We start from the raw sequence: 72,089 nt of genomic DNA, 5'->3' as shown, positions 1-72,089 counted from the left end.
ATTTAGATATAAATAAAAGTTAAGTTTTAGGGGTGGGATTTAATAGGGGTATCAGTGACCCTGGGTTTCCCAGGGTCAAAGGTGTTTTAAAATGTAATAAAACCACAATAATGCCCGATCTAAGATTTGGCAGGAAAACATTGCCCATTGATAGGGGCATAGGAAAAGGCTTATTTGCTCAGCTGCAAAAGTTAAAGGGGTACTCCGGCCCTAGACATCTTATCCCCTATCCAAAGGATTCAGATAAGATGTCTGATCGTGCGGGTCCCGCCGCTGGGGACCCCCACAATCTCTGCTGTGGCACACCAGACATCCGGTGCACGGAGTGAACTTGGCTCTGTGCCAGATGACTGGCATTGCGGGGCAGAGGCTTGTGATATCACGGTCACGCCCCTTCAATGCAAGTCTATGGGAGGAGGCATGATGGCCGTCACGCCCCCTTCAATAGACCTGCATTGAGGGGGCATGGCCGTAATGTCACGAGCCTTCAGCGATTCGATCAACACTCTGTCTTAGGGCGGAGTACCCCTTTAAGCTTGGACCCACTGACAACTTTTCTTGATAACTGTGGCCTCCCCATAACTTATAAATGCATCATTGACCATGTTCCTTTAACCCCTTAAGGACCCAGCCATTTTACACCTTAGGACCCGGCCATTTTTTGAACATCTGACATGTCGCATTTAGTGGTAAAATTTTATGGTACTTGCATCCTTTCTTGGTGAAAAATCCCCAAATTTGATAAAAAATTTGAAAATTTTGCATTTTTCTAACTTTGAAGCTCTCTGCTTGTAAGAAAAATGGAAATTCCAAATACATTTTTTTTATTCACATTTCCAATATGTCTACTTTATGTTTGCATCATAAAATTGACGTGTTTTTACTTTTGGAAGACACCAGAGGGCTTCAAAGTTCAGCAGCAATTTTCCAATTTTTCACAAAATTTTCAAACTCACTATTTTTCAGGGACCAGTTCAGGTTTGACGTGGATTTGAAGGGTCTTCATATTAGAAATACCCCACAATTGACCCCATTATAAAAACTGCACCCCCCAAAGTATTCAAAATGACATTCAGTCGCACTGTTCGCACCACTTTCTTTGAAGCATGCGCTTTGTATACACCTCACCTCCCAGGCTTACTGTCTTTGTTATACTCCCATCTTAATGCACCTCCTTCTGATACAAAATTGAAGTACATGTTGGCCTGGGAATCTGATCTTCACATGGTTCTTTCCCCGTCCCAGTGGCGGGATGGTTGTACTGCGCTGAGCCGAGGTAGTTGGCAGGTGTCCTTGATGGAAACGGCCTTGAAGGTTCTTCATAGGACGTATTTAGTCCCTGTCCGGTTGCATTCTATTTATCCCACTGTGTCACCTCTTTGTTTCCGGTCATGTGGTATATTAGGTACATTTTATCACACTTGGTGGTCCTGTCCTGCGGTTTCAACCTTGTGGACGCGGGTACTTGACCTTCTTGATTCTATTCTACCTAGTCGAGTTCCGAGGACGCCTGCCTTCTGCCTCCTAGGCTCCCGGCCTCACAGGATGCGCTATAAGCCGTTTAGACTTGCTCAGCACATCCAGATGGCTGCCAGGATCCACATAGCTTCACAGTGGAAACAATCGAGTCTTCATATTGGGACTGTAATCTCTAGAATAAACCAAATAATGATTTGCGAGAAACTGTCCGCAATTCATGATGATATGGTGGAAAACTTTCACACAGTATGGGACCCCTGGCTGTCCTCTACATATAGCCCTGATATGCCGCACTGCTTATCACTTTATTGATAGCAGATACTCGGGAACTCCGTTTGGGTGTCAGCCTATGATTGTACTTTGCCGTCCTAATTCTCACTTATATTTCAGGGGGAAGCCGACTTGTGCCTATATTCCTTGTATGTATCACTAACCTTCGTGTTATGTTTTATTGGTCCACGGACCATTTTTGTTATGTTGTTTGAAGCAATATTTCTGTCTCAATAAAAGCTTCATGGTTTGACTGTTAAAATTACATTCAGTCAGCATTTTAATCCTTTAGGTGTTTCACAGGAATAGCAGCAAAGTGAAGGAAAAAATTCACAATTTTCATTTTTTACACTCGCATGTTCTTGTAGACCCAATTTTTGAATTTTTACAAGGGGTAAAAGGAGAAAATGTATACTTATATTTGTAGCCCAATTTCTCTTGAGTAAGCACATACCTCATATGTCTTTGTAAAGTGTTCGGCGCAGTAGAGGGCTCAGAAGGGAAGGAGCGACAAGGGGATTTTGGAGAGTACGTTTTTCTGTAATGGTTTTTGGGGGCATGTTGCATTTAGGAAGCCCCTATGGTGCCAGAACAGCAAAAAAATAACCCATATGGCATACCATTTTGGAAACTAGACCCCTTGAGGAATGTAACAAGGAAAAAAATGAGCCTTAATACCCCACAGGGGTTTCACGACTTTTGCATATGTAGAAAAAAAACTTTTTTTTCACTAAAATGTGTGTTTCCCCCCCAAATGTCACATTTTTGCAAGGGTAAATAGCAGAAAATACCCCCTAAAATTTGTTACCCCATCTCTTCTGAGTATGGAGGTACCCCATAAGTTGACCTGAATTGCACTACGGACGAACTACAATGCTCAGAAGAGAAGGAGTCATATTTGGCTTTTTGAGAGCAAATTTAGCTCGGGGGGCATGTTGCATTTTGGAAGCCCCTATGGTGCCAGAACAGCAAAAAAAAAAAAACACATGGCATACCATTTTGGAAACTAGACCCCTTGAGGAATGTAACAAGGAATTAAGTGAGCCTTAATACCCCACAGGGGTTTCACGACTTTTGCATATGTAAAAAAAAAAAAATATTTTCACTAAAATGTGTGTTTCCCCCCAAATGTCACATTTTTGCAAGGGTTAATAGCAGAAAATACCCCCCAAAATTTGTAACCCCATCTCTTCTGAGTATGGAGGTACCCCATAAGTTGACCTGAATTGCACTACGGACGAACTACAATGCTCAGAAGAGAAGGAGTCATATTTGGCTTTTTGAGAGCAAATTTTGCTCAGGGGCATGTCGCATTTAGGAAGCCGCTATGGTGCCAGGACAGCAAAAAAAAACACATGGCATACCATTTTGGAAACTAGACCCCTCGGGGAACGTAACAAGGAATTAAGTGACCCATAAAGGGGTTGTCCAGGAAAAAACTTTTTTTTATATATCAACTGGCTCCAAAAAGTTAAACAGATTTGTAAATTACTTCTGTTAAAAAATCTTAATCCTTTCAGTACTTATGAGCTTCTGAAGTTTAGGTTGTTCTTTTCTGTCTAAGTAATCTCTGATGACACGTGTCTCGGGAACCGCCCAGTTTAGAAGAGGTTTGCTATGGGAATTTGCTTCTAAACTGGGCGTTTCCCGAGACACGTGTCATCAGAGATTACTTAGACAGAAAAGAACAACCTTAACTTCAGAAGCTCATAAGTATTGAAAGGATTAAGATTTTTTAATAGAAGTAATTTACAAATCTGTTTAACTTTCTGGAACCAGTTGATATATAAAAAAAAGTTTTTTCCTGGAATACCCCTTTAATACCCCACAGGGGTTTCACGACTTTTGCGTATGTAAAAAAAATAAAAATAAATTTCACTAAAATGTGTGTTTCCCCCCAAGGGTTAATAGCAGAAAATACCCCCCCAAAATTTGTAACCCCATCTCTTCTGAGTATGGAAGTACCCCATAAGTGGACCTGAAGTGTACTGCAGGGGCGCTACAATGCTCAGAAGAGAAGGAGTCACATTTGCAAACTTTGCTGAAATGGGGGGGGGGGACATGTCGCATTTAGGAAGCCCCTATGGTGCCAGGACAGCAAAAAAAAAAAAAAACACATGGCATACCATTTTGGATACTAGACCCCTTGAGGAACGTAACAAGGGGTAAAGTAAGCTTTAACCCCTTCATGACCCAGCCCATTTTCACCTTCAGGACCTGGGCATTTTTTGAAAATCTGACCACTGTCACTTTAAACATTAATAACTCTGGAATGCTTTTACTTATCATTCTGATTCCGAGATTATTTTTTCGTGACATATTCTACTTTATGTTATTGGTAAAATTTCACTGATATTTGCATCCTTTCTTGGTAAAAAATCTAAAAATGTCATGAAAATGTTGAAAATTTAGCATTTTTCTAACTTTGAAAGTCTCTGCTTGAAAGGAAAATGGATATTCCAAATAAATTACATATTGATTCACATATACAATATGTCTACTTTGTGTTTGCATAAAAAAATTGACAAGTTTTTACTTTTGGAAGACACCAGAGGGCTTCAAAGTTCCGCAGCAATTTTCCAATTTTTCTCAAGATTTTCAAAATCGTACTTTTTCAGGGCCCAGTTCAGGTTGGAAGTGGATTTTAAGGGTCTTCATATTAGAAATACCCCATAAATGACCCCATTATAAAAACTGCACCCCCCAAAGTATTCAAAATGACATTCAGTAAGTGTTTTAACCCTTTAGGTGTTTCACAGGAATAGCAGCAAAGTGAAGGAGAAAATTCTAAATCTTCATTTTTTACACTCGCATTTTCTTGTAGACCCAATTTTTGAATTTTTACAAGGGGTAAAAGGAGAGAAATCACCCTAAAATTTGTAACCCAATTTCTCTCGAGTAAGGAAATACCTCATATGCGTATATAAAGTGTTCGGCGGGCGCAGTAGAGGGCTCAGAAGGGAAGGAGCGACAATGGGATTTTGGAGAGTGAGTTTTTCTGAAAGGGTTTTTGGGGGGCATGTCCCATTTAGGAAGCCCCTATGGTGCCAGAACAGTGGACCCCCCCACATGTGACCCCATTTTGGAAACTACACCCCTCATGGAATTTAATAAGGGGGGCAGTGAGCATTTACACCCCACTGGCGTTTGACAGATATTTGAAACAGTGGACTGTGCAAATCAAAAATTGTATTTTTCATTTTCACAGACCACTGCTCCAAAAATCTGTCATACACCAGTGGGGTGTAAATGCTCACTGCACCCCTTATGACATTCCGTGAGGGGTGTAGTTTCAAAAATGGGGTCACATATGGATATTTATTGTTTCGCGTTTGTCAGAACTGCTGTAACAATCAGCCACCCCTGTGCAAATCGCCTCAAATGTACATGGTGCACTCTCCCTTCTGGGCCTTGTTGTGCGCCCCCAGAGCACTTTGCGCCCACATATGGGGTATCTCCGTAGTCGGGAGAAATTGCATTACAAATTTTGGGGGGCTTTTTTCCCTTTTACCTCTTGTCAAAATGAAAAGTATAGGGCAACACCAGCATGTTAGTGTAAAAAATTTATTTTTTTACACTAACATGCTGGTGTAGACCCCAACTTCACCTTTTCATAAGGGGTTAAAGAAGAAAAAGCCCCCCAAAATTTGTAAGGCAATTTCTCCCGAGTACGGCAATACCCCATATGTGGCCCTAAACTGTTGCCCTGAAATACGACAGGGCTCCAAAGTGAGAGAGCGCCATGCGCATTTGAGGCCTGAATTAGGGATTTGCATAGGGGTGGACATAGGGGTATTCTATGCCAATGATTCCCAAACAGGGTGCCTCCAGCTGTTGCAAAACTCCCAGCATGCCTGGACAGTCAATGGCTGTCCGGCAATACTGGGAGTTATTATTTTGCAACAGCTGGAGGCTCCGTTTTGGAAACAGTAGCGTACCAGACGTTTTTCATTTTTTTGGGGGAGGGGGGCTGTGTAGGGATATGTGTATATGTAGTGTTTTTTACTTTTTATTTTAGGTTAGTGTCAGTGTAGTGTAGTGTTTTTAGGTTACAGTCACATGGGCAGAGGTTCACAGCAAGTTTGCCGCTGGAAGTTTGAGCTGCAGCGCAAAATTTGCGCCATCTCAAACTTGCAGCACTCACTGTAAACCTCCGCCCATGTGAGTGTACCCTGTACATTCACATTGGGGGGAGGGGGCAAACATCCAGCTGTTGCAAACTCCGAGCATGCCCTTTGGCTGTCCGTGCATGCTGGGAGTTGTAGTTTTGCAACAGCTGGAGGAACACTGGTTTGGAAACACTAAGTTAAGTAATAAACTTTCAAGTGTTTTGCAACCAAACTTAGTGTTTCCAAACCAGTGTGCCTCCAGCTGTTGCAAAACTACAACTCCCAGCATGCATGGTCTGTCAGTGCATGCTGGGAGTTATAGTTTTGCAACAATTGCAACAGCTGGAGGCACTGAGGTAGGAAACGGACAATGTTTCCCAACTAGTGTGCCTCCAGTTGTTGCAAAACTACAACTCCCAGCATGCCCAGACTGCCCAGGCATGCTGGAAGTTGTAGTTCGGCAATATCTGAAGGATCAGATGTTGCCGAACTACAACTTCCAGCATGCTTGGGCAGTCTGGGCATGCTGGGAGTTGTAGTTTTGCAACATCTGGAGGTCCACAGTTTGGAGACCACTGTATAATGGTCTCCAATCTGTGCTCTTCCAGATGTTAGAGAACTACAACTCCCAGCATGCCTGGACAGACTGAGCATGCTGAGATTTGTAGTTTTGCAACATCTGGAAGAGCACAGATTGGAGACCTTTATACAGTGGTCTCCAAACTGAGGACCTCCAGATGTTGCAAAACTACAACTCCCAGCATGCCCAGAAAGCCAAAGGCTGTCTGGGCATGCTGGGAGTTGCAGTTTTGAAACTCCCAGAGGCAGCAGTGAGATCGTTTTACGGCGATCTCACTGCTGCCAATGAAGATGCCGCACTGCTGCCGGAAACTCACCTCCGGGACGCACCACCTCCGGGACCGCCTGGAGGACGCAGCTCGCCGCCGGGAACGCTCGGGACACCGCATGGCCGGGTAAGTGACACCTGGGGACGGGTCAGGGACACTTAGCAGAGCGGTGTTCTGATAGCGAAACGCTGCTATCAGCTAGTCAGATTTGACCAGCTGATAGCAGCGATCGCTGGGGGTGGGGGGGGGGGGGGGGGTGGGGGATGAAACCCCCCGTGGTCGCATGGTAAGATGCCTGGCTATCAGTGATAGCCACCATCTTACCGGGCGCTGCGGGATGCCGCGAGTAGCGTCAAAAATGTTCATGATGTACCTGTATGTCATGGGTCGGGAACACCTTGCCACCTATGACGTACAGGTATGTCATAGGTCGGGAAGGGGTTAATACCCCACAGGGGTTTCACGACTTTTGCATATGTAAAAAAAAAAATGTTTTTTTTTCACTAAAATGTGAGTTTTCCCCAAAATGTTAAATTTTTACAAGGGTTAATAGCAGAAAAGACCCCCCACAATTTGTAAATACATTTCTTTGGAGTAAGGACATACCTTATTTTTGGATGATAATGGTTCGGCGGATGCACAGCAGGTCTTGCTGGAGTGGGAGGGCAGTCAGGGGCCTTGAGCTTCATATGGAGCCAGGATGTGGGACCCCCCCTCAAGGAGCATTAATGGGGAGCACTGAGCCCCTAAATAGGGGAACACTATGGGGGACAACGGGCTGTAACTGGGGTATACAGGTGGGGTACAGAGGCCCGTAATATGGGGTACAGTGGGCCAGAAAATTATAATAAAAAAGGATATATTCCCAGAATGATGACCCAGAGCATAGCCAAAACTAAAAAAAATATGCCCGCCCCAAACTCTATGCTCTGAATCATCATTCTGGGAATGTGATGTGTGTGGCTGTCCCTAACCTGTTGCCTCAAATGCGCACCCGCTCAGGTGGAGAGAGAGCGCTGCGCATTTGAGGCAACATAAAAAAGTCCCTGATGATAGTGACCTATGACCCATTTTTGAAAAAAACACCCCCAGAGGTCTTATCCGTTTTTTTTTTTTTTATTATTAGGTTTTTGGGGCAATTTAGAGATTTATGGGGTTAAAAATTTGGAATGTACTCTGGACTTGGTACATTGGTCAAATTATGGAAAATTTACATAAAAAGGGAAAATTTAGGGCTCCATGGAAGTGTGATACTCCCTGAAGCAGCCTATGCAGAGCCCCAGATTATCTGGGCAAGTGTCACATTGATATGTGGTGTCCTTCCGAATCCCCCTCCTGAAACACACTCTGCATCTTTTCTGGGATCGCCCCTTCTTTCCAGTGGGGGGGATCACACCTGGAAAGTGTTGGCCTGGGACGATCCTGGCATCTATAACTCCAGACCCTTGGGAAGTCCGGCTTGATCTTTCCCGGTCAGCAAAGATCAGGAACCTTAGGATTTCTTCTTGGTACTGGAGGAATGTCCCTGTGTTGCCAGCGTACTGGGATAGTACAAAAGCGTTGTACATGGCAACCTGTACCATGTAGACCGCAACTTTTTTGTACCATGCCCGTGTTTTCCGCATGGCGTAATATGGCTTGAGGGCTTGATCTGAGAGATCAACTCCCCCATATACCGATTGTTGTCCAGAATACAATCGGGTTTGAGGACCGGTCCCACTGTACCTCGCACAGGGACAGTGGTGCTGCCATTCCCATGAATAGTGGTGAGCATAAGGACATCCCTCTTATCCTTATCCTCCACCAACAACAGGTTATCATGGGTGAGGGCACGGGACTCACCCTTGGGGATAGGCGTCTTGACCAAATTTAGAGGGAGGCTTCTCTGGTTCCTCCGCACGGTCCCACAAGCGGACGTGGATCTGGCGGAAAGGGATTTGAACAGAGGGATGCTGGTATAAAAGGGAAGTGTGTAGTGTGTGGTGCTTGGTGTAAACTTACAGGAAAAAAAAAAAGCTGCAGCCAAAAAAAAAAAGGGTGGCACTGGCAGCACCCTGAACCCCTAATAGGGCCCGGGGTTACACAGATCAGGTGACAGCAGACCCTTGGGGACCTATTAGGGGGTCAGAGGGGGTTACTTTTTTTTTATCTTTTCAGTTTTTTCACTTTTTAATGTTTTTCACTTTTACTTTCTTTTTATTCCCTACCTGTCACACGAAAAAAGCTCACCCTGAACTAATGGGGTCCTCTTCTTCCTGGGGGTCTCCGATGCTCTGAGGGGGGGATCCCAGTCCTTATCTTTCCGCACTGCCCACTGACTGAACTCAGTGAGCGCGCAGAGTGGGGAGAAGGAGACGTTAACCCCTCCTCTGCCGCACTGCTAATGGCTGGACGATCGCCAGCCAATAGCAGCGTTGCTGGGGAAGTGACAGTATTGTCACCTCTCCCCAGCAACGGCAGGTGATTGGCGGTTTATCGTACACCGCCGATCACCATTTATTACCGGGTCATCGGGTCACAATAGACCCGAATGACCGGAATCGGCGCAGATCGCTGGCGTGAATTCGCTTGCGATCTGCGCCGATCGCCGACATGTGGGGGGTCCCGGGACGCCCCTCGGCATTTGCACAACATGCCTGCTGAACGATTTCAGCAGGCATGCAGTTCCGATCTCCGCCCGGTGAGCGGCGGAGACCGGAATGACTCAGGACGCATGCATACGTCCTGGGTCCTTAAGTACCAGGTACCCAAGACGTATGCATACGTCTTGGGTTCTGAACAGGTTAATCAATTGTAGCTAGTGAGTGGGGCAAGTATGCATGAAGTATGATACAGTGTGGCAATACAGAACTTTATAAATAAATACCTACAGTGCCCTGATATATAGATATAAAGCAGCCAAATGTAGGGTCACTTAGCATAACGGTAAATAGTACATCCAGGCCTAGTGCATTGAGCCTAATGTCTACATCCCTTGTGAAAATGTAATTGTAAGGACCCCTGGTGATCTATGAAAAGTCAATACCTAATATTTAGATCCATGGTGGAGAGCAGTGGAAGGGTCAATGTGGCACACATGGGGTCCAGCCCACCAGGTCCCAGCATAGCTTTTATTGTAACTGGTTCTTCTATGCACTGACATAAAGGTTAGATCAGAAATGGAATAGAGAGGACTGTGCCATTGCATGTATTCAGATCTTATTGTACTATGATCAGTCTTGAAATTCAGCAGGACTGTGACTGCTGCAACCCAAATAGGGATGCCCACTGTGTAGGGCATCACATTATCCCTTCTGGATTGCCTTGTTGCTTGAGTCTGGGAGCCACTTCTTCCAGGTAAGGGATGCACATGCACCGGTTCATCCACATGATGTAAAAGAAAATGTGATTCATCAGACTAGGTCACATTTTCCATTGCTTCATTGTCCACTTCTGATGTGCCCATGGTAGGCCATTTTGGTGGCAAACAGGGATTCAGCATGGGTGTTCTGACCAGTTTGTGGATGCGAAGCCCAAACACATTTTCTGACACCTTTCTCTCATAACCAGCAGTAACCTATTTCACAATTTGTGCTACAGTACATCTTCTGTGGGGAATGAACCAGACACAACTGGCAACACCACATAAGACCTGCAATTTTAAACATGGTGACCCAGTCATCTAGCCTTTAAACTTTGGCCCTTGTTAAAGGGGTATTCCAGTATTTATTTTTTTATTTGACTATGCTAGAGGGGCTGTAAAGTTAGTGCAGTTCACAATATAGTGTCTGTACCTGTGTGTGACAGTTTTCTCACAATTCTTCTGTGATTTTCACTTTAATTTTTATTTTTATCAGCATACAAAATGACTGTTGTCTCGGATTTTTCCCAGCTTGCAATGCGGCCGAGACCTGACATCACTAGTCAGCTGATGACAGGGAGAACTGTCTGCTTCAATGGGTCGAGGGATCGCTTGGTGGGAGAGAGATCAATTGCAACTAATGCAATAGGTAGAGCCTACCTCCTATCTCCTGGTCTGTCGGAGCAACTTTATAGTGTGAAAGGGGCCTTACAAGCCTCACAATCCGTTTCATCCACACATATGTGCAGAATGTATTCATGGACAACATTCAGTTTTTTTATATCCTCAAAATGGATGATTCTTGTGAAGTCTTTTGTGCTGACCTATTGTTACAATGCTGGTGAGCAGGATTAGGCTTCACCTATAGCAGTCACCTTTCCTGAGTCCTTACTGTATCTCCCAATACTCAGAAGAGGCAGGTAACCAGAGCAAGAATAGAAACTCCACCAATAGACATGGAATGAATGATGATTATGGTGGTCTGGAATGAAACAGAAGATAAAACAAGAACAAATACATATGTTTGCTGCCCCTTATACATATGTGTGCTGCCCCTTATACATATGTTTGCTGACCTATTCCCTGAACTCTAACCTAACACCAGAAAAACTAACCTCACTGTCCCTGCAATTTCCCTATTAATACCCTGGACTAAGTATTCCTAGCAGTAACAACTGGAAGGCTCTAGAACCCAGAGAAGCAGTCATTATTATGCTTGCTGATTTTACGTTTTTATTTTGCATTATGGGGAAGAATTATCAAAGACTGTGAAGAGGAAAAGTGGTGCAGTAACCCATAACAACCAATCGGATCCCTTCTTTCAGAGGCTTGGGAAAATAAAAAAGTTATCTGATTGGTTTCTATGGGCAACTGCACCACTTTTCCTCTACACAGGTTTTGATGAATCTCCACCTATATGTATAGATTTTGTCTTGGGTTATGTAATCAAATACATTGGCCATTTCTGAATGGAGGACGGAAGTTTTAGCCTGTGTCCCTGTACAGTTTGTATTAGGTGGCAATATTACTTTTGTAGGTTTGTAACTTCTTAGAGGGGTACTCCTCCCCTAGATATCTTATCCCCTATCCAAAGTATAGGGGATAAGATGTCTGATCGCGGGGGTCCCCAGTCTTTGTGCTGCACCCAGTGTTTTTTTTAGAGCATAGGGTTCAGCGCCGGAGGCTCGTAACAGCCGCAACCCACACGTGGCATCACAGCCACGCCCCCTTAATGCAGGTCTATGGGAGGGGGTGTGATGGCCGTCACGCCTCCTCCCATAAACGTGCATTGAGGGGGCATGGCTCTGACGTCATGAGCAAGGTGTAACTGTGATATCTCGAGCCTACGCCCCGCATCGCCAGTCATCCGAACTTCACTCCGTGCACCGGATGTCTGGGGTGCCGCAGCCGAGATTGCGGGGGTCCCCAGCAGCGGGACCTCCACGATCAGACATCTTACCCCCTAGATAAGATGTCTAGGGGCGGAGTACCCCTTTAACTCATGGACCTCATGACATTCTTCCTTTTATGTATGAGAAATTCCTATACACTTACATCTGCCATAATATATAATTTCTTTTGTTCATTCAGCATCTTCTTCTAAATGTGTTTTTCATTTCTTAAAGGTATATAACTTTCTCTCTTTTTATGTTATTGAATCTAAATTCCAATGATTTAGCTTTGCAAGTATGCTATAACATGTATGTCTGTGCAATGTGACTTCCAACATCTTCGTGCCATCTGTCTCATTCCCTGTCTAGCTGTTTTTCTCAATAGGACTATTGTTCTGTGTTGGTATCCACCTCGTGCTGCTGTGCTGGAATTACACCCGAGGACTTGAACTATGTCTGAGAATTTAGATTAAGTCAGACATTAAGTACTAGACATAGTATAGGAATGGGCGATGGTTTACCAGTATGCACAGTATGAACTTGTCATTGTGTAGGTTGGGATTTAGGTATGTTTTTATGTGCCTAAATCAGAACTTACACATTGGCGGTGTTTAAAGAGTAGCTCCCACAATGTATATAACTTTTTTTTTCTGTCCCTACATTTTGCTAATCTATCCCTAACCCCCCCCCCCCCTGCCTTTAAAAAAAAAATTCCTACCTTCTAAACAGCTACTCTTATGCTGCTCACTCTTGCTGAGCAGGAAACCGACTTCCCCAGCAGGAGCCATGTCACTGATGCCTGCTGAGTGCTGACTTCCGCCCTCACCTCATCTATGCCGCGCTCCTGTCGGGAGCGCGCATAGATGAGCGTCCAATAGCACGGCAAGCTGCTCCGGGGTCTCCTCCTCCCTGTTTAGCAGTTCATGTGCTACCCAGGGAGGAGGAGTATAGGAGCATCGCCAGACCTGCCGTGCAAGATATCCCTGCCAGGGGCGGGGATGGGCTGTGCGATTGCGCCTGTGATTGACAAGCAGGGAGCGAGCACAGGTTGACTTTATTCGGACCGATTGCTGTGATGTCACACTAGGGAGACCCCTAGTTGCCGGATTTCAAATTGAAAATACGATATTTCAAACACAAAAAAAATTATTGATATATATTAGAGATATGTTGTAGTACATAAGTACTACAACATATATATATATATATATATATATATATATATATAAAAAGTTCATGACAGAGCCCATTTAAGCTTTTCGGTGTTGCCAAATAGTTCTTTGTATCTCTAAAAGGAGAAATATAGTATCAAAAAGTTTCTCTGCAGGATAGGGGATAATTTTCAGAACGGGGGGGGGTTCAGATTGGGGGGATGTCCGACCACTGGGACCTCCTGCGATCTCCCATTCAGTGCCCTGAACTTCTCATGAATGGAGGCGTGTCGACTACTGCACGAAGGGTAATCTCAAGGAGACCCGGGTGGTGAGGTGGGCACAGAGCTGGGGTGCCATACCGGAGATCAGTGTCAAATAAGTGTCAGATCACTGGGGGGTCCGACCGCTGATCTGACCCGTGATCTGACACTTATTCCATATCCTGTATAAGTATTTGGATACTGGACTACCTCTTTAACCATCCAACCTGTAGCAGCGCATGTATTTTTGGGGACTTTTTTATGACACATTATGCCACAAGTACACAAATTAATCAATTAATAGATTTATCAAACTATGGGAGAGAAAAAGTGAAGTGATTTTCCCACAGCAACCAATCACAGCTCAGCTAACGAGCTCTGGTAAAGTGAAACCTGAGCTGTGATTAGTTGCTGTGGGAAAATCATTTCACTTTTTCTCTCACATAGTTTGATAAATCTGGGCCAATATTTGTTTTGGCTTTTTAAATGTCTTTCAGAACATGTAACATTCATATAACTGCCCTTGAATATGATTTCTCTCCTGATTGTTGCTTCAGGATTTTGCACCTGTTCAGCCATCCATAAGAGCAGTAGAGAGGGAGGACAAAGAAGGGCCTAATGTTATAGTTTTGTGGCGATCATAGTCTATTTGGCACAAAATAATAAGGTATAGGCAGCAGAGTTCCCCAACATTAGGTATAGGCAGCAGAGTTCCCCCACATTGGGTATAGGCAGCAGAGTTCCCCCACATTAGGTATAGGCAGCAAAGTTCCCCCACATTAGGTATAGGCAGAGTTTCCAAAAATTCCTAAACTTGCACATGTTAAAAACATGCTGTTTGGGAAAACTAATTTTACTAGATTTTCTTCTGCTGAATTTCGTGATCTGCCTTGCCTTCTCATAAAGATGTTCTAGCACACCATCTGGCTCTGTAACGTGCACATTGCCTTTAACAAAGCCAGTTTATTAGGAATTCCTAATGACTGAGTGAAAATCCATAAACATTTTAAACATAAATTCCTGGAATTAGTTTATTCATTGTTCTAATTTTTGTTCTTTAAGAGGGTGTTTCTGAGATCGTAGGGCCTTGGCTGGTTCCCAAACCTCAGCTCCTTGTTTCTCACCATCACCTGCCGCCCATACCATGTCTAGCACCACCTTACTGTACCAAAAGGTCTAATTCTAGTTACACACATCCAGTATAACCTTGAGAGATAAAGAAAATACTACAGGCTCAACCAAAATCTCACTTTAATAAATTACTGACTACACAGAGACCTCATAAAAAAAATATATACAATGAAACCTCCTTATGAAAAGACCCACCAAAATGGCACCCAAAAAAGGGGTCTTTTATGGGGTTGGTCTTCTCAAAGCTAAATTAGACTGCAAATCTGTCACATGGACAAGCGGGTCTTCTTAAAGAAATGGCATTTTGGAGAAGTTTTATTGTACTGATTAAATTAGACCAAAAAATGAATATTATGCAAGATGTAGTTAGTGCTGACACACCTGTATTTATTCACAGCAAATGTAGAAGTCATTCTCAAACAATAGTTGTAATACCTGTGGGTGCTGTAGGATCCACACATTTCAGGTATAGATGATTGTTATTATAGTCTTATTATTGACCTGGATCAGACAGGATCATGAACGTGTGTTTTGCTAAGTGCTTCCTTTGAAAGTATAGAGGTGAGAGGTCAGGTTAATGTTATCTATATGAAAGTAGCAAGAACCGATGGGCAAACCAATACATAGTAAGAAACACCCTCTTACCAAGGGCTTGAGATCCTGTTGGCAGTGGCCATTCTTGGAGGAGGAGTTATTACATCATTTATGTCCTCCTTTTGCTTGTATGAGTAATTAGACACCAGGCTATTCCCATTCCCATTGTCCAATGGTTCTGTCTCTATACACTGGTACTATCTTTCATTGCAATCATGGTAACACCTTCTTGTCAACTAGGTCTGGTTAGACGGTGGTCAAGCTTTGTAATAGGCCCTTTAAACGAGCATCAATCTAAGATATATAAATGTAGAAAGAAAAGATCGCTTGCACTCACCGTCCTCGTAGGGTATTTCGTCACGGACCCTCCGTGTAGCAGGGAGATCTCTAGATACGGGCACTCAGAGGCTCTTCCTCTGAGCGCCCGCATCTAGAGATCTCCCTGCTTCACGGAGGGTCCGTGACGAAACACTCTACGAGGACGGTGAGTGCAAGCGATCTTTTCTTTCTACATTTATGTATTACAATACTGCACTCTGTCGACCCCATCAGCAGCATCATTTACTCCAGCTATGGCCACTGAATAATCCTGGGAACTGTTGTATGGCTTTATTATATATGGACTGCTTTTTGTGATTGTGCTCTCTGTAGTTCATTTTCTATGCTTCCTCAATCTAAGATATGCTTTAAAGTGCATGTCGGCAAGTGTAAAAGGGCCCTTACAGCTGGTTAGAGTTTTTCTTCTCCAAGCATCCCAGACACCCATGATAACTTCTACTGATACTGCAGAGCTTGCAGCTAAGATGCCTTATACCCTTAGCCTCTGCAGCCTAGCCTACATAAATAAATTCAGTCACCAAAAAATACTTGTAGATTAGTTCAGATGTCAGACTCCAAAATAAATTCAGACCTTAGGCAAGAATCCTAAATAATTTCAGATCCCAGACCCAATCCCCCACCATAAAGGGGTACACCCTGGAAAGCTTATTGTGGTGTCCCGGTACCGCATCCGATGTGGTCCCTTTATATGTATGGGTCCCCATAGCCAGAGTCCCTAGGACGTAGGGGTCCATGTTGTATAGTCCACCCCTTGTCACCTCTATTCCATCTAGTAAACCAGTAACTTATGCAAGGATTATGTAAATATAGTTATATAAATGTAAATGAGTAGTTAATTACCTGCGCGTAGCGTACCAGGACCTACGGGTCATGTGACTAGGTGAACTCTATGGTATTTCTGCTTGAGGACCTGTGGAGGTCCCTATGACGTATGCAATCCCATCATTCTGTGTACGAGTGAATGACAGGTATTCGGACCAATCAGATTCACCCCGCCCCTGCCCATAGAAGAGAGCGGCAACCATTATTCTCTCTCTTGTTCCTGGGCTGTCAACCGAGAAGGACCTGTGCAGCTATTCTCGCAGTGAGTTAGGCCTGAGCCTTGCGGTGACGGCTGATCAATACTAAATCGAGAGTGTATCAATCCCCAGACACTCTGCAGCATCACTGGACCTAATCTAACCCCTAAATCCGGACGGATCTGCAATATCTACCCTAAATTCAGAGACTTTCTAAATACCTCAAGGTCCGCAACAACTGTCAGTCACTGAGCAATATAAGGACTGTTATATTAGACTGTTACTGTGCCTTGGATGTACTGTAAGCATTTAAGTAAAGTTGTTCAAGTTAGAGTTAAATCTCCTTGTGGACCTTCAGTCATTTCATGCACCTATCGTTACTGGGAAGGGCGGCTATAGGCCGGAGAATTACCTCACCATACTAGCCCTCAGCCTGGTGTCACGAACTATAGGGTTAACATTAACCCCTCATATACCGATACAACATCCCCACTACTATACACCCCCCAAGGGCTACCACATTATCCCCTATCCAAAGGATAGAGGATAAGATGTCTGATCACGGAGGGTAGCGCCCTCTCCCATAGACATGAATGGAGGGAGCTTGGTATGACTTCACAACCAAGCCCGTCCAAACCTATCGTTCTGAACAAAAATGTTCAGAACTTCGGGGTGCCCCCCAGAGATCGCAGGGGGTCCCAGCAGCCGGACCCACGATCAGACATCCTATTCCCTATCCTTTGGATAAGGAAATGTCCAGGGACGCCGTACCCCTTTAATTCAGATTTTTTTAACCCCTATTTTAATTCAGACCTAACAATAATACAGATTCCAGACCACACCCAGGCCAGACCCTATATAAATTAGACCTCAGAATGAATCAGAACAAAAAGATCTACAGATTTGACCTCCGACCAGAACCTGCAATAAATTAGCAACTGCATGACTTTGTGATTAGAAGAGTACACTGGAGTGTCGCGCCTATATAATCCTATACAGCGAGGCGAAGAAGATTGCAGGGGTGAGACTCATAAAGGCACACCTCTAATCTCAATGTCACGTAGAGGACATGGTTTATTTAAACTCATTTTTATAGTAAACTTTAATTGAACTTGAAATCTCTGGAATTTAAACTATGAAATTTTATTTGCTACACTCCTAGGATCTCTCCTATTTCAGGTGCCATCTGGTCCACCTGGTACCTGACACTAGCCAAAACTCTGCCACACACTATGCCCTCACACTGCTAGGACATAGTGTGTTGCAGGTGACACCTGGAGAGCAGTGAATTATTCCAGCTGCGCTCACTCTTCCCCTAGTCCAATCAGGGGATTCACCAGCTCCCTGGTGGGTCAGTGAAATATAACATAATGTCAGTGATTTGCAGACTATTATTTCAGTGACAACGAGTTTTCCAAGGACTAAAAACGTATCCCCTATCCACAGGATTGGGGATTATGGTCTAATCGCAGGGATCCAACTTCTGGGTTCTCAAAAGGACAAAGTTCTCCCTGCTAAATGGAGTGATACGTTGTCAAGTGCAGCATTTCATTATTTTGTAGCTGTCAGAGATAGCCCAGTGCTTTACTCTGTTGTCTCCAGATGCTATGAAGATAATAAATGGTGCACCTGCTGACCCGCCACTCGATTCAGTGGGAAGAGTTGGGTCCTTGTTCTCGAGATTGCGAGGGGTCTGACTTCTGGGATCAGATTCTTATCCCTTATTCTGTGGATAGGGGATACAATTTTAGTTGATAGAATACCCCTTCAAATTTATGAATACTGCTCATAATATAGTGCACCACCAGGTATCATCATACGTAAGCTACTTTTTAGATGTCCAATGACTTGGTCCATTACAGCAGCTGGAAACTGACACAAAAATTAAATTTTTCCAAAAACTTTCAAATAATTTACAAAAGTTACATTTTGATTCTGGATCTTTAAAATGACAGGTCTTATAGAGTATTTTTGGTGTACTGTGGTTAGTATATAACAAATGTGGTGGCAAAAGGAAGAAGCTTATTAAGGCTAAGCCTTCTGGTCTGACACCACGTCAGAGGTACTGCAGCACAAAAAGATGTCAGAACACACAGGGCATCACAGTTTAAAGGGAACCAAGAATGAGATTTTACCATATGTGATGGCCCCCGTCATCAATCTGCTTCCTAAGCAGACGGAGCAGAGTGGAGACCCAGGGTGTCAATCACGCCGAGGGGACGTCACTAGGTAAGTATAGCTCCCCTCCCAGGGGACTACTTACAGGGCGTCAGGGAGACTTACAAACTTCATGTCCTCACCATCCTTTGGGGACATTGCCGTTATAATAACGTCCCCTTGGGGATGGTGAGGATGAAGATTTTACCATATATAACGTGTTGCCAAGCGATATATATAGTAAAATCTAATGCTTGGTTCCCGTTATTGTATATGGGGCTGCATAGCAAAAGACCGGTCAGTATCCATGTACTAACCCCTAGCTACTTAAAGGAGTACTCGGCCCCTAGACATCTTATCCCCTATCCAAATAGGGGATAAGATGTCTGATAGTGGTGGTCCAGCCGCTGGGAACCCCAGTCATCTCCCTGCTGCACCCGTCATTCCTTTAGAGCGTCGTGTGCAGCACTGGAGGCCATCACGCCCCCTCCCATAGACTTGCATTGAGGGGGCGTGGTCATGTGATGTCACGAGCCTCTACCCCGCATCGCCAGTCATCCGTCATGGAGCGAAGTTTGCTCCATGCACCGGATGTCTGGGGTGCCTCAGATGAGATTGCGGGGGTCCCCAGCGGCGGGACCCCCGCGATCAGACATCTTATCCCCTATCCTTTGGATAGGGGATAAGATGTCTATGGGCGGACTACCCCTTTAAGCATCACAACTGGCCCATGGTTCGATAAAATAAAACAGCTTGGCCTGATGAATCACAAACCTTGTCTTATAAAATGACTAGAAAATTGACAGGTATACATAGGAATCTACCGGACCAGACAAAGTTTAGGATAATAATTGACACCTACAGCCGGGAAATAGGAGAATCTGAGAAAACCAACAATTTTGCCATTTGGCAAATGACAGGTCATCATGTTTATGGCTGCTTACCTTGTCCTAGATGTGTGAGTACAATATACTTATAACATTTTGTAGGCATGGTCCTCTCTTTGTGGTACGCCCAGCTGCATTCATGTACAGGTTATCTCATACCCGCTTGGGTGTGATAGTCTCCTATTCCAAGACATTCTCCTCTTTTCCTTGCCAGATCTAACCTGTTTTTAGATGTGTAATAATTCAATAAAACTGAGCGCCCTTTCCTCTGCAAAACAATGGATGGTTCAGGCTATATTGTCTAACAGTGCAGGAAAGCTAAATATAACTCCCCAGGCATTCTCCTCCCTGAAAATATCCATCCATCTGTAATACACTCAAGAGAACGGAATATAAAGCAAAGGTTTGTTTTAACCACAAATGGAGGGTCACTAATGGAGGATTGATGCCAGAGGCTGGAAGGAAACTTAGATAATCTGCAATAATAGGGAAAAAAAACATATCAACAGTGCAAGAGGAATATGTGACTAATGCAGGTGAAGGAGGTACCGTATATACTCGAGTATAAGCTGACCCGAATATAAGCCAAGGCCCCTAATTTCACCCCAAAAACCCAGGAATAGTTATTGACTCGACTATAAGCCTAGGGTGGGAAATACATCATCCCCCCCATGTCATCATCCAGACCCCTGTCATCATCTACCCCCCCTTCAACATCACCGCCTGTCAATCCCTTCATCAGTGGTCTTCAACCTGTGGACCTCCAGATGTTGCAAAACTACAACTCCCAGCATGCTGGGAGTTGTAGTTTTGAAACCTCTGGAGGTCCGCAGGTTGAAGACCACTGCGGCCTTCGTCATCATCCAGACCCCCCCCTTTAGTTTTCTACTTACCTCCCGTTGCCTTGACGACGACGCACAGGGACGTTCATGCGCAGGCTGCGAATGAACGTCCCTGTGCGTCGTCGTCAAGGCAACGTCACTAGTCCGGGGCTGGCCCAGAGCACGGAGAAGAGGGCCCCCCCGGTGAAAATGGACAGCCCGGAACGACTAACCCTCCCAACCGGATGGTCCCTGCAGCATAGATGGCCTGGACCAGCTCACCCTTCCTTCCCACCGAGGGGAGGTGAGTAGAAAACTAAAGGGGGGTCTGGATGATGATGAAGGCCGCGGTAGTCTTCAACCCGCAGACCTCCAGAGGTTTCAAAACTACAACTCCCAGCATGCCCGGACAGCCGATGGCTGTCTGGGCATGCTGGGAGTTGTAGTTTTGCAACATCTGGAGGCCCGCAGGTTGAAGACCACTGAGAAGGGATTGACAGGCGGAGAGTTCACTCAAGTATAACCTGAGGGGGGCGTTTTAGGCATGAAAAATCGTGCTTATACTCGAGTATATACCGTAGATTCATACTTGGGTAGAAAGCCTTATTTGGTGGAAATGATAGTAATAGCTAGTATATGGTGGGTTTATTTATTAAGCTGAGCTATACGATAGATTTATATCAGAGTCTGTGTATTAGGAGTTTAAATTCTGGCCGTAGCCTCAGCACTCATTCATCTTTAAATTTTTTTGTCCCAGAACTTATCTCTAGTTTTGTAATTTCCTCTTAATCACTGGTAAAAACTACAGGGTTGTTACTGTTTGTAGCTTTTTAACTGTTTGTCTTTGAATGCAATCTCCTATCACAGCCACGTGAATCTCTAAATACCCTTTTACACAGAGCAATTATCAGCCACATAGGCCACTGTTGTCCTGTGTAAGGCTGCGATTCCACACAAGTGCACTCAAAAGACACAGTATTTGTGAGGTTTTTTTTCAAAAATAGTGGAGGAGACATAAAAAAAATGGCAAATTCTAAGGAAGTGTAAACGTAGACAATCTACAATTGGGCCAGATCCTGAGAAACTGACGGGCTGTTCACCCGCACTAAACCTAATATACAGGTTTATAGGGGGGGGGGGGGGGTGAACAGCTTTAAAAAAAAAAAAAAAGAGATCCTCACTTACAGCAATCCGAGCAGTATTGCAGAGAGGTCTTCTTTCTTTTACTTGTATTGCGCAGCTCTGTGGAATGTAGGTGGGGAGCCGGCTCGCCATGCTCCTCTGCCTCCTCCATATTCCCCAACTGGCCCGCCCCCTTAAGGAATATGCTAATGGATGCCAGGGGTAAGCACTTTGCTCTCTAAGTGCTCACCCCCTGCAGCCATTAGCATATTTATTATCGGTATGGGCTCGACAGTAGTTGGGAATGTGAAGAAGGCAGGGGAATCCGGACATCGGCTCCCTGCCTCCAATGCACAGAGCTGCGCAATACAAGTACAAGAAAGAAGACCTCTCTGCAACTACTGCTTGGATTGCTGTAAGTGAGGACTTTTTTTTTAAACCTAAAATATTCTTGCATAGAAGAAAGCACGGAGCACTGACCATTATCTTGCAGAAGATGTCCTTTATTGGAGTTCACGACATATTCATGTGTACAGGTGGGGAGAGCGGACGCCGGTAGGAGAAGAGCGGGCAACGGACAGTATCACATGTTAGCGCTTCTGCAGGCACTATGACATCACGTCCGTGAGGTGTGCTTTTAAAATCCTCCAACCTGGTGGTCATAGCAACCAACCACGCCGGATCAGGAAGACAGGTGAAGAAGGTGCAGGTAAGTGGGGAAGGGAGACAGGTGGGATAGAATAGAAAACGTGAGAAACGAGGAGTGAAGAATGAGGGAGGAGGGGACACAGATGGCAAGGAAGACATGAAAAGAATGGAAAAGAATTTAAAAGCAACCGCACTGTAGCGAGTCTGGTGTGAACAGACACATACAAAAACATTGTATATTACCATACATCTTATATGAACACCCCCATTTCACTATGATCATTTAGACCTAGTGGTCCTGTGGCATCGGTACGTAAGATCCACCATGCCTCCTTAACTAAGAGGGTTTTGTGTCTGTCTGTTCTGTATGAACAAGGTTCTATCCTTTCAAGGGCTGAGAATTTCAAGGCTTTAGGATTGCTATTGTGGACGGTTACCATGTGGGCAATAAACCTTTGTGACCCCTGTCCTGTCTGCAACGAACGAATGTGTTCTCTGACACGATGGAACAGGGGTCTTAGTGTCTTGCCCACATAGTAGTGGCCGCAATCACATCGGAGGTAATATACTACGTAGCTCGATCTACAAGTAATGAGCGGTCTTACTTGTATACTGTTCCCCCCCAGATTAACCTCTCGGGTCTGGGCATTGAATTTACAAAAAAAACAGGAGCCACAGGAGCCACACCTGAAGTTACCTATAGGTCTATTGCCGGTGAGCCAATCTTTTTTTCTGTATGGTTAGTTTGTTTTGTTCTCTTTTCCAAAAATCTGATATGGTGCAGTTTTTTCTATGTGTTATTATGGGACTAATCTGTGTTAAGTTCTTTAAGTCCTCATCCCCTTGAAGCAAGTACCAGTTGTTCTGAATAGCTTTACGTATATGTTCGTTTAGGGCTGTATTTTTAAATGAGAAAAAACATCTGTCAATATGTTTTTTATCTTTCTTTCTCAATAACTCCTGTCGAGGTGTTTTATGAATGCGTGCTCTTGCTGCCTCAATTACCTTTTGGGGTAGCCCCTGTTGATAAACCGTTGACCTAGTTCATTTAACTGTATATTGAGTATGTCAGGATCGTTATTAATGCGTTTTAGACGGACCATCTGACTATATGGTATCCTGCTTAAAATGTGAAGACTCATAATGTAAAAGGGCATTTTTTGAGGTGGATTTTCTGTGACCTGTTGTAACGATAGTATTGTTTTGTACTTGGAGTGAGACATCTAAAAATTCCATGGTATTACCTCCGAACTGTGATGTAAATAACATATTGACTGTATTCCTTTTATTAAGGTATTCAACAAAAGCAGTGAAGTCTGATTCAGTGCCACTCCATATTACCAAAACATCATCTACATATCTCATGATGAGTTTGATGTATTTTATAAAGGGGTTAGATGTAGTCAAGATGTATTTTCTTTCAAAGATGGCTATGAAGATGTTGGCATATGTACAAGAGATGGGCGTGCCGTTTAACTGTTTGTACCATTTGTTATTGAATTGGAAGACATTATTGGTCAATATGAAGTAGAGTGAATCAGTGATAAAATGATGAAGGCAGGGGAGCGATCTGTACTGCTAAAAAATTCTCTGAGAGCCTGCTCACCCGCATCGTGTGGGATGCGGGTGTACAGGCTCTCCACATCTATGGAGCACAAGGACCAACCCTCTCTCCACCCAAACTCATTAACAATCTGTATGAGGTCCCCTGTATTTTTAAGATATGTCGGAATGTGTTGCAGGAGAGGGGAGAGTAACCAGTCCACTGGATAGGTACTCCATAGGTGCTCCTATGCCTGCCACAATAGGGCGGCCAGGAGGTGGAATTATACCTTTGTGAATTTTGGGGACAAGGTACCATTTCGGTTGCTTGGGGGACGTAGGTAGTAACTTCTCTGCGGTTTTTAGATCTATTACATTGTTGCTAACCTGTTGCATAAGGAGCGATCTAAGCTTCTGCACTACCTTCTGAACTCGATTTGTTTCCAACTTGACATATGTTGTTGTGTCTTCCAACATATGTTGACATATGTTGTTGTGTCATAGCTTTGCATGGATCAGCGTTCTAGGGGCTCGATTGCTCAAGCCTGTAGCTCAGGCTTTGAGCAATCAAATGCCGATCGGACATGACGGAGAAAGGTAAAGGGACCTCCGCTCTCATCCTAGCTGATCGGGACATTGAGATTTTATTGTGACAGTCCCGATCAGCTGCCGGAAAGCTTTTACTTTCGTTTTGGATGCAGCGATCTACTTTGCAATCAACGATCTGTGCTGCGCGCTATTAGCCCAGGGTTCTGGCTATCATTAGCAGCCGGGACCGACCCGTTATGATGCAGGGTCACGGCGTGACCCCTTTTTAAGCACCGGGACCGGGCGCAGGGCGTACAGGTATGCCCTTCGTCCTTAAGAGGTTAAAAGTGTCTGCTGGTGGTTGCATGGGGCCTGGAGCAGGAGCAACAGGTATGCCTATGTTAGGCTACGTTCACAATGCCGGTTGTCTCCGGCAGTGTGAAGCCCGTTATTTTAGGATCGAGAAAAGCCGGAGAAAAAATAGTGCTTGCACCATCTTTTTATACAGCTCTTCTCTCCAAAAATAACGTCTGCTATTGAATACAGCTGGGTCCATCGGTACCCCTTATTTGCTGGTATGTGACGGCAAAATTACAGCCGACAAAATGCAAAAAAAAAGGGAGTTTGACGGCCGAATTTGCTGGAGCATACTGGCAGTGTGAAAGGGGCCTTAACCTGGCCCTGGCTAAACCTTTACAGTAATCTGATGCCAGCCAGTCTCTACACTTAAAAATACCGGAAATTGCATTGCCAGTATTTTTGATACAGAGATACCGGCAGGGTACTAAAAATACTGATGTCGATGAAATACCGTCCGGGTGGCAACCCTACTCCCCAGCCCACACATTACTGTACCTCATGTCAACCTCATAGCTCCCGCAACCCCCACATTACTGTACCTAATGTCAGACTCATCACCCCCTAACCCCCCTATCCCTGTGCATTATATCATAGGGGTGACTTAATAACTATGTATAAATATATCATGGGGCAGTACAGAGATCTCTCCAATAAACTTTTTATACCCAAAACTGCATCCAGGACCAGCTTTAGCATGGGTCCTGATGGGTCCATAGAACCCAGGCGAGACTTTAAGTGGGGCGGCGGCCGGTCCCCCCAGTTCAATCAGGCACCCTTTACCACTTTAAGAACTGTGGGGAGTGTGGTTGCGGTCAGCACAGAAGATTGTCGCATGCAGTAAGTTCGCAAACTTTAAAGCACCACTGTAACAGCTGTCTAGTTGATCATGTGACCTGAAATAAAGGTCACAAAATGATCAAAACGCTGGGGCACAGGAGTACCCCTTTAATTATATTATTATTCTTTTTAATATAATACTTCATTATTTCAGAAAGGAAAGCTATACAGAGACTTGTAATGTTTTATGAAATGCTCCTTTATTAGATGCCCACGGAATATTACACAGCAGAACGTCTACAAAGAAAACATTGCATATTTCTTAGGAACTTGCAGGGGGTTCAGATGTTTCCGGATTTTCTTTCAGTCCAAGTTTTTTCTCGCTATAAAGCTTCATGAGAAAACATAGGAATTCGGTATATTTCTGCTTATCGATTCCTTCTTTTTCCAAAATTTTTATTTTTTCCATCACTTCCTTAGCTGCTTCGGGATTTGATGGATTCTGCAAAGTAACCAGAAATATAGCATATGATACAATATTGCACCAAATAGGAGTATTTACATGTGTTCAGCAGCAACGTGGCCTTAGAATACATTATTCTTTATCTGAAACATGTATGATATTGAAAAACCCTTCCCCTTATATTTCATTGCAACATTATATGAGGAACTGTTACTGCAGTTGGCGTAACACAGACCTGTTTACAGCATGATGAATGATCCCCCCTTGTTGAGTTAGGCTGGGTTCACATATGTCCGGCATCGGGCATAGGTGAACTTAGCCTAGATCTTGATGCAACTGATGCCACAACTGATGACAAGTTGTCATCAGTTGTATGGCATTCGACATCCATTGTTTTTGCATGGCGGACAAGCTGTGTTCCCCTGTCCAATGCCCTCCGGCATGTCCAACCATCCAGTGCCAAAATAGAGATGCTGGATGATGGGATCAGTTCTACCTCCAGTGCACCCCGGAGGGAAACTATGCTGGATGCCTAATATATGTGAACCCAGTCTTATAGAGCTTTGTAGTCCCCTCTGATTCAGTGACTCGGTCAGATGGATGGGGCTTTTCTTTCATTTGGGCTGTGGTCGACTGAGCTCCGTGTGGTGACTGCAAGGGGACTTGCATATTTAATGAAGGGGGTGTGGTATAGAGTAGGATCTCCAAAACACAAGGCCAAGCCCCTTCATTATGTATGCACACCCCCACACAGTCACCACACATGGCCCAGCCGAACACAGCCCACATAAAAGTAATAGTCTAAGTGTAAGTTATATTTGGACATCCCATTTGGTCAATCTATCATTATTAGTACTATTAATAAGAAAAATGGGTGGTGATTATATCCTGTAACACCCCCCCCCCCCCCCCCCCCCCGCAGCTGATGCGTTTCAAGCTCTCAGGAGCTAGTATACAACATTTTGGATTGTGCTCTAGTGAAGCTGTGAACAGACAAAGAAAATTCATGAATCAATGACTATGTTCAATCACCTGATAGCAGGGTAAAGCTACGTTCACACTGCCGGTTGTCTCCAGCAGTGTGAAGCCCATTATTTTAGGATCAAGAAAAGCCGGAGAAAAAAGAGTGCTTGCAACGTCTTTTTCTCCGACTATTCTCTCCAAAAATAACGGCTGCTATTGAATGCAATTGGGTCCATCTGGACCCCTTATTTGCCGGTATGCGCCGGTAAAATTATGGCCAGCAAACTGCAAATAAAAAAATAGGGAGTTTGACTGCCATGTTTCCCGGAGCATACCAGTAGTGTGAAAGGGGCCTAAGCTGGGCATATTTTTTGGCAATATGAAAACAGCCACAACTCCTAACTAGTACATAAAAATTGATTTAAATTGATTTTATTGAAACAAGAGATTTTTACATTGCATATATTAAGTCACTTTTTTGTACTAATTGATAAATGTTTATTGTGAGAAAACTGATTTAGGTGATGCAGCCTTTTGCATGCCTAGCTTTGTCTGTGTCGTATGTATATGATAAGGGGTGTCATTATTTTTCTCCGAAGCCTAAAATACAATTGGTGTACAAATTTCTGTATGTTGCTCTTATATAACCTTAAAGGGGTACCGTATATACTCGAGTATAAGCCGACCCGAATATAAGCCGAGGCCCCTAATTTCACCCCAAAAACCCAGGAAAAGTTATTGACTCGACTATAAGCCTAGGGTGGGAAATACATCATCCCCCTGTCCGGCTGTCCGGGCATGCTGGGAGTTGTAGTTTTGAAACCTCTGGAGGTCTGCAGGTTGAAGACCACTGCGGACTTCGTCATCACCCCCCCCCCCTTCATCATCACCGCTTGTCAATCCCTTCATCAGTGGTCTTCAACCTGTGGACCTCCAGATACTGCAAAACTACAACTCCCAGCATGCCCGGACAGCCATCGGCTGTCCGGGCATGCTGGAAGTTGTAGTTTTGCAACATCTGGAGGTCTGCAGGTGGAAGACCACTGAGAAGGGATTGACAGGCGTAGAGTTCACTGGAGTATAAGCCGAGGGGGGCGTTTTTAGCACGAAAAATCGTGCTGAAAAACTCGGCTTATACTCGAGTATATACGGTACTCCTTTTTTTTTTTTCATAGATGCCCTGCCTGTTTCTCATAGAAAAATCCAGAACCTCTGGTATCACTGCTCCGGTCTGCGGTGCGATCCTCTTTCTGGTGTTGATGGTGGATGTGTCACAGTATAGCTCAGCGGTGTCCCACCTTGGCTAGTGATTGGATGAGCGGCAATGTGACGTATTGAGCCCTGGCACCAGGAAGAAGATTGGGGCTGGGGCTCATTTCTGTCACATTGCCGCTCACCAATCACTGGCCAAGGTGGGACACCGCTGAGTTGCACTGTGATGCAATGGTCAAGGAAGAGAATCGCATGGGTACCAGAGCAGCGAGGAGGAAGTGCGGGAGGTAGTTAAAAGCTTGTTTTCTTCTAATAAACAGGCTAAGCATCTTTCTAACAAAGCACCCTACCACCGGAGTACCCCTTAAGTGTACCGAAACTTTCAAACATCTTCTGAAATGTCATGGAGACCATTGTCCAGCTGTTGTGACCCCCACCAATCTGTAGAACAAAAGCTACCCCAGTGCTGTGTCCGTGTGTGCTCGGCTTTCCTTGGAGGTCTCCTAGACTTTCATGGCGTCCGTACACCACGCGCCTGACTTTCTGATGAAAGATGAGCAGAAACAAAGGGACACCACACTCAGGGGATCTCTTATTTTCCTCTGTTCTAGCGTTCTCAGCAGCCAGACCCCCGCCAAACCCAACTAATGACGTGTCTCTATGAAAGTTTAGATACACTTAAACTCTTATACTTAGGATATTAGAATAAACATGTATCTATATTACTGACCTTCAGCCATACAGAAAGATTAGCGTCCACAAAGGCGGCAACTTGTTTATCTTTAGCAATAGCTGAATCTTTACCGAAATATTTATCGAACTCCTTATACAGGGCTACGATGCATTTCATAACAGGTGTCTCCATTGTTTTTATGTGGTTATGGTATTGAAACCTAATTTAAAATAAATAAATAAAATATTTCATCATTTTACATAACAATTGCCAATTTTATCTATGTATTAAAAAAAACAGTTGTAAGCACACAAGTAACATGTGTCAGATTTGTTGTAAACATTTCTGAAACAGATTTGCAGTAAGAAGACCACAGCACATCAGGGAGGACGGGTCAACTCCTACCGAATTTTTTTTTTTTTAAGACTAAAAATCTGTTCTGTACATGTGAATGGGGCCGTGTCTGCAGTCCATTCGCCATGTTACATCATTTGATTTATTTATGAGCTATTAAAAAGTAACTTAACTGCAAGACTGCATTTTCTCTCTCTCTCTCTCTCTCTCTCTCTCTCTCTCTCTCTCTCCATCTCTCTCTCTCTCTTTGAGAGCAATAAACTCTTTATCTACCAAATGTAATACGAATATAATTTTAAATATAAAAACAGACAGAAATACATATTTCTTCTAAAACTGGAGCCATCTGGAGTTCCAGTAAAGCTCTGTACATTGTTGAGGTTACATGGAGCGGTAATACAGTCAGCTGGATAGCAGTCAAGTCATAAGTAACATATTGCAAAGAAAGGTGAAATGATCTTCAGGTAAAGACTTACCGAGTGCAATAATCCCAGAGCGAACTGTGAATTCAGAACCAAGCGATCTCCTTATATACGCTGGATACAGGTTTTTTTTTATGGTATATGTGCCCCACCCGTAAACTTGCACAACAAATGAAATAAATATAGATCCAGGTCATCCACCTGCTGAGTGCACACATTTATAGAGGTAAGTGATTCAACCTCCACAATTAGAACATAAAAAAACTGTGTAAAGTTGTAGCGCCATGTTGGAGTTTTTGGTCGATGTCAGGTGCTAAAGTCATTCATGCTTGACAAGCATATGTGTTTTTTTAGAAAGTGCTGTAGTAATTTTCAACTTTTTCGTACAAAATCGGAGAAATATCCACTTTTCAAAAGTATAAGATACAAAAAGTTACTTCACCCACAGTTCTCGCTAATAAACGTCCGACATTTCCTGATCCAGCAACCGATGCAATATCACTCGGCATAACGGAGCTGATCCTCCTTCCTCTCACGAAGGGGTAGGCAGGTGAGTGTTTGCCGGACACTTCCGACGTTTCGGTAACAGTCATTCATGCCAAATGGCAGATCTGCGCCCCATCAATATAAACCCAGACCAGCCACAGATTAACGCAGAGATCGTTCGTGAGGTTGTCACTTTGTTATCCAAAATGGCAACCTTCTTCTTCCAACAATGAACGCTAGCTAAGTCCATCACAAATTGACCATCTGCAATCCCTTATGCAATAGCATATTTATTCATATTTAAAGACATGTTTGTCAGGGAATAAATATAATCTAAACATAAAGAACAGGCTACTCAGGACCTGGATACGTGAGGGGACCCATGGGCAAACATTATAGTTGTTAGTAACCTTACAATTATCCTCATTAAACTTCATCTGCCATTTCTTCGCCCAAGCCTCCAGCTTTACTAGGTACCCTGGTAATGTAGAATCATCCTCTGTTGTGATCACCTTACAGAGTTTAGTATTATCAGGAAATATAGAAATTCCCTCACCCATTTACATATATCCTCCCCCTGGTCCCAGCATCCTCCTTTTATGTACTAACCTTTTGTGCGGCACAGTATCAAATGCCTTAAAAAAGTCCAGATATATAACATTCACAGCTTCACCCCGCTCCAGTCTATTAGGGCCCGTTCACACTGGAGAATTTCCACATTAAAAAAAAAATTTAATTTCGAACTCCGCCGAAAGAATGAACATGTTCATTCTCTCTCCAGGATTCTGAGTAGAATTCCAAACTGGGTAACTTGCCTCCTCATAGAAGCTAAGCAGATTAGTATGATAGGACTGTCATAAGGTTATTTTCAGTAAGATACTGCAGAATAGCATCTCACTCAAATATTTTCTCTAGTATGGATGTTAGACTTACAGGCCTATAGTTTCCAGGTCACTTTTTTTTGAATATTGACGCCAAATTTGCTAAGCACCATTTCTGAAGAACGACCCCTGTCGTTATAAAATCTTTAATACTCTAAATATGGGTTTATGTATTACAATACTTAAATCCTGGATGCCATCTGGACTGCTGTTTCATGTATTTTATTATTTTTAAGGTGGCGCTGCACTTATGGGCTTAAGCAGGTGACATTTACTATATAATTTACATTATCCCTATTTATGTCATCTGTTGTTGGATTTTCCTGTGGTTAAATCTCGCAATGTCCCATCACGCCAAAAACACCATTCCCACAGTGACATTTAGTGGTGGCAGCATCATGCTGAGGAGCAAACACTGGGAAAAGTAGTCAGAATTGAAGGAATCATGGAGGGCAGTAAATATAAGCACAGAATTGTCGATGTGGAAGCGTTGAGCGAGTCCAACAAGTCTGGCGGGCTGTTTCAGTCTGCCAAAGATTTCGGAGTGGGACGGAGCCTCTCCTTCCAGCTGGACAATGACACTAAACATATGGTTAAAGTTGCTCAGGTATAAAGAAAGTGTAACCATTGACTTGGCTTAGTCATTGAAAATCTGTGACTTGAAGAATAGTTAGATAATGATAAGGCATCCAAGAGCAAGTGGTAATATAAAATGTCTTATGTCTATTTATATGGACAAAAATATAAGGCATTTATTGTGAAGATATAAAAAAATAGGTTAAGCTAAAGCTATGTAATTAAATCTCTACAGTCACCGTGCCATCGCTTGTAATAAAAACTCACATAAAACATCAGATTAAAACATTGAGACCTCCTGTTATATTGTAGTCTGTGCCCCATTAACATCGGGACTCCATCAGCAGTAACCTGTGAATAAAAGGGTTAATACCTGCCTCCTTCTGCCAGTTATCCTTTCTATAGGTAAAACGATTTGCTGGTAATCCTCTGTGTGTTTGTATCTAGATATTTGTAATCCTATAGAAGTGTCAGCCCAGTGAAAGCGCCCTTGGCAGGTGGCATCTCTCCACTCAGTAGTGCCACTTAAAAGTGCCACATAGTTACATAGTTAGTACGGTCGAAAAAAGACATATGTCCATCAAGTTCAACCAGGGAATATCAAGTTCAACGCTGACGCGTTTCGAACTGTTGCTCTTAGTCATGGCCATGACTAAGTAGGCTTCAGAACTTCCAGGAAAAAAGAAGATGGCTGCAATGGGTAATCCATACACTTTTGAAAATAACATTATATAAGTTTCTTTATTTCCCATTTTCACACCAATAAAATAAATTTTTTGACCACTGGACAACCCTTTAATGTTATCAGTAAAGGTAGCATCACCACTCTTTACCTTTCAACATGGACTCTTCTGATCTGCAACTGTACAGGGATTCCAGTGTTCATGTGGATAAAAACCAGGTTGTTGGTAAAAATGGGCTATTCTCTCAGTTATCCATTGTCTTTTTATAGTTGGAGCCACAAGAATTTTCTCCATGCTTATTTGATTATTTGCTCATACTTCTAAGGAGGCTACATGGAACACATCAGTGATCATTTTGTCTCCTTAACCACACGTGTGGATAATAAGCATGTATTTCCCAGGAGTACACTGCTGTTTGGCTCTTGGAAATAATACTTAAACTCCCATAATTATCATAAATCACTTCTCCTGTCTTCCCACATTGACGTACATAAAAAGAAGTCCTTAAAGGAAAACTGTCACCCTGATCACCCACACTAAACCCAATACACTGGGTCATAGTGTGGATGACCAGGTGCCGTGGCTTTGGAGATATTGGCTGGCGAAGTTCCCCTTCTGAATTCAGGTAATTGCGCGCAGGAGGCGTGGCCCCGCCGGCTTGCCATCCCTGATATTTTCCGTCTCTTTAATCAGCAGTCCCCTTAATTAGCAAATTCATATTCTGCGACTCCACATCCTAGTGACGTGAGTCCCATGTCACGTGAGCGCTACGCTCTTTCAGTAGAGCACATGTGCAGGCAATTTACATATAGCTCTGACGTGATTGCTTTCAGCAGTCAGAGACATCATCATCATCAGGACAGGAGAGCTATATGTAATCTGTTGGCGCATGCACTCTACCGACAGAGCGCAGCGTTCACGTGACATGCGACTCACATCACTAGGACGTGGAGTCGCAGAATATGAATATGTTAATCTTATGTGATTTTCGCCCCAATATTTATTTTTAACAGCATGCAAAATTACTCAGGTCTCGGGATTTTCCAGGTTGAAGTGCGTGGAGACATAACCTCACTAGTCAGGTGATCGGAGGGAGTCTGTCCTGCTTCAATGGGTGAAGCGACCGCTGGGTGGGAGAGATTATTGTGCAACAGCTGTAGGCACCCTGGTTAGAAAACACTGGGTCTTTTGAAAGGATGCTGCTCATTTGTGCTACAATGGGTGGGGTGGCTGATGTTAGGGAGGGATGTAACTTCACACTTACAAACATGGAACTATGGGATGTGTAGTTTTAGAGACTGAACTCCAACAGGAAATACCCAGGTCACAAAAGGATAGCCTAGCAGGTATGTACTAAAATCACCTTATGGTGGATAATCCCTTTGGGGTTTGGAGAAAACATGGGGAGATCCATAGATCCGTTCCCTCACCAGGAACATATTTCCTTGCAGGTCTGACCATCTGGAGGCGGTGATGGGAGCACAGGTAGATCTTCTTTGAGACAAAGCTTGATACGATTCCGATGGACAACTTGTGGCTGATAGCCAGATTTCTATACTTCATATACATCGGACTCAGGGTAAGGTATGGCGATCACCGTATAGGGTTCTGTCTCCCAGATGAAGTCCAATTTGTGAGTTCTTGGGAATTTTTGTACCAGACCTTATCACCCAATTGAAGCGGTTTGGCGGAGCCATGATGGTTAGAATCCTCTTGTTTTCTCTGCTGAGCCCCGCCCATTTTCTTACTTACAATTTCTTTGGCTTCTTGGATCCTTCTCTGATGGTCAGAGACCTACTCAAGAGAGGGTTGCAGAGAGTTGTTGATCGGAGCAAAGCCGACTTGGTTTCGGCTTTGCTCTGCCCTTAGTTGGTTGCGGAGAAGCTGTTGAAGAAGGTCGAGTTGGGTCGGATGGCAGGGCCTTTTGAGGCACCTCCGTTGCCGGGTTTGCGGGTTTCCCCTCTGGGTCTTGTCCCCAAGAAGGAAGCTAATAAATTTCGGCTCATTCACCACCTTTCCCATCCGGTGGGGGAGTTGGTGAATGATGGTATCGATCCGGTGGTTTGCGCTGTCTCGTATACGTCCTTTGACGTGGCCCTGGTGTGAGTAACGTGTTATGGGCAAGGGGGGCTGTTTGCCAAGACGGACGTCGAGGCAGCTTTTCGACTGTTACCCATCCGGCCAGTTTTTTGTTGTTGGGGTGTTGTTTAGAGGGGTAGTTTTTTGTGGATCTCTGTTTGCCCATGGGATGTTTGGTTTCGTGTTCCTATATTGAGCAGTTTAGTTCGTTTTGGAGTGGGAGGTGAAGCGGGAGTCGCAGATTGACTCCGTGCTTCACTATCTGGATGATTTCCTGTTTATTGGTCTGGCAGGATCTAGAGTCTGTGCGATCCTGCTGCAAGTTATGGAGTGGGTGGCCAGTTGGTTTGGGGTCCCTTTGTCTCTGGAAAAAATGGAAGGTCCGGCGACGGTTGTAAAGTTTTTTGGAATAGTGATAGACACGGTAGCCATGGAATGCCGGTTGCCGGAGGATAAGCTCTCGGAGCTGAAGGCGGCGTTTGAGGGAGGTGCAGGCATTATTGGGCCGGCTTCATTTTGGCTGCCGTATTATGCCTATGGGGCATGTGTTTTTGCAGGCGCCTGGCGGCGGCAACGGCCGGGGTGGTGCGGTCGCACCATTTTGTTCGGCTGTCCGCTGATCTGCAGGCTGATTTGGGGGTTTAGAGGGAATTCTTGAGCCGCTATAATGGTCGGTCCGTGGTCATGGGGCGTCCGGTGTCTAGTGGAGAGTTGTGTCTGTTCATGGACGCGGCGAGGAGCTGTGGATTTGGGGCGTTTTTTCAGGGGCAGTGGTGTGCGGAGAGGTGGCCTGATGCTTGGCGTACGGCAGGGCTCACTAAGAACCTGGCGCTGTTGGAGTTATTCCCCATTGTTGTTGCGGTGGAAATTTGGGGGGAGTCGTTTCGCAATCGGAATGTTTGTTTCCATTGAGATAACTTGGGAGTGGTGCAAGCGATTAAAAGACAGTCGGCGAATTCTCCGCCGGTGGTCTGTTTGTTGCGTAGGCTGGTGTTGCAGGGTTTGGAGCTCAATTCTCGGTTTGTTGCCTTGCATGTTCCAGGGGTGGTTAACGATGTTGCTGACGCCGTCTCTCGTTTTCAGTGGGAGCGTTTTCGGGTGTTGGTGCCGGAGGCAGTGGAGCATCCGGTCCCTTGTCCCGCCTGGCTGTGGAGTTTGGTGTAGCGGTGGCGATGGGCCTGGTCGGCCGGTCTGTGAGTGGGGCTACTTGGGCGGCGTATAGTCGGTGGTGGGCGGATTGGGAGGCTCTGGTTGGGCACTTAGTGTTGGGGGAGGCAGTTTCAGAGTGGGAGGCGGCGATGTTGTTCTATATTTGTGGGGGTTTCCCCATCTGGGTTGGGTCGCTGCTTGTCGGCTCTTGCGTTTTGGTTTAAGGCTAGGGGGCTTCCAGACGTAAAAAATTTTTTCCTGGTGTGGCAGGCAGTGCACAGTTTTTCGGAAGGGGTCGGTGCGTAGGGATACATGCAGGCCGGTGTCATTCCGCTTGTTGTCCCAGCTGGGTGACCTGTTCCTGGGGTTTTGTGTTTTAGGATTTGAGGTGCTTTTATTTTGCCTGGCGTTTGCCTTGGCTTTTTTCGAGGTATTCCGGATATCGGAGCTAGTTGCTCTTACCAAGCGGAGGGCCGGTTGTGGTCGTCCTTTTCGGACCTGCTTCTCATTTGGTCCATATCGGGCCATGTGGGTGGCCAGAAAAATGTTGCATCGGACCCGGTCAGTGGCAGGCCTGAACAGGGCGCAGGCCAAGGTAAATAAGGTGGTGGGGCAGCTCGGGGCACGTAATGGTGGTTTTGTGGTGCGTCATAAGGATTTGGAGGCTGGTGATCCTGCTTTCATGGATGCGGATGGCGTCCACTTGAATGAGATGGGTATGGACCTCTGGCTGCTGGAGATTAAGGAGGTGGTGGAACGTGGCGTGATGTTTTGGCGGAATGTCGGCGATTAAGGGGTCACTCGCCGTTGTTCTGGCAGGGGCAAGAGAAGGATCTGGAGGCATTAGTGGATTTGATGAAGTTGGAGAGTAAAAGTGGGTGTGGATGGTACACAGCCTGGTGGTAAATTCCCTGCGGCCATGGGCCCCAGGGAGGGATTCTGGGCTCTGAAGTTGGTGCTCCTAGGCTAGGTGAGGTGCGGCTGGGAGTAAAGTAGGAGGCCCTATATGTACCGTTTGGTGGTGATTAAAGGTGGATGGTGCCTCTGAGTTCTTCTCCTGCTACGTGCTTTATGGTTCCTGAAAGGAGTCTGTTTATTATTATTAATGTATGACGTTCATACAAAGTTGTGGTTACAATGTTTTAGTAGTTTTTGTTAATAAAATTGGTCTGCTGTGGCCTTTGCACCAAAACACTGTGTTTGTCTTTATTTGGTGAAGGGGTGGAGAGGGGGTTGGTGGAGGACCAAGCAGCTAGTATCTCCCCCAGTCAGATCACTGAGCGATTTGCACACTGTCAGTACACTGTCAATACACTAAGCGACTGTCAATACACTGTGATAACCAAGGAGGGGAAGTGCGCTTTCCCCGGGCGCCGCAGACACCGCATCTCATTATCTATCATCTATCTATCTCATATCCAGGCCACCATCAGGGGGGGGGGGGGGGGGGGGGGGGTGTACAACCCATACACCTGTAAGGGGCCCGAAGTCTTTTTTTTTTTTTTTAGCTTGTCAGTGAGTGACTGTGTCTGTCACTCACTGACCGCTGGGGGCCCGCCACTGTACAGTGCTCGTTGACTGATTGACTGACTACATACCGTCCATCAATCAGTCAGAATCCTTTGAAAAAGGCAGCGGGCCCCCTCAAATGCTGGGCTGGCCCTACCGGGGGACATATGATGGGGCAACCAGTCTTGCCCCGTCACTAAACTGGTACTTACATCTGTCTGGGGGACTTGCTAGCAGAGGTGCGCGCAGTGAGTGACGTCATCGCAAGCGATGCAACCCCGAAGTCCGGCGCAGCGCGTGTGATGACGTCACTTATAGCGTGCACCTCCTCCAGCAAGTCCTCCAGGCAGATGTAAGTAGCGCAGGCCGTGTGAGTGAGTGTGTGTGTGAGTGTGTGTGTTTGGGGGGCTTCCTACTGTAATGTGGGGAATTTATGCAACACTACCTAATGTGGGAAATTTATGTTACACTACCTAATGTGGGGAATTTATGCTACGCTACACCTAATGTGGGGAATTTATTCTGCACCACCTAATGTGGGAAATCTATGCTACACTACCTAATGTGGGAAATTTATGTTACACTATCTAATGTGGGGAATTTATGCTACACTACCTAATGTGGGAAATTTATGTTACACTACCTAATGTGGGGAATTTATGTTACGCTACCTAATGTGGGGAAACTATGCTACACTACCTAATGTGGGGAATTTATGCTACACTACCTAATGTGGGGAATTTATGCTACACTACGTAATGTGGTGAATTTATGTTACGCTACCAAATGTGGGGAAACTATGCTACACTACCTAATGTGGGGAAACAATGCTACACAACCTAATGTGGGGAATTTATGCTACACTACCTAATGTGGGGAATTTATGCTAAGCTACACCTAATGTGGGGAATTTATGCTACGCCACACCTAATGTGGGGAATTTATGCTACGCTTCACCTAATGTGAGGAATTTATGCTATGCTACACCTAATGTGGGGAATTTATACTACTCTACACCTAATGTGGGGAATTTATGTTATGCTACCTAATGGGGGGAAACTATGCTACACTAACCAATGTGGGGAATTTATGTTACACTACCTAATGTGGGGAATTTATGCTACACTACCTAATGTGGGGAATTTATGCTACACTACCTAATGTGGGGAATTTATGCTACGCTACCTAATGTGGGGTATTTATGCTACGCTACCTAATGAGGGGAAACTATGCTACCTAATGTGGGGAAACTATGCTATGCTACCTAATGTGGGGGAACTGCTGCCCACCTAATGCAGATTAATGTGAGTTGCAGTGCAATTTTATGGCATAGTACTTTTTTTTGGGGGGGGAAGGGGGGGCCCAGGCACATTCTTTGCACAGGGGCCCTCCGCTGTCTGTGTCCACCCCTGGCACCAGGCATAGGCTGAATCCCTATATATAGGGGTGCAGCTCCATCCCCTGAAAGAAATCTCTCCCCCTGCCAGGCTGGTCCATCACTCCCCCCCCCCCCCCCCTTTCCCTATTTCTGTTTTCAAAAGAAAAAAAGAAAAAGTGCAGTTCACATGGCGCTTTTTTCATCACTTCTCCTGCCTGGCAGCACTGTGTGCGCCTTTAAGACGCACACAACATTCAATATGCGCCGGTGGATGGAGCGACAGGAAGGAGCCAGCAGCTTCATCCTGTCACTCCAGCCCGGGCTTCCTGTGTGGCAGCAGCTTAGCAAGAGGCAACAGGAAGCAGAGAAAAGAGGAGCGACAGCAGCTGCAGGGTAACAAAGGAGAGGTGAGTGACTTTTCTTTTCTTCATGCTATGAGGGGACAATATACGATGGGGGCAATATGAGGGGGGTAATATACAATGGGGGCAAAATGAGGGGCATAATATACAATGGGGTAATGTAAGGGGCATAATATACTATGGGGTAATGTGAGGGGCATAATAACCTATGGGGGCAATGTTTGGGCCTGCTAATCTATAGGGACAATGTTGGGGCCTAATACTATACAGCTGCACAGAGCGATCTAATACTATATGGGGCAGTGTAATACATATAGGGGGTTTGTATAGAGGTGAGGACTTTGCTGTAGCGAGGAGCCTCAAATGTTTCTCCAGCAGATTCGGTGAAGACGAGTTGTGATCGGGAAAAATCTTCATGATGACCCAGGAAAGATGGAGGAGAAACAGAAAAGTGAACGACTCTGATCAGAGAAGACGCCCCCGTCGTGAATATATAACTATAATGACTTATATGGTCTGCAGCACCTGTGTACAGCTCAAATCTACTCCTATATAGGGGTTATTAATCTTTTGTATAGGGGTTTTTATTCAATAACAATATAGCAGTGTTAGTCAGTGGCAATGGTGTGGTGGAATTATATGTCCCTTGTATTGTGTTGGTGTTAGTGATACTGGTCTGCGTATAGTGGCTTTTATTTCCTTACAGTATGGTGGTATTATTTAGTCACTCTAGAATTAATATGGAGTGGCAATATTATTTTAAGTTTCTAAGCCTGATACTAAGATAAAATCCAGTGTGTGCCACAGGGAGGGGAGGGGGGTTGAGCCCAGACTACAAGCTGTGTAAGGGGCCCTAAAATTTATGATGGCAGCCCTGCTCATATCTATCTCATATCCAGGGCCCTTGCCACCTAGAGCAGAATCTTAAAGGGGGTGCTGCTCCGTCCGCTGCAAGAAGGTTACTGTGTTCACACTGGACTCATAGAAGAGCACAGTGCTAGCTCACTCAGGTCCCCGCTTCCCGATAACGTGGGCAAGACACCCCTAGCCCGGGCTGGTAAAAGTGCGAAGAGCTTCTGCTGTGCACAGCGCTCCTGACTCAGTTCCTGCTTCCTGATAATGCGCGCATGCACCCCCTTACCCGCCCCGCCCCTGTTAACGATGGTGCAGCCCTTCCACTATACACTAGCACACTGCCAAAAATGTGACCTCCCACCCTCTGGGCCCCCCTACTGTTAATGAGGGAGCAGTAATCATGCTATGCAGCTCCGACAATGCTCTGTACATTGTTCTGTTCTGGTGTTGTAATTCAGTCACGGTATGGCGGTATTGTTCTGTTCCTGTATGGTGGTGTTATTCAGTCACGGAATGGCGTTGTATTTCAGCCATGGGATGGCGTTATTGTTCAGTTCTAGTATGGCGTTGTTATTCAATGGCGGTATTGTTCTGCTCTAGTATGGTGGTTTTATTCAGTCATTGTATGCAGTATTGTTCACAAATATACTCTGTAAGTACCTAAAGAGATCCTCTCTCTATACCATGTAATGGCATAAATGGTGACCACATAAAAAAGGTGAAATTTTGTGATGTGCGAACATATATGAAAATGTGGTTTTTGTAAGTTTGCAGAATTTTCATTTGCTGTCTGAACATGCCCTTAGAATTTAGGATTCAGAATCATCACTGTCTTTACACTCCTGGACCTACTAGATATGTGGTATCCCAGTACCGGAGTGCGTCCTGTCAGGTAAACATTGTTTCATGTGCCTGCACTAGGCCCTGCTGCTCAGGTGATGCTTTAATATTTGTTATGGTCTTTGTTAATTTATATTATTTTGTACTGTACCCTTAAGAAATGTACAGAATATCTGTAAGGAGGCATGATGCATAGTACCCATGTGACCCTGATTGCTCAATGGTAGGCCCCCTAGCTAGACCATATATAGTAGGGGGAAGGAGTTATTCAGTTTAGGAGTTTCGACAGTGTGAATGCAGAGCTCAGTGTAAGCTGCAGTGTGGAGAAGAGACAGCAGGAGTGCGAGATGATTCAAGGGAAGCCTAAAGTAAACCTTCAAGCAAGTGACTTCTGCAAGTGTTCCCCACCATGGAGGATTCAGAAATTTCTAATTGTAAGCATAATACCCGGTGAGTCGACGAGCCACACAGTGATAGTTCATACCCTGGCAGTGTATCATTAATTAGACACCATCAGAACACTAGTCAGCATGGGAGACCTCAGAATTAAGTCTAAAGTCCCAAGTAAAATACTACAAGTCACTCCAAGTCTACAGAGCTCCCAAGCTTTTATCTGCATCTTTTCTACTCTAATCTGTGTTGTGAGGATTGAAACATCTACTCCTGCCCCAGTAAAGACAGTTATCCGTAACCTGGCATTAGTGTATTTGTTATCCCGAGCCTGGCCCAGGAGAAGCTGTCCTATCCTCAGACTGTGTAGGTTAACTGTGCCCTTGCATCACGATCATACCCATACACCCTGCACACAGTACCCCATCATTGAGCGCCCCCGCCCTTCTTGGTGTGCACGAAAAGGGTAATTTCTAAGTGTGAGCTGCCGCCACAGATATACTGCCCCTCAAGTAATCTTTGCATTCTACTTTGTATTAATTTGATTAATATAGCAATTAACCCCTAGAGGACACAGGGCATACCTGTATGCCCTGGCTACCTGGTACTTGGCACACCAGGATGTACATGTACTTCCTGAGTCATCAGGACTATGAATTGGGCACAGGAGCTGCACTCCCTTTATAGACTTCTATTAGCTGCCGAGGACCTGCCGCTAATGACGGACATCAACAGTCAATATTGATCGTGGCATTTGAAGCATAAGAGCAGTTTTATGAGACCCATCTTACTACCTGTGGCACCATCATGGGGGTTCAATTAGTCATGATGGCAGCTGTAGCTCCACTCACCAGCTCCACAGCCACTCCAGCAAACGTCTTCTATGTTCTGCACAATAAAAGCAGTACAATAATAGAAAAGCATGTAAACACGGGTATCATCTTAATCATATTGACCCACAGAACAAAGAGAACATGGAAGTTTTACCGTTAGGGTACCTCTGTTAGAACAAAAAAAAAAAAAGTTGCAAACTTGCAGTTTCCTTTTCAATTTCCTGCCACAAATATTTTATTGGTTGCGTAGTTCGTTTTATGGTAAAATGAAAGGTATCATTACACAGTACAAGTACAGTACAAATGGAAAAAATAAGTAAGGTCTTTAACCCCTTAAGGACGCAGGACGTAAATGTACGTCCTGGTGCGGTGGTACTTAACGTGGGCGTCCGCCATTAACCCCTCAGGTGCCGGGATCAATACAGATCCCGGCATCTGCGGCAGTGCGCGATTTCAATGAACGATTGGATCGCCCGCAGCGCTGCTGCGGGGATCCGATCATTCAGAACGCCGCACGGAGGTCCCCTCACCTTCCTCCTTCTGGCTCCTGGCATCTTCTGCTCTGGTCTGAGATCGAGCAGACCAGAGCAGAAGATCGCCGATAACACTGATCTGTTCTATGTCCTATACATAGAACAGATCAGTATTAGCAATCATGGTATTGCTATGAATAGTCCCCTATGGGGACTATTCAAGTGTAAAAAAAAATGTAAAAAAATGTAAAAGTAAAAAAAAATGGGCTGTGTTCTTAAGGGGTTAATTATTTAAAAATCCTATGGATATAACACTTCATAATTATTTCGAAATAAGAATCAATGCAATACACAAAGCCTTTTTGATGACGTTACTTTATTGGAATCTCAACATGACAAAACTTCTACAAACATATTATATATTTGTTATGAACTTGTTTCTGGATTTTCGGCAACCCCAACTTGATCTTTACTATAAGCATGTAGGAGATTGCATACTAATCCAGCATATATTAGACTGTCAACTCCATTTACTTTGACTTCGTCGACTTTGGCCACCAATTCTTTAACTACCTCTGGATGGGTTGGATGCTGTAAAGTAACAAAAATACAGAATTTTTGGAGGAACCATTGTAAGACAAAAGATAAAATCAGCTTTGTATTTTATTCATTAGTCAGGTATATGATGGTTCAGAAATCCCATTGGTATAAAATGTACCCAAAAAAGGTTCCACACTAGTTTTATTGGGAATGGACTTTTAGGAATCTTAAACATTGGAATTTCTTTTAAATAGGTACTCTGCACCTAGATATGTTATTCCCTATCCAAAGGATAGGGGATAAGATGTCTGATTGTGGGGGTCGTGCCGCTTGGGACCCCCGCGATGTCAGCTGCGGCACCCCAGACCGAACTTTGCTCCGTGCCGGATGACTAGTGATGATGTCATGGTTGCGCCCCACTTGTGATGTCACGGCCACACCCCCTCAATGCCAGTCTATGGGGGGGCATGACAGCTGTCGTGCACCCTCCCATAGACTTGCATTGAGGAGACATGGCCGTGACGTCACAAGCATGGCATGGCTGTGATGTCACGGCGCTGCACCCGACGCTCCAAGCAAATGCTGTGTGCAGCAGGGAGATCGTGGGGGTCCCCAGCGGTGGTGTACTGGCACACATCGTGGCCGCTACCCCTGCTCCCTCAGCTAGTCCGAGAGCAGCCCCAATGTTTGCGAGTATACTGCGCATGCGTGCGGCGACTTGCACATCGCAGTGAGTCTGTTTTTAAAGGCGGATTGCCGCTCCCATCAGGCACATTTAAGGCACACTGTAGGGGTCCATCATCGGCGGATCCGCAGCATAAAATACAGCCATTGCCGTAATTGGTACCCCTGAAATTTTTCAAGAAAATGAAGTATTTCTCACAGAAAAGGATTGCAGTAACACATGTTTTGCTATACACATGTTTGTGTGCATTGGAACTAAACCAAAAAAGGGAGGGAAAAAAAGCAAATTGGACATTATGTCACACCAAACTCCAAAAATGGGCTGGACAAAATTATTGGCACCCTTTCAAAATTGTAGAAAAATAAGATTGTTTGAAGCATGTGATGCTCCTTTAAACTCACCTGAGGCAAGTAACAGGTGTGGGCAATATAAAAATCACACCTGAAAGCAGATAAAAAGGAGAGAAGTTCACTTAGTCTTGTCTGTGTGCGCCACACTAAGCATGGACAACAGAAAGAGGAGAAGAGAACTGTCTGAGGACTTGAGAACCAAAATTGTGGAAAAATATCAACAATCTCAAGGTTACAAGTCCATCTCCAGAGATCTAGATTTGCTTTTGTTCTGTGCGCAACATTATCAAGAAGTTTGCAACCCATGGCACTGTAGCAAATCTCCCATGGCGTGGACGGAAGAGAAAAATTTATGAAAGGTGTCAACACAGGATAGTCCGGATGGTGGATAAGCAGCCCCAAACAAGTTCCAAAGATATTCAAACTATCCTGCAGGCTCAGGGAGCATCAGTGTCAGCGCGAACTATCTGTCGACATATAAATTAAATTAAACTCTATGGCAGGAGACCCAGGAAGACCCCACTGCTGACACAGAGACATAAACAAGAAAGACTACATTTTGTCAAAATGAACTTGAGTAAGCCAAAATCCTTCTGGAAAAATGTCTTGTGGACAGGTGAGACCAAGATAGAGCTTTTGGTTAAGCACATAATTCTACTGTTTACTGAAAACAGAATGAGGCCTACAAAGAAAAGAACACAGTACCTACAGTGAAATATGGTGGAGGGTCAATGATGTTTTGGGGTTGTTTTGCTGCCTCTGGCACTGGGTGCCTTGAATGTGTACAAGGCATCATGAAATCTGAGGATTACCAACAGATTTTGGGTCACACTGTCCTGTCCAGAGCCAGAAAGATTGGTTTGCGTCCGAGATCTTGGGTCTTCCAGCAGGACAATGACCCCAAACATATGTCAAAAAGCACTCAGAAATGGATGGCAACAAGGAGAGTTCTGAAGTGGCAGCAATGAGTCCAGATCTAAATCCCATTGAACACCTGTGGAGAGATCGTAAAATTGCTGTTGGGAAAAGGCCCTTCCAATAAGAGAGACCTGGAGCAGTTTGCAAAGGAAGAGTGGTCCAACATTCCGGCTGAGAGGTGTAATAAGTTTATTGATGGTTATAGGAAGTGACTGATTTCAGTTATTTTTTCCAAAGGGTGTGTAACCAAATATTAAGTTAAGGGTGCCAATAATTTTGTCCAGCCCATTTTTGGAGTTTGGTGTGACATTATGTCCAATTTGCTTTTTTTTCTCCTTTTTTGGTTTAGTTCCAATGCACACAAAGGGAATAAACGTGTATAGCAAAACACGTGTTACTGCAATCCTTTTCTGTGGGAAATACTTCATTTTCTTGAAAAATTTCGGGGGTGCCAACATTTACTGCCATGACTGTAAGCTATGTATCCGCCATGTGAACGCGCCCTTATTGTATTGTGTTTATTTTACCCACAGGCCCACCCGAAGTAAAATAAAGCATTGTACAATGTCCATTGAAATCAATGTGCTATACATGTGATGGTCAGACATGCTGGATCTTCATCACCCAGAGATACTCTGACCCACATTTCTTGATTGTTAAGGATCCCAGCATTGGTGTCCCCAACAATGAAACATTTACAACTTTTCCTGTTAGACAATATAGGGAGATTTATCAAAACCTGTCCAGAGGAAAAGTTGCTGAGTTGCCCATAGCAACCAATCAGATCGTTTCTTTCATTTTTGAAAAGGCCTCTTAATAATGAAAGAAGAGATCTGATTGGTTGCTATGGGCAACTCAGCAACTTTTCCTCTGGACAGGTTTTGATAAATCTCCCTCATTGTTTTTTTGTGTTAAAAGCCCCCATGTAAGTGATACTGAACAGAGTTACTTTTTTTCTGGTGGGAAGTATGAAAAGTATGAAGTATAAAAATAAAGTGATGTTTTACAGATTTCTGCATGGTGTTTCTATCGTCACTCACTATATAGTCAAATAAAACATGTATCCATACCACTGACCTCAATCAATTTCTCAAAATTATCTTTCATAAATTGATCAACTTTTTCCGCTTTTGCAATCCCATCCACAGCATAGCCATTAAAAATATCTAACAGACCTCCTAGATTTCCCAGAACAGGTGTATTCATTGTTATTATGTAGTGATGGTAAGGAACACCTAAAAAAACTAAACAAAAAAACAAAAAACAAAAACAAAAAGAACAAACATATTTTGGTTATTTCATGGAAAAATTTGAATTTCTATTTGTATTGTGTAAAAAACAGTCTGTGAAAAACACAAAAAAAAGGCAGATAATAGCCAACTTATCTGGATAGGACTGCTTGGCTTTCTTATGGAAATAAAATACAGTGACCCCCCCCGACCTACGACATACGATCATTTCAACATACGATGGCCTCTCAGAGGCCATCGCATGTTGAAGGCAGCATCAACATACGATGCTTTTATATGTCGGGACCATCGCATAAACGGCTATCCGGCAGCGCAGACTGTTTCAGCTGCCACCAGATAGCCGTTTATGGTGCCCCGTGTGGTCCGCTGACGATCACTCACCTGTCCTCGGGGCTCCGGCGCGTCCTCTTCGGGATCCCCTGCATCGTCGGCTCTCTCCATCGTCGTCATCACGTCGCTGCGCACGCCGTCCCGTCATCCAATAGGAGCGGCGTGCGTAACGACGTGATGTCGACGACATAGAGCGAGGATGCCGGGGAAGCAGAGGCCTTGCTGGAGCGTCGGGGACACCCCGGGGACGCGGCGACAGCGATGGAAGGCGACAGCCAGGGCAGCGGTGACGGTCCGGAGCGGCGGGGACACGTGAGTATAACCTCCAATACCAGTGGTCTTCAACCTGCGGACCTCCAGATGTTGCAAAACTACAACTCCCAGCATGCCCGGGCATGCTGGGTGTTGTAGTTTTGCAACATCTGGAGGTCCGCAGGTTGTAGACCACTGTCCTATACTTTACATGGCACGGATCCCTCAACATACGATGGTTTCAACAAACGATGGCCCGTTTGGAACGGATTACCATCGTATGTTGAGGGACCACTGTACATGCAAGATATTTTACCTATTGTTGAATGTAAGGGTATATTCACATGAAAAAGATATACTGTGGAAATTTCTGCAAAAATCCCTGCAGTATGCGAAGGGATGGCTGCCAGACCCATTTAGATGATTGGGACAGTCGCCAGAATTTTTGCAACAAATTTACCATGTGTGAATTTTGGCATTAAATATATTTTATTAATAGTTGTAATGTTACTGGTATAGCATATTATCCTTAATAGTTATTAATAGAATATTACCTGCACTGTGCCCCTTCATAGCAACCCCCTGGCTATCCACTGCACTGCCCCCATTTAAAGGGGTTATCCAGGAAAAAAACTTTTTTATATATCAACTGGCTCCAGAAAGTTAAACAGATTTGTAAATTACTTCTATTAAAAAAATCTTCATCCTTTCAGTACTTATGAGCTTCTGAAGTTTAGTTGTTCTTTTCTGTCTAAGTGCTTTCTGATGACACGTGTCTCGGGAACCACCCAGTTTAGAGGCAAATCCCCATAGCAAATCTCTTTTACTCTGTGCAGTTCCCGAGACAAGCAGAGATATCAGCAGAGAGCACTGTTGCCAGACAGAAAACAACTCAACTTCAGCAGCTGATAATTATTGAAAGGATTAAGATTTTTTTAATAGAAGTAATTTACAAATCTGTTTAACTTTCTGGAGCCAGTTGATATAAAATATAAATATAAAAAAAAAATAGCCTAGCCGGGTGGCTGAAAAAGTTACACGCACTAAACAGGAGCTGTGTCCCCTTAAAGGGGTACTCAACTGAAATGTTTTTTTTTTATCAACTGGTGCCAGAAAGTTAAACAGATTTTTAAATTACTTCTATTTAAAAATCTTAACGCTTCCAGTACTTTTCAGCTGCTGTATGTTCCAGAGGAAGTTCTTTTCTTTTTGAATTTAATTTCTGTCTAACCACAGTGCTCTCTGCTGACACCTCTGTCCCTTTTAGGAACTGTCCAGAGTAGGAGCAAATCCCCGTAACAAACCTATCCTGCTCCGGACAGTTTCTAAAATGGACAGAGGTGTCAGACAGAAAGGGAAAAAAAAGAAAAGAACTTCCTGTAAGCATATAGCAGCTGATAAGTACTGGGAATATTAAGATTTTTTAATAGAAGTCATTTACAAATCTGTTTAACTTTCTGGTACTAGGTGATTTAAAAAAAAATAAATAAATAATGTTTTCCAGACGAGTACCCCTTTAATTCTCAGGATCTGTAGGGGTCCCAGAGGTGATTCCTTTTGTGCCCAAAATGATAAATAGATATTCCTTAGATATACGTTTGTTACTTTATCCATAAATACCTTCTCCAACAACCAACACTGATGCCTCAAATGTAATACACATCTAACTCAAAAATAAAGAAACAGACATGGCTGCACATCTGCAACTTTTGATAAAACTGTCAGGGGTCGGGTCCTGGGAAAAAAAGTATGAGAACTCACCCAAGATTTCCACTCAATGGCTGATACTGCGGGACTCCTGCTAATGGGAACAGTGTTCCTGCTTCTTATATAGGCTGGATCCAGCTATGGTAGATGTGCCCCACCCTTAAACCTGCTCAACCTATAAAATAAATATAGATCCAGGACATCCACCTCTTACAATTGCCAGCATGCTGAGTGCGCACATTTATGGAGGTAGCTGAATTATCCACCATATAATTAAAGAGATTTTATTTAGAAAAGAAAATTATTCCTTTTCAGAGCTCATCATTTATTCTGGTCATATACTATATATTTCAACATACCGGGAAGGTCACAGTTGTCCTGATGTTTACCAGTCCAATTCAAGATGGGTACTAATAATGGTAGAGCCTAACCTACTGAATGAGACCCAAACTGGTAAATACCCCCCCCCCCCCCCCGTATCCTCTAACCACAACAGATAAAGAGGGACAACATGAAAACAAAAACAATAAGAACATTTTTTATTTTTATATAAGATGGTGAAGTTCTTAATGTATTGGTCTTTTTCCATAACCGTAAATACGATTAGTATTGTACATATTTCATTTCAAAAAGGTTTATTGCAAACATGAGTCAATAAGAACAGACATCGTAACAGGGCTCAATATAAGGCGGTACATCGACGAAGGATATAGGGCAATGCTAGATAAGATAGACATCTTAACAGGGCTCAATATGAGGCGGTACATCGCTGAGAAATACAGGTCAATGCAAGATGAGCTGAACATCATAAACATATAGAAAAGTAACAAAGAAACAAAGCAAAGAGGGTACAAAGATGGTAGATGAGGGGATAGAAGAAAAGGGGTCCAGGGGCTAAACGAAGGGAAAGGAGAGGGGTTAGGAGGAGGGGGGGGGGGAGGGGGAGAAGGTCCAGTGACCAAAGAATTAGAGGCTGGGGGAAGTAGGAGGGATCACGAGGGAGTGGGGCCCTAACTGTAGGAAATGAGGGGAGGCTGCAAAGTCCATCCAGTGACGCCAGCGCTTGATGTACTGCTCTGAAGTGCCATGGAGGTCAGCTAGGCACTCCTCTAAACTGTGAAGATAAAGGACTTCCCTAAGCCAGTCAGTAACAGTAGGGGGGGATGTTGATTTCCAGCGTATGGGTATGACACGTCTAGCGGCCGCCAAAAGCGCTCCAACAAGACTTTTCCTCAGGGAGTTGGGGGAGCCAGGTAACATGGAGAGGAAGAGGGCTTTAGGGGTGTTCGCTACCTGGGTGCCTGTGATATCGTTAATAAGGGCCCGAACAGCGGACCAGAAGTCAGTCAGTAGAGGACAAGCTAACCACACATGAGATAGGGAGCCCATGTCTCGGCCACACCTCCAGCAGAGATCAGGTACTGAAGGGTAGTAGCGATGAAGCAGGGCCGATGTCGCCCACTCCTCAGTACTGGGGGTGTAGCCGAGCTCTCCAATCCAACCCCTTTGATAAGGTAGCAATGCACGGGAGTCTCCGTTGCGAAGCAAAGCATAGAGTAGGGAGATCGTATTTGTGGGTCTGGTTGTGCTTAAGCAAAGACGTTCAAAGGGTAGGATTTCTCTATGCAATTCACCCGAAACCCGCCACGTGTCGTAGAAATGTCGAAGCTGGTGATATTGGAGCACACACAGGGCAGACGGAGCAGGGTCGCCCACTATGTCGGAGAGACCTTTCAAGGATGTGGAGTGGAGGACCTTAGTTATGGGTAGGGGACCCGACGGTGGGTTGATTAAGAAGCCGCCCAGGGAAGAACCTGGGAGGAAGTCTGGCTTTCCAGTCAGTGGGGTCAGGGGACCTAGGGGACGAAGTAAACCCGCTTTCGTGAAATGAGAAAGGCAGGAATGTAACACAGCCCTGGAAACAAATGGAAGGGGGATTTTAGAACTAGCCGTCCAGTATGAAGGGCAGATCCAAGGTAAGGAGGCGAGAGGGAAGGGAGAAAGTTCAGTTTCCAATCGGACCCAGAGCTTAATGTGAGCCGAGTGAAAACCATCTAGGATACGGGCCGCTGCAGCGGCCAAGTCGTAAGTGTACGGGTCAGGTAAGGCTAGACCACCATCTGTTTTAGGCTGAGCCAGGGTGTCCTTGGAGAGTCTGTGGCGGCCACCCGACCACACAAATTTAGTAAAGAGTGCAGTGAGAGGTTGAAAGAAGGCTTTAGGAAGCATCACTGGCAAGGTCTGAAACAGATATAGCAGGCGAGGGACCAAGTTCATCTTAAGTATGTTGATACGCCCTATCCATAAAAAGTCCTTACGGTCCCATTTGGCCAGATCACCTTTGAATCAGGCCAGTAACGGGGTGAGATTCAGGTCGACTATGCGGGAGAGATCTTTAGGGATGAGGATTCCCAGATAACGGAACGAGGAAGGGTGCCAGGAGAAGGGAAATAACCCGTGGAGCCGAAGGACCAGAGCGGATTCCAGAGAGACATTCATCGCAACACTCTTAGAAAAATTAATCTTATAATTGCACACAGCTCCAAACTCCGAAATGGCCGAAAGGAGTGCAGGGAGTGAGGATTTAGGGGAGGAGATATAAAGGAGAAGGTCATCTGCGAAAGCAGAGCACTTAAAGTGTAGACCCCGTACTGGGATACCTTTGATATTGTCATTAAGACTGATAGCCTGCAACAAGTGCTCCATCACTAGAACATAGAGTAGGGGGGAGAGGGGGCACCCCTGCCTAGTACCATTACGAATGGGCAGAGGGGTGGATAGCGAACCCTTAATGCGTATTCTAGCGGTGGGTCGGCTATATAAGGCAAGGATTCAGCTAAGGGCAATGGGGCCTAGGCCCAGATGCGCCAGTGCACCTCTCATGAAGTCCCAGCTCACCCAATCAAAAGCCTTTTTGGCATCAAGAGATAAGACCATACATGGGAATTTAGTCTCCTGAGCGTGATGGATGAGTGAGAATGTTTTTAAAGTGTTATCCCGGGCCTCCCGGTTGGGAACAAAGCCCACTTGATCGAGATGAATCAGGGACTCCAAGAGAGGGGCCAGGCGCGTTGCAATCAACTTGGCGTATAGTTTAGTAACCACATTCAGCAAAGAAATGGGAAGATAACTTTTGCAAAGGTTAGGGTCCTTACCCTCTTTCGGGATTACCGTGAGAAAGGCTGTCAGGAATGAATCGGGGAGGTAGGAGGAAGGGGAGATGGCGTTAAAGGCTTTCAACAGGAAAGGCGATAAGTCCGCCTGAAGTGTTTTATAAAATTGGCTGGTATAGCCATCAGGGCCAGGGGATTTACTGGACGGGGATGAAGAGATAGCTAGCTCTAACTCCTCTGGCGTAAATGGGCGCTCCAGGTCATCGAGGGCGGAGGGCGTTAAGCGGGGTAGGGCAGTCCGCTGTAGATAGGAGAGGATATCTTGGGGAGAGGGGGGTGGGACTTCCCCCTTAACATGAAGGTCATAAAGACCCGAGTAGTAAGAATGAAAGGTGTTAAGGATATGAGCAGTATGGTGCTCCAGGCGGCCGGAGGTGCTTTTAACCGAGGGAACAAAGAGTGCGGCACGCCTATCTCTTAAGGCCAGCGCCAACATCTGACCCGCCTTATTACCCCACTCATAGTGGGAGGCGGAACAGATCTGGCGGAAGCAGTTGTGTTTCTTGTCGATAAGGACCTGAAGGTCCTTACGCATTCTGAGGAGGTCCCGCAGGTAGTCCTCAGCGAGCGTGCTCTTGTGTCACAGTTCAAGGGAGTGCCACTGAGCTAACAGGGACGAGAGTTGTGTCGAGGCCTCTCTTTTGCGTCTAGCTCCATGCTGCATCAGAATCCCACGTAGAACACATTTAAGCGCTTCCCATTGGGTCTGGGGCAACGTGGAGTCGGAGGTATGTGTAAGCGTAAAAGTGGCTACTGCCTGCTTAAGGTCTGCTAAACAAAGGGGGTCTAACAAGAGCGAATCGTTAAGACGCCAGGTGTATTCCTTCTGGGGGAGGGCGGGAAGCTGGAGCACACAGCAGACCAGAGCCTGGTCCGAGTGGCGCATCGGGTCAATGGCGCAGGATTTTAGGGCGGGGAGAAGATGATGGGAAATGAGAATATAATCGAGTCTAGAGTACACTCCCCTGGCGTGTGAGAAAAAAGTATAGTCACGGTCAGTGGGATGGAGTAGATGCCAAGCATCACACAGCTGATGAAGATGCAGGGTTCTTTTTATACCATTTAATGCCACAAAGGAGAGTGTACTAGAGCCCGAGGAGGTGTCAGTGGTAGGGTTGAGTGGAACATTAAGGTTACCACAAACAATCAACGTACCCTGGGAGAAGGTGTTAAGGTACTCCATCGTCCTTACCAAGAAAGTATGTTGTCCGTGGTTCGGTGCGTAATACAAGCCACAGTATACTCACGACCCTGTATGGAACATTTCACAAACACGTAGCGGGCATCCTGGTCAATGCGGGAGTCTAGTATGCGTACTGCTAGGGATTTATGAAAGAAAATTGCCACTCCTCTAATTATCTGGGAGGGGGAACTACTATGGAACCACGTCGGGTAATACCGGTTACATAAAACCTGATAGCTTGTCCTGCCGAAGGTGGGTCTCCTGCAGGCACACTATGTCAGTCCTCTGTCCCCCTGGGCAAGGAAGACCCCCGCACGAAGCCATGGCAGACAGGCACTCTCCATGTATATCTATAAGAGAGCCAGAGATTGCAGAACGTCTTCCTCACATGGAGGGGTGTGACGGCCACAGCTTTTTTGCGGGGGGTCAACCCACTCCATTCCGGGGGAGAGCTGGGGTCCCATGCAGGAGATTGCAGGTGGTCCCAGTTGTCAGACCCCCCCCCCCCCCAGATCTAAAACGTATCCCCTATACTTTGGATAGGGGACATGTTTTTCAGCATGATAGCGCTGCTTTAAGGGCACATTTAGATACAAGAGAGAGCGGCTCTGATGACAGAAAGGAACTTTTCACCTTGTCTATTTAGATGCGAGGAGTGCAGTAGCTCAGGCAGGACACCAGAGCTGCAGGCAAGCCCAGAATATTTGCTCCCTGTGGGCAGTAGCAGCCTCGTATAAGTAGGGGTTACTCCCTGTTGGTAGGTCCCATTGTAGATGGTAGCCCCCATACCATCTACAATGGGACAATGGTTGCAGCCCCCATATATAGTAGTAGAAAACCTCCCACATATAATAGCAGCAGCCCCCATTTAGGTAGTAGTAGCAGTAGCCACCCTAGGTAGTACTCGTAGTAGAAGCCCCCTTAGGTAGTAGTAGCAGCTCCCTTTGGATAGGTACACACACACAAACACACACACACATATCATACATACAAACATCACACATACATACATCATACATACACACACACATCATACATACATCCGTTTAGCTGTGAAGCTATATGTCTAGAGTCTAGCTTCACATCTATCATACGCACATCATACATACACACATCATACAATCATACATACAGCTTACACACAGCTATCATACATAAACACATCATACATGCATTACATACATACACACATCATATATACAGACATCATACATACACACATATCATGCATACACATGTCATACATACACCCGCCGCTGCCCCTGACATCATACATTACATACACACATCACACATACATCTATACAAACACACATCATAAATATGTGGTGACTGGGAGAGTGTAAACGGTGACTGGGGTGTTGCGGTGATAATGTAGGGTCTGGTGATGTTAACCCTTAGTTGTCGTGACGCCAGGGTGAAGTTTCCTCAATGTAATAGTCCTACCGCCAACCGTCCCACAAACGGCAGGGAAAAATAACGGAATGTCCACAGCAGATTTTATTTAGTAAACTTGAAGTAACTTTACTGTATATTTTATGAAACGGCATGGAACACAACAGTCTTTGCAAGAGAGAACCACGGTACAGGTTCCTCACAGGTTTGGTGGGACTCCGGGATCAATGAGCTTTGGTGCTAGCCGCTGTGATACTATTTTTTAGGAGATTTGAGTTTCTAGTAGTCACACAGGGTTCAGTAGATTGAGGTTGGATAACTCACAGTTTTGTGGCTGCTAGGTATTAGGCTTCAGGCCTAGCTTGAATTGATGCTGAAGAGATGAGATTAGTACTGCTTGATAGTCCGGAACTAAGAGCAGGAACTAAGAAAATTTAGTGGCTGCAGCCCCTTATATATTAAGGGGGTGGGACAAAGCTCATTGGTCAGCAGACTTGTAAATCCTGACCCAGTGAACTCTGGGTATCACATGACCTAAAGGTCCTTAAACCATAATACAATTTAATTAAAGGCACGTGACCTCTAAGGTCCTATACAGAGGTATTTCTATATAACATATTAAATATATATATATATATATATATATCTAACAGGGACTACAACGCCCAGCATACACACACACACCTCTAACAGGGACTACAACTCCCAGCATACACACACACAACAGGGACTACAACTCCCAGCATACACACACACCTAACAGGGACTACAACTCCCAGCGTACACACACATAACAGGGATTAAAACTCCCAGCATACACACACATAACAGGGACTAAAACTCCCAGCATACACACACACCTAACATGGACTACAGCGCCCAGCATACACACACACACGCAGCTAACAGGGACTACAACTCCCAGGATACACACACACATAACAGGGACTACAACTCCCAGCATATACACACATAACAGGGACTACAACTACCAGCATATACACACACAACAGGGACTACAACTCCCAGCCTACACACACACACACACACACACGCACACACACATAACAGGGACTACAACTCCCAGCATACACACACATCTAACAGGGACTACAACTCCCAGCATACACACACACACCTAACATGGACTACAACTCCCAGCATACACCCCCCCTAACATGGACTACAACTCCCAGCATACACACACACACCTAACAGGGACTACAACTCCCAGCATACACACACCTAACAGGGACTACAACTCCTAGCATACACACACACACACACACACAACAAGGACTACAACTCCCAGCATACACACACAACAGGGACTACAACTCCCAGCATACACACACATAAAGGACTACAACTCCCAGCATACACACACACCTAACATGGACTACAGCGCCCAGCATACACACACACACACGCACCTAACAGGGACTACAACTCCCAGGATACACACACACACATAACAGGGACTACAACTCCCAGCATACACACACACCTAACATGGACTACAACTCCCAGCATACACCCCCCTAACATGGACTACAACTCCCAGCATACACACACCTAACAGGGACTACAACTTCCAGCATACACACACACACCTAACATGGACTACAACTCCCAGCATACACACACACACACACACACCTAACAGGGACTACAACTCCCAGCATACACACACAACAGGGACTACAACTCCCAGCATACACACATAACAGGGACTACTACTCCCAGCATACACTCACAACTTACAGGGACTACAACTCCCAGCATACACACACATAACAGGGATTACAACTCCCAGCATACGCACACATAACAGGAACTACAACTCCCAGCATACACACACACCTAATATGGACTACAGCGCCCAGCATACACACATACACACGCACCTAACAGGGACTACAACTCCCAGCATACACACACACCTAACATGGACTACAACTCCCAGCATACACACACATAACAGGGACTACAACTCCCAGCACACACACACACACGCACCTAACAGGGACTACAACTCCCAGCATACGCACACACCTAACAGGGACTACAACTCCCAGCATACACACACACACACCTAACAGGGACTACAACTCCCAGCATACACACACATACCTAACAGGGACTACAACTCCCAGCATACACACACAACAGGGACTACAACTCCCAGCATACACACACACAACAGGGACTACTACTCCCAGCATACACACACATAACAGGGACTACAACTCCCAACATACACACACATAACAGGGACTACAACTCCCAACATACACACACATAACAGGGACCCCCCCATGCCCACACACCCCCATCCCCAGTCAGAGATTTATTCCCAGTCCCTGCAGTGTATACATCCCCAGCCCGTGTACAGTAGACACAGACAGAGCTCAGGCAGGGGAGATGAGGAGCGCTGCTCTGGCTTCTTTCTCCCCATGCAGATCTGTGTCCTCCGAGGGGAGGGGAGATGCGGGAGCCGTGCTCCTCCTCTCTCCCCCTGCTCTGGCTTTTCTCTCCCTGTGCAGACCTGCGTCCTCCCGAGCTCAGGGAGGGGAGATGAGGGAGGGGGCGTGTACCTGAAATGAGGGAGGGGGCGTGTACCTTCTCTCTCCCCTTGTTCTGCCCTCCCCCAGCTCTAGCTTCGGAAATCTTCGGAGAGCTGAGGGAGGAGCGGACGCAAGTCTTCACGGGGCACATATTTTCACCTTACACCAGCGTGACTGTGACTCGCGGCTCCGTCTCCAAAACTCACTACACACATAGGGCTGCCGCTGTAAAGCTCTGTGTGTATAGTGAGCAAGGAATGCGCAGCGTATTTCCCGCTGCTGCCGTAAATTTTGCGCAGCGTGAAATATGCTGCGTATACGCCAGGTGGGAACGCACCCTTAAACAGCGTTTCCCAATCATTGTGCCTCCAACTGTTGCAGAACTACAACTCCCAGCAATGCCTAAGGCTGTACGGGCATGCTGGGAGTTGTAGTTTTGCAACAGCTGGAGGTTCACCAATAGAGTTAAAAAGATATATATGGGATCAAATCTGTACTTGATTTCTGTGTCCAACATGTAACACGTGCAGTCTACCATAATAATAATAATAATAATAATAATAATATGGAAGGAAGTAAATGCAAAATTGCTATATATATTTTTTTTTATTTAAAAGTTAATCAATAAATGATAATTAGCTAAAATAACGCCATAAAAATATATATATGTAAATAAATAATAATAAAAAAAAAGCCCTTGTATGGCAAAAGGGAAATATGTAAGGCAGCTGCTTGGTGATGTCACAGGCAGCTGACACAGTGACTATTATGACATCACCGAGTTGCAGACAAGGAATCATTGGTCGGGAGCTGTAGATCTGAGTGTGAGAGTAGAGAGAGGAGAGTGAGCATTGCTCAGTTTTGTTGCTGTTTTTTGTGCATTTCGGAAATGATTTTCCGCTTTTGTTTCTTTTTCCTATGGATGTGTGTGGTCAGAGGGCGTCCTCTACCTCCAGCTGCATTGGAGGAACAGAATGAGGAGGTAAATACCATCATCCCCCGTTCTGGAGAGGACGAGCCCTCAAAGACAGCGCAGGACCAGGGATTTGTGAGTAAGTATCCTCCTCCATATGTATAGTAGGGAATAAGATAAATTCATCACCAGCTGGGATTTTCTTGCAGGCGGATTATCTACTTATTTCATGTTTTTATTGTTAATTCATACCAGTAGTGGTTGTCGGTGTCACATCGGTGAATGGTAACTTCTTATTCTTGTTGTGGCTGCATCTTTCCATTGAGAGTCAGAGAGAGTCATAGAAACAGCCAAGCAAGCAGCCTTTGATTTTCTATAAAAATACCTATTTTAGTAACTTGATTTTTTTTTTTTAGGAATCCGAAGATCTTTAACATCAAGTCTTCAAAACATCAATGAGAGATTTTATTACATCCCCAGAAGTGTTATCATTGGGACTCCATTTCTGATGTTATTCCTGGCCCTGCTATGCTGCTATACGTATGTACTATTTCACTTTATATAGCTTTAGTTGACTCTTTGGGTAGAGGACATTATTACAGATGTGATAGATATCACAGCCCCAGAGAGAGGAGACTCATGATGTCATAGTTATCACTAACTCTCTATCTAGTATAATAATACCATTGTGTTTTTTTTACAGCATCTGCTGTGATCCACCAGAGACTTAACATACCATCTTCTGACTGATCTACCGGTTCTGACCTTGGCTACGTCTAATGGATTCTCCTTCGTCTTCTCCTTCGGTTTCTGTCTTGCTTCTCCTGGTATTGACCCCTGGCTTGCCCCTGACCATGATTTGGCTTCATTCTGACTGACCTATCGGTGATGACCTCAGGCTACATTCCTGACTTCTCCACAGGTTCTTCGCTTCAGCATAACCATCGCCAACCGGGGACTGTTCTGGGGGACACAGGATTTCTCTACACACTTGATGATCAATAAATTATTTGTTCTTTTAATCAAGTATTTGCCAGACCAATCAAATTATTCTAGTAGACTTAATCTATCCACATGTAAAATGTTGGCCACAGAAATCAAGTACAGGAGCTTCATTTGGCTCCTGTCAAATTTAATACATTTGGTCCCACATTTCTTTCTATAGCACTATTGGTAAACCTTCAGCTATTACAATACTACAACTCCCAGCATGCCCATACAGCCTTGATCATGCTGGGAGTTGTAGTTCTGCAACAGTAGGGGGCACAATGGTTGGGAAATTCTATTTCAGAGCATTTACCAAGGGAATTAATGTATGCATTATTTATTACTTCAATTCCTGAATGTGAATATGCAGTTTAATGTATTGTATGAGACTTTTAAATAGTGTAAGGATTTCAAAATCAACATATAAGATTTAGTTCAGGACAATTGCCCCGATACTTACTGTTGTGAAATACAGAGACGTCTCAGAGGAAGGTAACACTTGTATTGCTTTCTATTCCAGTACAGATCACGCTCAGGTTTAATTTATGGTCAACAGGCAAAATTTCTTTGATCTAAACCAAACAAACGAGACAATAGAGTCAGTGACAACAACAGACGTAAAAAACTAAAAACTTGCACAGAAAAAATATAGCGTACTCAGGTTGCATTCAAACCATGATTCAGGAATACAGCAGTTGGATCTGGTGGGATAATGTGAAAACCACCTGCTGCCGTGTTCCTGCCGGACTTGTACCGCATTCCATTCATTTCAATAAGTCAGACATAGTCAGCTAGTGACTCCTGTCGGGTCATATTTTGGCCATTTCAGTTTTAGTTGCTGAACTAAAACCACAGCAGAACACAACAAAAACTGATACAGTCCAAAAATCAGCCAACCGTCACTAGCTCACTCTGTCCGGCTCATTGAAACAAATGGGGTGCGGCTGTATCCCCGAATTGTGATGGGAATGTAGCCTTACTGACACCAGCACTGAACGATCATGTGCCTGACCCAATGAAGAGTATTAATGAAAGCAAAATTAATAATAATAGACACTTCTTCCTTATTTATCCATATTTGGAAGGTTTGATCAAACATGTAACATCATCTTTACTGATCTACTTCTGGACAAGTCCTTCTCTTCTTCAAAGCAAACTTCTTGGGGCAAAAGCCTTTATGCCACATTTCCACCTCCCTGATAACATTATAATGGACAAGAAAGGGTCAAACAAGAAGAGTAGCAAAGAACAGTGTCAGCCAGCATAAAATTGGTCCGGTCACAAGCCGAGGTTGGGATACACAGGTCAGGTCACATAATAGTGAGATTGCAGTACACTTGTCCCGAATCTCCAGGCAGACAGCGCTGCCTCCTCTGTGTGAGCTGCATCTGCGGCCTACACAGAGAGGAGACATGACCTCTGCCACCACGCAGTGCAGGCACCGATGACCTCACTCATTGGTACCTGTACTGGGGAGGATGAAAGACGTGGGCCAAGAGGAGATCGCTGCGTGGGACATCACATCCTGGGAAAGGGAAGGGCGTATAGAGGCTGGAGGGACTCTGCTGCCTACACCTACTGTGGGGGAACTCTGCTGCCTACACCAACTGTGGGGGAACTCTGCTGCCTACACCTACTGGGGGGAACTCTGCTGCCTACACCTACTGGGGGGAACTCTGCTGCCTACACCTGCTCTGCGAAAACTCTTCTGCCTACACCTACTGTGGGAAAACTCTGCTGCCAACACCTAATGTGAGGGAACTCTGCTGCCTACACCTAATGTAAGGGAACTCTGCTGCCTACACCTAATGTGGGGAAACTCTGCTGCCTACACCTAATGTGGGGAAACTCTGCTGCCTACACCTAATGTCGGGGAACTCAGCTGCCTACCAAATGTGGGGGACTATCTACTATGTTCCTGCCTAGCTAATATGGGGACAAACTACCAAATTAATAGGAGGGCTACCTACTACCTACATATGAGGTTTTCATACAGGGGGCAGCTATCTGGGAGATTTACCTACCCGCTAAGGGACATTAAAGGGGTACTCCACTGGAAAACATTTTTTTTTAATCAACTGGTTCCAGAAAGTTAAACAGATTTGTAAATTACTACTATTAAAAAATCTTAATCCTTCCAATACTTATTGGCTGCTGTATGTTTCAGAGGAAGTTCTTTTCTTTTTGAATTTTCTTTCTGCCTGATCACTGTGCTCTCTGCTGACACCTCTGTCCATTTTAGGAACTGTCCAGAATAGGAGCAAATCCCCATAGAAAACCTCTCCTGCTCTGGACAGTTCCTTAAATTGACAAAGGTGTCAGCAGAGAGCACTGTGGTCAGACAGAAAGGAAATTCAAAAAGAAAAGAACTTCCAGTGACTCATACAGCAGCTGATAAGTACTGGAATTATTGAGATTTTTTTTATAGAAGTAATTTACAAATCTGTTTAACTTTCTGTTAGTTGATTAAAAAAACATGTTTTTCAGTGGATTACCCCTTTAACTACCTGGGGCAGGATCTACTAGGGGCCACTACCTCCGTGGGACACTTCCTATCTGGGGGCATTACCTACCTGTGATTTCTGTAAGCAACACCCTATTTTCTCTCCGTTAACACAAAATACTCTGATAGTGCCGCTCCCAAGACTAGACTCTGGATCTGCCACTGGGTGAAAAGGGGGTGCTGGCTACCTAACGTTATACCTGGATGCCTAACTACTTACCTACATACCAGGCTATCTAACTACCTACATACATGGCTGCCTATTTATCTACCTAGATATCTTGCCTTGCTACCTACCTACATACCTGGCTATCTAACTAAATACTTGCCTGGCCTTCATACCTGGCTGTCTAACTACCTAACTAGCCAACTACCTACATGCCTGGCTACCTATCTACCTACCTGGTTAGTCACCCACCTTCCCACATATATTGCTTCCTGATGTACCTACTTAGTCACCTTTCTACCTGGCTGCTACCTATTTGCCCTTTTACTCTGCAGGACACCAAGGAGGGTATTATTACAGTTTGTGGGCATATAGATGGGAAGATGTGTGTAGAGGAGGGGCGGGCACTGGAAAAATCCAGAGCTTAACATGTTTGTCTTGCAGATGTTAAGAGATTGACATGGCGGTCTGATCTTGACAGAGAAGAAAAGGAAAGACAACGTCGCAGATCAGAAAATACATAATTTTGAATCCCTATATATAACTGTAATCACTTCTATGGTATACAGATCCTGTGTACAGCTGATATCTACCACCATATGGTCTTGTATATTATCACTTATATTGTAAACAGATCTATATGTGCACTGCATATAAGCACTCATATAGTATATAGATCCTGTATAGTATACTGGCCTGTGTATAGTTGTTTTATTCAGTAAAGTGTGGGAGTATTATCCAGTTATTGTGTGGTGGTATATATTTCCTCCTTGTATACTGGTATTATAGGTCATGTAACATTATTCCACTTATGTTAAAGTGTTTCTTATATACAAATATATTGCAAGAGGCTGGATAGTGGATCCGCTGGCCTGTGTGGACAATGACTGAACCGTACCAGTTAGCGGAGTCTAAGGTGCCGCTGGTTTTCACCAGAGCCCACTGAAAAGCAGGATGGACTTGCTGCAGCAGGCGGCACCTAGGTCGCTACCCCTGGCACCCTCAGTCCACACAGGTTGCCCAGATGTAACTCGGCACAGATGGCAAGACATAGTCTGGACGAAGCACAGGTCAGAAGGGCAGGTGGCAAGGAGCGTAGTCAGGTCACAGGCACGAGGTCAGGAGGCAGGCAGCAAAGGAGCAAGGTCAGGTCACGAGCTGGAGGTCAGGGACACTAAGTAGGGAAATGCTGAGGAACGCTTTCTTTTGGCACAAGGCACGAAGATCCGGCACCAAGATAGTGAGGTGCCAGACTTAAATAATGTCCGCCCTGCAGCAGACCAATTATGGGCGTACTGGACCTTTAAATCTAGTAACTCCGGTGCGCATGTGCCCTATGGGAAGGGGAGGCACACGCCGGCGATGCGCAGAGAGAGAGAGAGGACTGAGATGGTGTGGGGTAAGGAGATGCCCGGGTCTCGTATGCTGGCGTGTCTCACACAGCGAGTCCTGGAGCCACCGTGGACATAAGGAGAAGTGTACTTATGGCCGTAGCATTGGCCGTAGCAACGCCCAGGACTCGCATCACCGCGAGTCCCAGAACCACTAGTGCAAGCAGGGAGGGAGGGCTCACTGCCGGAATGAATGGCCGGAGCGTTGCCCATGACAGATATACATTTTATGCAACACAAAAAGAGAAACACTACCGCACATCCATGTAATTTGATCTACTTGCTTCTCAATTTAATTAAATTTAATAATTTAAAAAACTAACAGGTTGTTAGTATACATTTTGATCAAAAAGTACAAGCCCACTCGCCACGTAAAGGCCACCTCGTTAGAGTGGGTCCCTAACCTGACACTGGCGTAGTGCCCGGCGGTGACCACTGGCTCCAAGACCCATGCCCAACGGGGGAAGCGACCCAGTGGCCAGGCAGCCCCACCACTGCCCGACCAAGCCCCTGGCACTGGGCCACTGCACCCCACAGACAAAGCATCACAGAAACAATGTCCGCCACAGAGAACCTCACCAGTATGAAACCTACCATGTGCTCACTGCCAGAGGGCTGGGAGAATGGTAGGATTTGTAGTCTTCCACAGCCAGCACTCCACTCCACCCATTTGGCCCAGGCATTTTTAATTAGCAGGAAACTGCATAAGGGTTTCCTCCTACCATTCTCGCAGCCCTCTGGCAGTGAGCACATGGTAGGTTTCATGCTGGTGTGAGCCAGGCAGAGTTTCTGAACCAATGTACAAAGTTTATTAATGGAAAATGGAAAAATCAGAAGAGCAAAGAGGAATAAAGGGACCTGGGTCAGAGGCAGAGACTGTCCATCCAAAACAGGGACACTTGTGAGGTACGCACCTATGGACAGATGGTTTGGGGTTCCTGCACAGAGCATGCTGCTAGCAGAGAGGCCTTTATGGACTGAGGGGGTAAGGATTCTTTTTGAGGAGAGTATAAACTATCCAAAATTTGGGCAGCATGTGTAAATGTTTGTGTTTACATGTGCAAACATCTTTCACTAATCTACTCCAAAAGAATGCACTAAGCAGAAATATATTAAAAAGTATGCATCAATTTTAGACATCATCATAAATGACATTGAAAAACATTAAAAAAACAATGCTATAGATCCCAACAAGAGCACCGCCCTGATCCAATCTAAACCTCTGCATAATGTGCACAAAAGGTGCAAAAATGCTGTGCTAGCTAGAATACAAGCAGGGCTGTAGATATTATGGGGCTCCTTACACAGCTCAAGGCCTCACACCGTCATGAAGTCTTCGTGCAACCATGACTCGTCTCTACAGAATCTGCTAGACAACTAAAAAAATATTGGGCTACACACATTCCCTATCAGTTCCCTACCCTCAGTGTCCCATTATTTATTTGTATATATTTCATGGCGCCATTTTATGTAATTATCATTTATTGATTAACTTATTGATAACTTGATAACATCATTTATTGATAACATTTTTTGGAAGAAAAAGAATAAAAAATATAGCAATTTTGCTATACTCTTCCTTTTGCCCTTTAAATTTATAAAATTTTGGATTAAATAACATGGCTTTATTCTCTGGGTTGGTATGATTAGGTTGGCACCAAATTTTTATTGGTTTACATTTTCATTTGACCAATACAAGCACTTGTTTTTAATTTGTCTCCCAATGGAGCTTTTTGTAGCATTGTTTTATATATTTCAGTGTGTAAAGATATAAAAGATACTATAGCACTCTGCAAACACAAAGACATAGGGGGAGATTTATCAAAACCTGTGCAGAGGAAAAGTTGCTGAGTTGCCCATAGCAACCAATCAGATTGCTTCCTTCATTTTGCAGAGGCCTTGTCAAACATGAAAGAAGAAATGTGATTGGTTGCTATGGGCAACTGGTTTCTAGCTAGGTAATTGGGTAGCCGGGTTTGTAGATAGGTAGCTAGCTAGGAATTTAGATAGCCAGGTATGTATGTAGATAGGCAAGTAGGTAGCCAAGAATGTAGGTAGTTAGTTATGTAGGTAGGTTGTTAGTTATGTAGCTAGGTATCCACGTAGCAAGTCAGGTATGTAAAAAAAAAACACCCAATCACAAATGTCAGCAATAAACAATACATGTACAAAAATGAAAAAACTTTATTAGAATTGTACATATAATAGATTCAAATAAAATAGCACAGTGCACAGAACTGATAAAATACAGGAGGTATAGGCTACAAACACTAGAGAGAGTAAATACAAGTGCCAATCAATGATAGCTTCAGATATAAAGTATATCATAATAGGTACATATAAGCCCTGCAAGCAATAATGACAGCTGAAAAGAGGCACAAAAGGAAAACATGGTAGATCAGTGTAGAGCCATCTGCCACCTGCACTTACCCCAACGCACGTTTCGCGCTACTGCGCTTCGTCAGGGGGCGTGGCTAAAACGGACTCTAGGTGTACATTATATATTGCTAGGGAACCAATCAAATGGGAGGACAGCAATGATAGACATACTACAAGCCAATCGCACATTAATGCTAATTGCCCACTGGTGTGTACTGGATTACCTAGATAATGTACGCCGCAACGCTAGCTAATGTCATAAATGAGACCACAGAGGAATGCTGAAAGTTCCGATCACGTGATCAAAGTCGGTCACGTGACCGGGAGTGACGTGCGCTAGGGTGGGCGCATAAGCTCAGAATGAGGAACGGCAAAGTCAGGTGATGCTTCAATTGAACAGATCCCATGACCAGACTGGGTGACGCAGCAAGGTACGTCATGCAGCGACGCAGGCGCCCGGCGGCAGGGAGGAGGCCCCGTACGGAGGACGCTGTGCGTTGTCATGGGTTTGAACAACGTCACAGTGTTGGCTGGCCCAAACATCAGCGCGAATGCATGGATTGGACAGCAAGACAAACATAACACAGGGGAGTGAACGTGCATAAAAAAACATAGTGAAGGTGCCAAACAACAAAATACTGTGCTGGTGACATGCAGTGGGTGAAAGTGCTATGAGTGAAAAATATACCTACCCAAGGCAAGACCTATATAGGGCTAAATAAAAAGGTATATATTATACTAAAGAGCATATATGGCATCATATACACACATACAATAAAAAAAAAATGAAAAAAGAATGAATGGTGCGTGCTGTAATGCGGGAAGATCTGAAAGCATGTGAATGATGTGAAATGGAAGAGGATGAGTGTGAAAAAAGTGATATGTGAGATGTGAATGTATAATGAAGAGTGAAAGATGGATGTGATGGAGATGCCTGGAGAGTGTATGTGGGAACTATAGTGTAAGGTGTAGATGGGCCAGAATGTGAGAACATCACAGGATGTAAAGAAGAAAGCTCAAATATATGTAAAAGTAATAAATATGGGATATATAGCATGAGTAGGGCAGATACACAAAATAGTGACCAAAAAATGAATGAACCATATAAAAAACCCATATATAGAAGGAAATAGCAAAAAATAGGGATGGAAATTATTTATTAATATAAAATACGCAATAAAGTGCAAGTGGCAAATGGCTTAACCTGAATGAGAGAATAAACAAAATGCTAATAGTGCAGAAATGCTAGCAGAAGTGACAACCAGGTGAGGTTCATCACCACTTTCCACTCACAATCTAATGAAGTCAGAAATGTACTGGCTAAATATTGGAACAAACTCACATTGGACCCTATGCTTAGTCTGTATATTCAAAAATTTTCTTCTGTAACATACAAAAGGTCAACTAATCTACGGGACCAATTGGTCCACAGTCATTACTCAGTCATTACTCGGGACCTCAAACTAAGAATATATTTGGGAGCAGTGCACCCAAATGGGGTTGTAAACCATGTGGCAGATGTGTGGCATGTCGAAATTTGGTTGATGACACCTCTTTTTCTGATTCTAGTGGTCGGACCTACAAGATCACTCATAATATCACATGTGATACAGTGGGCATTATATACCATGCTACTTGCCCATGCGGCCTCATTTATGTGGGGATGATGACTCTTCCATTCAAACGGAGGATTAGGGAGCATATCCTTGGCATCCAAGCAGCAGCAAATCTGGATGATATGTCTTCTTTAGCGGTGATCCCTAGACACTTCAAAACACATCATGAGTTTGATGCCTCTGGATTTAAATTTCGGGGTATCGACAGAATCTTTATTGGTCCAAGAGGAGGTGAGTGGAAGAGGCAGCTTGCGCAACGTGAAACGAAGTGGATTGTGAAACTTAGAACAATGCAACCCCTGGGCCTTAATGACCACCTTAGTTATGCCCCGTTCATTCGATGTTCTATAGTTATGTCCATTCCTTTCTCTTCATTTGGTCTGCCCCATAGTGTCTATTTCTGATTTTAATTATGTGTTCGCAAGGTATCTTGTGTTTAAATTTTTGTATTGTTTTATCTCTAGGTACTTCATCTGGGAATTCATCTGGGAGTTCATCTGCTAGCATTTCTGCACTATTAGCACTTTGTTTATTCTCTCATTCAGGTTGAGCCATTTGCCACTTGCACTTTATTGCATATTTTATATTAATAATTTCCATCCCTATTTTTTTGCTATTTCCTTCTATATATGGATTTTTTATATGGTTCATTCATTTTTTGGTCACTATTTTGGGTACCTGCCCTACTCATGCTATATATCCCATATTTATTACTTTTACATATATTTGAGCTTTCTTCTTTACATCCCGTGATGTTCTCACATTCTGGCCCATCTACACCTTACACTATAGTTCCCACATACACTCTCCAGGCATCTCCATCACATCCATCTTTCACTCTTCATTATACATTCACATCTCACATATCACTTTTTTCACACTCATCCTCTTCCATTTCACATCATTCACATGCTTTCAGATCTTCCCGCATTACAGCACGCACCATTCATTCTTTTTTCATTTTTTTTAAATTATATGTGTGTATATGATGCCATATATGCTCTTTAGTATTATATATACCTTTTTATTTAGCCCTATATAGGTCTTGCCTTGGGTAGGTATATTTTTCACTCATAGCACTTTCACCCACTGCATGTCACCAGCACAGTATTTTGTTGTTTGGCACCTTCACTGTTTTTTTATGCATGTTCACTCCCCTGTGTTGTTTGTCTTGCTGTCCAATCCATGCATTCGCACCGATGTTTGGGCCAGCCCACACTGTGACGTTGTTCGATCACATGACTACGCACAGCGTCCTCCGTACGGGGCCTCCTCCCTGCCGCCGGGCACCTGCGTCACTGCATGACGTACCTTGCTGCGTCACCCAGTCTGGTCATGTGATCTGTTCAATTGCTCCCTAGCAATATATAATGTACACCTAGAATCAGTTTTAGCCATGCCCCCTGACGAAGCGCAGTAGCGCGAAACGTGTGTTGGGGTAAGTGCAGGTGGCAGATGGCTCTACACTGATCTATGTTTTCCTTTTGTGCCTCTTTTCAGCTGTCATCATTGCTTGCAGGGCTTATATGTACCTATTATGATATACTTTATATCTGAAGCTATCATTGATTGGCACTTGTATTTACTCTCTCCAGTGTTTGTAGCCTATACCTCCTGTATTTTATGAGTTCTGTGCACTGTGCTATTTTATTTTAATCTATTATATGTACAATTCTAATAAAGTTTTTTTCATTTTTGTACATGCATTGTTTATTGCTGACATTTGTGATTGGGTGTTTTGGTATTTGTTATATTTCTGCAACATTATTGATACCTTATATATATTTTTGGTGACACAAGTCATGTATGTAGTAGGTAGGTAGGTAGCTCGGTAATTATGTAGCCAGGTATGAAGGTAAGTAGTTAGGTAGCAAGTTATGTAGGTAGGTAGCTATGTAGTTAGATATCTAGGTAGAGATGCATGTAGCTAGGTAATTAGGTAGACTGGAATGTATTTATGTCGGTAGGTAGATAGCTAGCTAGCTAGGTGCGTAGGTAGATTGCTAGGCAGCCAAGTTTGTAGGTAGGTAGCTAGTTAATTAGGTTGGCTCTTGCACCCCACCCACCTCTATCAGGTGTATTTAATGTGCCTTGGATTTTTCAGATCCTGCAATGCCTGCTGAACTGTTCACACAGAGGCATATTCATAGTGTAGGGTCCGTCCCAAAATGAGGTCACCTTACCGTGGTGGGACGGTCCAAGCTATTTGGCCGCCAAATTTTCAAGCTAAGTACCTCACTGTTTCATAATTTCACATTTTCATTTGTTGCACTACAGCTGTACAGCTTTTCATGTTTTATCTATATACTCATGTTTCATCTATATACTCATGTTTTATCTATATTTTTGTTCTAGCAGTGTGCTGCTGTATTCTCCTGTTGCTGTATAATTAGCCCAGCAACCTGCAATTGTAAGCCAGGCCCATATAATAGTTTGGAATCAATAGTGCTGGCCAACTTATTCTTTGGTTGTATTACACATACGGGGGAGTGGCTACCTCCATGTTGGCTCTTGCACCTCACCCACCTCTATCAGGTGTATATAAGGTGCCTTGGATGTTTCAGATCCTGCAATGCCTGCTGAACTGTTCACACAGAGGCATATTCATAGTGTAGGGTCCGTCCAAAAATGAGGTCACCTTACCGTGGTGGGACGGTGCAAGCTGTTTGGCAGCCAAATTTGCAAGCTAAGTACCTCACCGTTTCATAATTTCATATTTTCATTTGTTGCACTACAGCTGTATAGCTTTTTATGTTTTATCTATATACTCATGTTTCATATATATATATATATATATATATATATATACTCATGTTTTATCTTTACCTTGTGCTAGCAGTGTGCTGCTGTATTCTCCTGTTGCTGCTAGTTAATTAGGTAGCCAGGTACTTAGGTATCCATGTAGAAAGTCAGATTTGTCGTAGGTATGTAGCTAGCCAGGTAGGTAGGTAGCCAGGATGTAGGTAGGTAGGTACTTAGGTAAACAACAAAAAACGTGGTCTCAAATGGCTGGAGGTGCTCAACCCCAAATGCGGTTGTGCATTTATACTGGGGGAGCAGATCCTGCCCTTGTAGTCCGTTGCTAGGGGCGATCCCCAGCATAAAAATGCATAGAATGGAGGATGCCTGCAGCGGACTACAAGTGCCACAAATGAATCCTACACCAGATAGACGGTGGGGATGTGTAACAATTAGAATAATACAATACAGGAATGTGGGTGCACTACTGTGGTAGATGTATACAATGACATTGGCTATCCCTCAACACTGATGTTAAAATTGAGACATTCGCCAGTATATCCTTATATGAAGGACACACCAGAGCCCGCACACCAACACCAAGGTTTCTCAAATGGCACGGGACCTAACGCTAAATCTACCTGTGCGTGATAAGCAAAACACGGGTCAGTGGGCAATTACGGCAGCATTAGATCGACTCACATTGTCCTCCCAGATACCCTCCAGCGTGGCTACAAGCACAAACATACAATGGGAGGAGAGAGGCAGGCTGCAAGCCCCACCTAAGTTGGCTAATATAGGTGCATGGCCTCACAGGTGCTACCCTAATGCTGCCAGGAAGATATTCAAGGTGCATTACATATGGAGTTTACACACCTCCAAGCATAAATTTAAACAAACAACAAAAAAACATGGTCTCAAATGGCTGGAGGTGCTCAACCCCAAATGCGGTTGTGCATTTATACTGGGGGAGCAGATCCTGCCCTTGTAGTCCATTGCTAGTGGCGATCCCCAACATAAAAATGCATACAATGGAGGGTGCCTGCAGCGGACTACAAGTGCCACAAATGAATCCTACACCAGATAGACGGTGTGGATGTGTAACAATTAGAATAATAATGCTGCCGTAATTGCCCACTGGCCCCTGTTTTGCTTATCACGGACAGGTAGGTTAGCGTTAGGTCCCGTACCATTTGAGAAACCTTGGCGTTGGTGTGCGGGCTCTGGTGTGTCCTTCATATAAGGATATACTGGCTAATGTCTCAATTTTAACATCAGTGTTGAGGGATAGCCAATGTCACTATATACATCTACCACAGTAGTGCACCCACATTCCTGTATTGTATTATTCTAATTGTTACACATCCACACCGTCTATCTGGTGTAGGATTCATTTGTGGCACTTGTAGTCCGCTGCAGGCATCCTCCCTTGTATGCATTTTTATGCTGGGGATCGCCCTTAGCAACGGACTACAAGGGCAGGATCTGCTCCCCCAGTATAAATGCACAACCGCATTTGGGATTGAGCACCTCCAGCCATTTGAGACCATGTTTTTTGTTGTTTGTTTAAATTTATATTTGGAGGTGTGTAAACTCCATATGTAATGCGCCTTGAATATCTTCCTGGCAGCATTAGGGTAGCACCTGTGAGGCCATGCACCTATATTAGCCAAATTAGGTGGTGCTTGCAGTTTGCCTCCCTCCTCCCATTGTATGTGTGTGCTTGTAGCCATGCTGGAGGTACCTGGGAGGAGGTTGTGAGTCGATCTAATGCTGCCGTAATTGCCCACTGGCCCCTGTTTTGCTTATCACGCACAGGTAGGTTAGCGTTAGGTCCCGTGCCATTTGAGAAACCTTGGCGTTGGTGTGCGGGCTCTGGTATGTCCTTCATATAAGGATACACTGGCGAATGTCTCAATTTTAACATCAGTGTTGAGGGATAGCCAATGTCATTGTATACATCTACCACAGTCGTGCACCCACATTCCTGTATTGTATTAGGTATTTAGGTAGCCCGGGATAAAGGCATGTAGTTCGGTTTACATGTATGTAGGTAGATAGCTAAGTAGTTAGGTATATAGTTTAAAAAATGCGGGGGTGTAGGTATGTAGTTAGGTAGCTCCCTCTTCCACCCTTTTGTGCCAGATTGGTAAAAAAAAAAACCACATACTTACCTGTCCAATGCAGTGATCAGCAGAACAGCCGGGCTGTATCCTTTCTCCACAGTACAGGTTCCAATGAGTGACGTCATAGCACCTGCACCGTGTGGGGGATTAGGTCAAGTCTCCTGTCAGGATAAGCTGCAGGCCCATGGGTTAGACTGACGGATTGCTTTAACCTGTATGGATGTGTCTGTGTGTGCATACAGCTGAACAGTGCTCGCTTGCCTGGGGATCAGGGGCAAGTGTCCTGATCCCTATTAGCGAGGAAGCCTAAGCCGGACCAGGGGCTATGGGTGCCAGATCTAGGGCTTCGTCCCCCTTAGTCCCCCCAGCGATGTCTCTGGTGACAGGGATTGTATTTTGCTTTCTAATAATTCTCTCAATATAACAGATAATTCAATTTATCTAACACTTTAACAGTCATATCTCAAAGCTCTAAAAGGGGACGAGCATTGAATTACAGGCAAGATACCTCCAATAGGTGGCACCAGAGAGCAATCTCTTTTCCTTCTGGAGGAGAACATGTATATGTTTTTTTCCTCCAGTGTAACACTTAATGGTCTATGAGACTCCACACATCAGTTTGGTGGTCTCCTCAATAAGACACATTACCCCACCATAAAGCTATACAAAGAGACCTGTATTTTTTAATGATATGCTACTTTAATAGATGTTCAAATTATATTACATGGCAAAACGTGTATACTTGTTACGCACTTCCAGAGGGTTCACATCCTTTAACCCCGATTTTATCTTCACTCCAAGCGTGTAGGAGAAGACATATTAATTCAACATATGCTTTTTTGTCAATTCCTTTTGATTTAAGAGCTTCAACTTTAGCCTTCATTTCCTCAACTGGCTTTACATCGGATGGATTCTGTAACGTAACAAGAATACAGCATTTATAGAAGAGGTATTATAAAGAGCAGACCAACTTGTATTGTATTCAGCTTTTACCAAGAAATCTAATTACATTGTCTTGTATGTCAATGGTGGGAAATCATCACAGACAATATTGTACAATA

The 72,089-nt window shown here is 44.5% G+C and overlaps 1 long non-coding RNA gene across 2 annotated transcripts; it reads right to left on the bottom strand.

Moving 5' to 3' along the window:
* Positions 1-42,221: 42,221 nt before the first annotated feature.
* LOC130277536 (uncharacterized) lies at positions 42,222-64,859 on the bottom strand. 2 transcript variants are annotated; one of them, XR_008845465.1, is made up of 4 exons: positions 64,772-64,859; positions 58,569-58,680; positions 45,429-45,595; positions 42,222-42,449 (listed from the first exon to the last, which is right to left on the bottom strand). It is a non-coding gene; the product is annotated as an uncharacterized LOC130277536 (long non-coding RNA). The 2 variants fall into 2 exon arrangements; XR_008845464.1 differs by having other exon boundaries at positions 64,599-64,844.
* Between the last annotated feature and the right edge of the window lie 7,230 nt (positions 64,860-72,089).

This window comes from Hyla sarda, chromosome 6, assembly GCF_029499605.1.
Source record: "Hyla sarda isolate aHylSar1 chromosome 6, aHylSar1.hap1, whole genome shotgun sequence".
Taxonomy (NCBI): domain Eukaryota; kingdom Metazoa; phylum Chordata; class Amphibia; order Anura; family Hylidae; genus Hyla; species Hyla sarda.
The sequence above is the reverse complement of the archived record's forward strand: the minus strand, read 5'-3'. Positions and strand labels throughout refer to the sequence as shown.